Source organism: Saimiri boliviensis, chromosome 11 (assembly GCF_048565385.1).
Source record: "Saimiri boliviensis isolate mSaiBol1 chromosome 11, mSaiBol1.pri, whole genome shotgun sequence".
Taxonomy (NCBI): Eukaryota; Metazoa; Chordata; class Mammalia; order Primates; family Cebidae; genus Saimiri; species Saimiri boliviensis.
The window spans coordinates 34,870,188-34,939,909 of record NC_133459.1 but is presented as its reverse complement, the minus strand read 5'-3'; the positions used below and the strand labels follow the sequence as shown (position 1 = coordinate 34,939,909).

General features: G+C 51.0%; 2 protein-coding genes across 9 annotated transcripts; one reads left to right on the top strand and one right to left on the bottom strand.

Moving 5' to 3' along the window:
* Positions 1–19,070: 19,070 nt before the first annotated feature.
* Positions 19,071–45,089, bottom strand: MAP7D1 (MAP7 domain containing 1). 8 transcript variants are annotated; one of them, XM_074380522.1, is made up of 19 exons: positions 44,735–44,784; positions 39,880–40,023; positions 29,761–30,105; positions 29,494–29,562; positions 27,661–27,824; positions 26,495–26,609; positions 24,972–25,082; positions 23,664–23,786; positions 23,404–23,567; positions 23,132–23,277; positions 21,750–22,078; positions 21,324–21,501; positions 21,098–21,236; positions 20,896–21,000; positions 20,599–20,652; positions 20,358–20,400; positions 20,162–20,252; positions 19,852–20,045; positions 19,071–19,671 (listed from the first exon to the last, which is right to left on the bottom strand). In XM_074380522.1, exons 2-19 carry the CDS (start codon positions 39,974–39,976, stop codon positions 19,661–19,663), a joined length of 2,478 nt encoding a protein of 825 aa, XP_074236623.1. In that variant the 5' UTR covers positions 39,977–40,023; positions 44,735–44,784; the 3' UTR covers positions 19,071–19,660. The 8 variants fall into 8 exon arrangements, with proteins under 8 accessions (XP_074236623.1, XP_039329545.1, XP_074236621.1 ...); XM_039473611.2 differs by lacking the exon at positions 39,880–40,023 and having other exon boundaries at positions 44,735–45,085; XM_074380520.1 differs by having other exon boundaries at positions 20,358–20,403; positions 23,404–23,786; positions 44,735–44,786.
* Positions 45,090–51,435: 6,346 nt separating this feature from the next.
* On the top strand, positions 51,436–66,395 carry TRAPPC3 (trafficking protein particle complex subunit 3). Its single transcript, XM_003937509.4, has 5 exons — positions 51,436–51,606; positions 63,152–63,249; positions 63,502–63,601; positions 65,000–65,182; positions 65,645–66,395. The coding sequence occupies exons 1-5, from the start codon at positions 51,565–51,567 to the stop codon at positions 65,762–65,764; spliced, it is 543 nt and encodes a 180-aa protein (XP_003937558.1). The 5' UTR covers positions 51,436–51,564; the 3' UTR covers positions 65,765–66,395.
* Positions 66,396–69,722: the final 3,327 nt, after the last annotated feature.

The window sequence follows — 69,722 nt, the reverse complement described above, 5'->3', positions numbered from 1 at the left end:
TTGCTTTGTTACCCAAGCTAGAGTGCAATGGCACCATCTCAGCTCTCTGTAACCTCTGCCTCCCGGGTTCAAGCGATTCTCCTGCCTCAGCCTCCAGAGTAGCTAGGACTACAGGTGCCCACCACCATGCCCAGCTAATTTTTTTTTTTTTTTTGAGATAGAGTCTTGCACTGTGGACCAGGCTGTAGTGCAGTGGCATGATCTCGGCTCACTGCAATCTCTGCCTCCTGGGTTCAAGCAGTTCTCCTGTCTCAGCCTCCTGAGTAGCTGGGACTGCAGGCGTGTGCCACCATGCCCAGTCCAAATTTTTGTATTTTTCAATAGAGACGGGGTTTCACCATATTAGCCAGGCTGTTCTCAAACTCCTAACCACAGATGATCTGCCTGCCTCAGCCTCCCAAAGAGCTGGGATGACAGGTATGAGCCACCATGTCCAGCACTTTTTTTTTTTTTTGAGACGGAGTTTCGCTCTTGTTACCCAGGCTGGAGTGCAATGGCGTGATCTCGGCTCACCGCAACCTCTGCCCCCTGGGTTCAGGCAATTCTCCTGCCTCAGCCTCCTGAGTAGCTGGGATTACAGGCACGCACCACCATGCCCAGCTAATTTTTTGTATTTTTAGTAGAGATGGGGTTTCACTATGTTGACCAGGATGGTCTCGATCTCTTGACCTTGTGATCCGCCCGCCTCAGCCTCCCAAAGTGCTGGGATTACAGGCTTGAGCCACCACGCCTGGCTTTTTTTTCTTTTTTTAAATAGAGTCTCTCTCTGTCACCCAGGCTGTAGTGCAATGGCGTGATCTTGACTCACTGCTACCTCCACCTCCCAGGTTCAACTGATTCTCCTGCCTCAGCCTCCCAAGTAGCTGGGATTAAAGGTATGTCCCACCATGCCTGGATAGTTTCTGTATTTCTACTAGAGACAGGGTTTCACCTTATTGGCCAGGCTAGTCTGGAACTCCTGACCTCGAGTGATCCACCCACCTTGACCTCCCGAAGTGGAGGGATTTTAAAAGTAAAATAAATCATTCTCCAGCCTGGCCAACATGGTGAATCCCTGTCTCTACTAAAGATACAAAAATCAGCAGGGCATGGTCGTACATGCCTGTAATCTCAGCTACTCAGGAGGCTAAGGCAGGAGAATTGTTTGAACCTAGGAGGTGGAGGGTGCTGTGAGCCAAGATTGCACCACTGCCCTCCAGCCTGGGTGACAGAGTGAGACTCCATCTCAGGAAAAAAAAAAAAAAAGGAGAGAGAAAGAAACCACTCAAGGCTGGGCGTGGTGGCTCATGCCTGTAATATCAGTACTTTGGGAGGCCGAGGTGGGAAGGTCACTAGGTTAGGAGTTCGAGACCAGCCTGGCCAATATGGTGAAACCTCGTCTCTACTAAAAATCCAAAAAGTAGCCGGGCATGATGGTGGGCGCCTGTAATCCCAGCTACTCGGTAGGCTGAGGCAGGAGAATCGCTTGAAACTAGAAGGCAGAGGTTGCAGTGAGCTGAGGTCACGCCACTGCACTCCAGCCTGGGCAACAAGAATGAAACTCCATTTCAAAAAAAAAAAAAGAAAAAAAGACCATCCTGGTCAACACGGTGAAACCCCGTCTCTACTAAAAATACAAAAAATTAGCTGGGCATGGTGGTGCGTGCCTGTAATCCTAGCTACTCAGGAGGCTGAGGCAGGAGAATTGCCTGAACCCAGGAGGTGGAGGTTGCGGTGAGCTGAGATTGTGCCATTGCACTCCAGCCTGGGTAATAAGAGCGAAACTCCGTCTCGAAAAAAAAAAAAAAGGAAAAAAGAAACCATTCAAATGAGGATTCAAGATAGAATTGGGGGAAGGGGCTAGCAGTATAGGCAGAGGAAGGAGAAAAGTCAGTGGATATTGTTGCCAGATAAAAAATACAGAATGCCCAATCCAAGGTAAATTTCAGGTAAACAATAAATAATTATTTAATGTAAGTACATTATTATTTAATGTAAGTACAATGCTATATTTGGAACACACTAAAAAAATTATTCATTGGTTTTCTGAAATTCTCCTTTATAACAGGGATCCTGTGTTTTGATGTGTGAAATTCAGCAACACTATTCAGAGATATCTTCCAGGTTATTTTCCAGTAGCTTCAGGTGGGGAAGTGGACTGTTTCTTTCCCACGCCCCCCACCCACTTTTTCTGTTGAAACAGGGTCTTACTCTGTCCCCCAGTCTGGAGTACAGTGGCAACATCTTGGCTCACTGCAGCCTCGATCTCCTGGGTTCAATTACTCCTCCTACCTCAGCCTCCCAAGTAGCTGGGACTACAGGTGCGTGCCACGATGCCTGGATAATTTCCTTATTTTTTGCAGAGACGAGGACTCGCTATGTTGCCCAGACTAGCCTCAAACTCCTAGGCTCAAGTGATGCCCTCGCTTCAACCTCCCAAAGTGCTGGGATTACAGGTGTGAGCCACTGCACTCAGCTCCAGTTCTCAGTGTTTCCTTCCAGGCACTTTTTACTGCCATGGCTTCATACCTGGCTCCCTGTCCCCAAGCTTGCCCACCTGCCTCCACACCCTGGTAGGCTGGTGCTTCACCTGCAATCATGTTACGTCCCGACTGAGAACCCTTCTGTGGTTTTCCATGCCATAGGAGGAGGAACAAGCATCCCAGCCTATCAGGATACAAGGCCGTCCGTGCCTGATTCCTGCCCAGATTCTGGGACATTTGGCAACATCCCTGCCTGACTCACACTGCACCAGAAAAATGCTTCCTGCTTGTTAGGCTCCCGGACTACTGCAATGATTCTGGCTCCCATTGTCTTACCCATAGTTCTCTCCATCAGCTATGTATTGCACACAGACAGAACCTGCTGCATGCCAGGCACCGGGCTGCTAGGAAGGACACAGTGGAGAACACGACAAATATTCCTGCTCTTGTGACTCACCTTTTGGCAGAGGCGCATTAATAGATAAACAATTACAATGAGGTGTTTGTTGTGCTAGGGTAGGTACAGAACACCGGGGTCAAAGAAGGCCTCCTGGAAAACATGCTATTTAAGATCAGCCAACTGAAGTAGGGCAGCAGGGGAGAGCATCCCAGGCAGAGGGAACAGCTTGCGCAAAGGCCCTGAGGCTCAAAGAGGAGGTGCAAGTCCAGGAGGGTGGGAACACAGAGAAGAAAGAGAGCCACAGGGTGAGGAGGCCCCAGGAAGAGCCGGACAGAATGCACCTTTTATTCTGAGAGCAATGGGAAGGCCCAGGAGGCATTTAAGCAGGGGAGCGTCCTGAACAGGCTTGTGGCTACTGTGCAGAGATTAGATTGAAGACCGTGTTTCTTTTTCCAGGATGGCAGAAATGACAGCAGCCTGGGCTAGGGTGAGGGCACTAGGGACAGAATCAGAGATATGTCAGAGGTGTCAGTTTTGGGCTTGTTGAATTGGTGACACTAGCAAGACATCCAGTTGATATGCTGTCAACCTCAGGAAAGAGGTCTGCACGCGCTACCATGCCCAGCTAATTTTTTGTATTTTTAGTAGAGAACGGGTTTCACCATGTTGACCAGGATGGTCTTGATCTCTTGACCTCGTGATCCACCCGTCTCAGCCTCCCAAAGTGCTGGGATTATAGGCTTGAGCCACCGCGCCCGGCCCTCTTTTTTTTTTTTTTTTGAGACAGAGTTTCGCTCTTGTCTCCCAGGCTGGAGTGCACCCAGCCTGGACAGGATAGATTCTTATTTGAAAGCCTAAGATGACATCAGCTTAAAGATGACAATGAAACCAGGTGCTATGGCTCACACTTGCAATCCCAGCATCTTGGGAGCCTGAGGAGGGCAGATCACCTGAGGTTGGGAGTTCAAGACCAGCCTGGGTAAAATGGCGAAACCCCGGCTCTACTAAATATACAAAAATTAGCTGGGTGTGGTGGCACATGCCTGTAATTCTACCTACTCAGGAGGCTGAGACAGGAGAATCACTTCAACCCGGGAGGCAGAGGTTGCAGTGAACCAAGACCACATCATTGCACGCCAGCCTGGGCAAGAATGAAACTCCATCTCAAAAAAAAAAAAAAAAAAGATGACAATGAAAATGCTATTGCCAGTGCGGTGGCTCACGCCTGTAATCCCAGCACTTTAGGCCGACGCGGGTGGATCACGAGGTCAAGAGATCAAGACCATCCTGGTCAACATGGTGAAACCCTGTCTCTACCAAAAATACAAAAAATTAGCTGGGCATGGTGGTACGTGCCTGTAATCCCAGCTACTCAGGAGGCTGAGGCAGGAGAATTGCTTGAACCCAGGAGGCGGAGGTTGCGGTGAGCCGAGATCGCGCCATTGCACTCCAGCCTGGGTAACAAGAGCGAAACTCCGTCTCAAAAAAAAAAAAAAAAAAGAGAGATCGAGACCATCCTGGTCAACATGGTGAAACCCCATCTCTACTAAAAATACAAAAAATTAGCTGGGCATGGTGGCGCGTACCTGTAATTCCAGCTACTCAGGAGGCTGAGGCAGGAGAATTGCCTGAAGCCAGGAGGTGGAGGTTGCAGTGAGCCGAGATCTCGCGCCATTGCACTCCAGCCTGGGTAACAAGGGAAACTCTGTCTCAAAAAAAAAAAAGAAAATGCTATTTACTCCTTACTGAGAACCTACTGTTGGGTCTTTACATACGTTAACTTACTGATTCCTCACAACAACCCTGTGAGGTATGTGCCTTCCTTCACTCTTGCCATTTTACAGACAAGGGACCACAAGACTGTTTGCAGGTCGGGTGCAGTGGCTCATGCCTGTAATCCCAGGCAGTGCCCTGGACAACATAAGACCAAAAAATAGTTGTGTACGGTAATCAAGTTTACACAATTACCATGTGCCAGAGCTAAGGTTCCAACTCCAGCAGCCCAGCTCCAGATCTCTCCTCTTCACGACACCATACAGCCTATCACCAAGACAGTAATTTAAGTCCTCAGAATTGATGTGAGTAATTTCAGAATTCTGAGTCAGAAGGGCAGATCATGAATCCTGAGGAATACCAGCATCTAGCAGGGTGTGGTGCCTCACGCCTGTAATCCCCACACTTTGGGAGGCTGAGGTGGGTGGATCACTTGAGGTCAGGAGTTTGTGACCAGCCTGGCCAACACACCAGAAACCAAAAATACAAAAAATTAGCTGGGCTAATTTTTCTCTTAGAAGAAAACAGGGGAAGGCTGGGCACAGTAGCCCATATCTATAACCCTAACATTTTGGAAGGTTGAGTGGGGAAGATCACTTGAGCCCAGGAATGTGAGGCCAGTCAGGGTAAATGGTGAAACTCCATCTGTACAAAAAATGCAAAAATTAGCCGGGCATGGTGGTGCATGCCTATAGTCCCAGCTATTCAGGAGGCTGAGGCAGGAGGATCACTTGAGCCTGGGAGGTTGAGGCCGTAGTGAGCTGTGATCACACTACTGTACTCCAACCTGGGCAACAGAGTGAGACCCCATCTCCAGGAAAAAAACAAAAGTCTTGCTGTGTTGCCCAGGCTGGTCTCAAACTCCTGGAATCAAGTGATCATCTTCTTGCCTTAGTCTCCTGAGCAGCTGGGACTACAGTTACATGCCACCACCCAGGGCTGATTTCTTGAATATGGCACTAAAAGCACAGGCAACAAAAGACAAAAATAATAATTCATTAGATTTCATCACAATTAAACACTTTCGTGCATCAAATGACTATTGAGAGAGTGAAAAGCCAACGCAGAGTGTAGGAGAAAATATTTGTAAATCAGATCTCATAAGCAATTAATATTCAGACTATATAAAGGACTCCTAAAACTCAACAACATGAAAACAAACAACCCAATTAAAAAACAGGCAAAGGCCGGGCGCGGTGGCTCATGCCTGTAATCCCAGCACTTTGGGAGGCCGAGGCAGGTGGATCATGAGGTCAAGAGATCGAGACCATCCTGGTCAACATGGTGAAACCGCGTCTCTACTAAAAATACAAAAAATTAGCTGGGCATGGTGGCGCGTGCCTGTAATCCCAGCTACTCAGGAGGCTGAGGCAGAAGAATTGCCTGAACCCAGGAGGCGGAGGTTGCAGTGAGCCAAGATCGTGCCATTGCACTCCAGCCTGGGTAACAAGAGCGAAACCCCGTCTCAAAAAAAAAAAAAAGGAATTAAATTTCAACACATGCTACAGCACAGATAAATCTAGAGGACATTATGCTGAGTGAAACAATCCAGTCACAAAAGACAAATACTGTATGATTCCACTTACATGAGGTACCAAATTAGTAGTCAAAGTCATAGAGATGGGAGGCTGACACAGGCGGATCAATTGAGGGTCAGGAGTTTGAGACCAGCCTGGCCAATATGGTGAAACCCCTTCTCTATTAAAAACACAAAAATTAGTCAGGTATGGTGGCAGGCGCCTGTAGTCCCAGCTGCTCAGGAGGCTGAGGCAGGAGAATTGCTTGAACCAGAGAGGCAGAGGTTGCAGTGAGCTGAGATCATGCCACTGCACACCCGACTGGGTGACAGAGAGAGACTCTGTCTCCAATAAATAAATAAATACAAATTAAAAGTGAAAAAAATGAAAAGGATAACTTTAACTTTTCTTTTTTTCTTTATTTTGAGATGGAGTTTCACTCTTTTCACCCAGGCTGGAGTGTAGTGGCATGATCTCGGCTCACTGCAACCTCCACCTCCCGGGTTCACGCGATTTTCCCGCTTCAGCCTCCCAAGTAGCTGGGATTATAGGCATCTGCCACCATGCCCAATTTATTAAATATAAATTTTAAATATATTATTTAAATTTGGTAAAACACTTCATGTTTGAATTTAAATTTGCACTTAGCAAACAAAAATATTACACCTTTCAATTTTCTTTTTTCTTTTTACCCAATTCCTGCAGACACTGTTTTTTTTTTTTTTTTTTTTTTTTTTGTTTGTTTGTTTGTTTTGAGACGGAGTTTCACTCTTGTTACCCAGGCTGGAGTGCAATGGCGCGATCTTGGCTCACCACAACCTCCGCCTCCTGGGTTCAGGCAATTCTCCTGCCTCAGCCTCCTGAGTAGCTGGGATTACAGGCACGCGCCACCACGCCCAGCTAATTTTTTGTATTTTTAGTAGAGACGGGGTTTCACCATGCTAACCAGGATGGTTTCGATCTCTTGACCTCGTGATCCACCTGCCTCGGCCTCCCAAAGTGCTGGGATTACAGGCTTGAGCCACCGCGCCCAGCCAGACACTGTTTTTTATTTTAAACACAAAATTCTGGTCATCATTGAGTTTTTGTTGTTGTTTGCTTGTTTGTTTGTTTTTGTTTTTGTTTTGAGATGGAGTCTCGCTCTGTTGCCCAGGCTGGAGTGCAACACAATCTCTGTTCACTGCAACCTCGGCCTCTTGGGTTCAAGTGATTCTCTTGCCTCAGCCTCCTGAGTGGCTGAGATTACACACCCGGCTAATTTTTTTATTTTTATTTTTATTTTTTAGACGGAGTTTTGCTCTTGTTACCCAGGCTGGGGTGCGATGGCGCGATCTTGGCTCACCACAACCTCCGCCTCCTGGGTTCAAGCAATTCTCCTGCCTCAGCCTCCTGAGTAGCTGGGATTACAGGCAAGCGCCACCATGCCCAGCTAATTTTTTGTATTTTTAGTAGAGACGGGGGTTTCACCATGTTGACCAGGATGGTCTTGATCTCTTGACCTCGTGATCCACCCACTTCGGCCTCCCAAAGTGCTGGGATTACAGGGTTGAGCCACCGCGCCCGGCCTAATTTTTGTATTTTTAGTAGAGATGGAGGTTTCACCATGTCGGCCAGGCTAGTCATGAACTCTTGACCTCAAGCGTTCCTCCTGCCTTGGCCTCCCAAAATGTTGGGAGTACAGGCATGAGCCATGGCCCGGGCCCATCATTGAGTTTTAATAATACATATGTAAGTTTTAAATTAGCACAAGTGGGCTAGGCATGGTGGCTCACACTTGTGATCCTAGCATTTTCAGAGGCATGGTGGCTCACACTTGTGATCCTAGCATTTTCAGAGGCATGGTGGCTCACACTTGTGATCCTAGCATTTTCAGAGGCCAAGGCAGGAGAATCACTTGAGACTAGGAGTTCAGACCAGCTTGGGTAACATAGTGAGACCCTGTCTCCGCAAAACATTGAAAAATTAGCCAAGTGTCGTGGCGCATGCCTGTAGTCCCCGCTACCTGAGAGTCTGAGGTGGGAGGATCTCTTGAGCCTGGGAGGTTGAGGCTGCAGTGAACTATGATCAACCACTGCATTCCAGCCTGGGTGACAGAGTGAGGCCCTGTCTTGAAAAACAAACAAATGAATAAACAAACAAACAAATAAATAAATTAGCACAAGTGGTCACATAGAATTGAGGCAACTTAAGTTTTGTTTCTTTTTTTTTTTTTTTTTTGAGACAGAGTTTCACTCTTGTTACCCAGGCTGGAGTGCAATGGCGCGATCTCGGCTCACCGCAACCTCCGCCTCCTGGGCTCAGGCAATTCTCCTGCCTCAGCCTCCTGAGTAGCTGGGATTACAGGCACGTGCCACCATGCCCAGCTAATTTTTTGCACTTTTAGTAGAGACGGGGTTTCACCATGTTGACCAGGATGGTCTCGATCTCTCGACCTCGTGATCCACCCGCCTCGGCCTCCCAAAGTGCTGGGATTACAGGCTTGAGCCACCGCGCCCGGCAATTTTTTGTATTTTTTAGTAGAGACGGGGTTTCACTATGTTGACCAGGATGGTCTCGATCTCTTGACCTCGTGATCCACCCGCCTCGGCCTCCCAAAGTGCTGGGATTACAGGCTTGAGCCACCATGCCCGGCCAGTTTTGTTTCTTTAACCATTAAAATCACTGTGTCATCATTGCTTACTCTGCAATAACTGTTTAATCTCAGGAATATGTTGCATCATGAAGCTGGAGACACCAACTGAGCTCAAAGCAAGCTTGAATGATTCCAAATTATTAAGAAATTACTTTCAGGCCGGGCGCGGTGGCTCAAGCCTGTAATCCCAGCACTTTGGGAGGCCGAGGCGGGTGGATCACGAGGTCAAGAGATCAACACCATCCTGGTCAACATGGTGAAACCCCGTCTCTACTAAAAATACAAAAATATTAGCTGGGCATGGCGGCGCGTGCCTGTAATCCCAGCTACTCAGGAGGCTGAGGCAGGAGAATTGCTTGAACCCAGGAGGCGGAGGTTGCGGTGAGCCGAGATCGCGCCATTGCACTCCAGCCTAGGTAACAAGAGTGAAACTCCGTCTCAAAAAAAAAAAAAGAAATTAGCCGGGCGCGGTGGCTCAAGCCTGTAATCCCAGGACTTTGGGAGGCTGAGGCGGGTGGATCACGAGGTCGAGAGATCGAGACCATCCTGGTCAACATGGTGAAACCCCGTCTCTACTAAAAGTGCAAAAAATTAGCTGGGCATGGTGGCACGTGCCTGTAATCCCAGCTACTCAGGAGGCTGAGGCAGGAGAATTGCCTGAGCCCAGGAGGCGGAGGTTGCGGTGAGCCGAGATCGCGCCATTGCACTCCAGCCTGGGTAACAAGAGCGAAACTCCGTCTCAAAAAAAAAAAAAAAAGAAATTACTTTCAAAACGAATGTGTGTAGCTGAGTCTGTGTGTGTCAAGAGGGCAGTGATACAAGTGGGATTTCTCCCAGCTGACTTCCATGTAGCACATGATGTTTATTAAAAGCCAAATACAATTGGCCCTGTGTATCCAGGAGTTCCGCATCTGTGGATGCAATCAAGTGCAGATAAAAAATATTTGGGGCCAGGTGCAGTGTCTCACACCTGCAATCCTAGCACTTTGGGAGGCTGAGGCGGGTGGATCATGAGGTCAGAATTTCAAGACCAGCCTGGCCAAGATGTGGAAACCCCATCTCTACTAAAAATACAAAAATTAGCTGGGTGTGGTGGCAGGCACCTGTAATCCCAGCTACTTGGGAGGCTGAGGCAGAGAACTGCTTGAACCCGGGAGGCGGAGGTTGCCCTGAGCCGAGATGGTGCCACTGTACTCCAGACTGGACAATAGAGCAAGACTCTGTATCAAAAAACAAAACAAAACAAAACAAAAAAACTGGGAAGGTTGGGCCTGGTGGCTAATACCTGTATTCCTAGCACTTTGGGAGGCTGAGGCAGGAGGATTGTTTAAGGCCAGGAGTTCAAAACCAATCTGAACAACAAGTGAGATCTGTCTCCACAATAAAATGTAAAAAATAAAAAATAGCCAGGCATGGTGGTGTGCACCTGTGGTTCCAGCTACTCAGGAAGCTGCGGTGGGAGAATCACTCAAGCCAGGGAGGTTCAGACTGCAGTGACCCATGGTCACACCATTGCACTCCATGCCCTGGAGGTCACTTAGGGCTCAATGATCTGGCCACATTGAGATATGTCTAACATGGCTGTCCCAAAGTGGAGTGGTTTGAGGAAGGGACTGGCAGTACACAGGAGGTGAGGCTGAGCTACCTCTGGATATCATGGCCCCTCATGGTGGTGAAGGGACCTTGCAACTAAGACTCTTTTTTTTTGAGACAGAGTTTCGCTCTTGTTACCCAGGCTGGAGTGCAATGGCGCGATCTCGGCTCACCGCAACCTCCGCCTCCTGGGTTCAGGCAATTCTCCTGCCTCAGCCTCCTGAGTAGCTGGGATTACAGGCACGCGCCACCATGCCCAGCTAATTTTTTGTATTTTTAGTAGAGACGGGGTTTCACCATGTTGACCAGGATGGTCTCGATCTCTTGACCTCGTGATCCACCCGCCTCGGCCTCCCAAAGTGCTGGGATTACAGGCTTGAGCCACCGCGCCCGGCGACTCTTTTTTTTTTTTTTTTTTTTTTTTTTGAAATGGAGTTTCACTCTTGTTACTCAGGCTGAGTGCAATGGCCCAATCTCAGCTCACTGCAATCTCCGCCTCCCAGGTTCAAGCAATCTTCCTGCCTCAGCCTCCCTAAGTAGCTCGGATTACAGGCAGGTACCACCACGCCCGGCTAATTTTGTATTTTTAGTAGCGATGAGGTTTCTCCATGTTGGTCAGGCTGGTCTCAAACTCCTGACTTCAGGTAATCCACCCACCTCAGCGTCCCAAAGTGCTGGGATTACAGGTGTGAGCCACTGCACCCGGCATTAAGACTCTTACTCTGTATGTTAGTTCAAGGAATACCTTATCCAAATCACTAGCCCTAATTTGCAGATGAGGAAATTCAAGGTCACAGAGGTCAGGAGGGTTGCCCAGTTATACAGTGGGTCACTGGCCAATCCTAGAGGAGAACACACATTTCCTGCAGCCAGGACATTGGCCATAGCCCTGTGGTCTGGTCCATGGTGGTCCTGGCAGTTCCAACAACTGCCTTGACAATGTGCTCATTTTTCTTTCTTTCTTTCTTTTTACGACGGGGTTTCACCACGTTGGCCAGGCTGGTCTTGAACTCTTAACCTCAGGTGATCCGCCCGCCTGGGCCTCCCAAAGTGCTGAGATTACAGGCGTGAGTCACCGCGCCAGGCCGCCAATGTGCTCGTTTTACCACCAGGGGGCGCGAGATAGCAGTTCATGGGGAAGCCGGGCACAGGCTTAGGGTTGGACTGAAAGTTCCTTTGAGAGGGCCCCCGGCACCAGAGGGACACAGTGGAGCTGGGGAGTCCTGTTAAAGAAAGAGTGTGTGTGTGCGTTGAGGGGCAGGGGTGTCGTAACAGAGATGGAGTTCAAGAGCGTTGGCGGCTGGGATGAAGAGAGGAGAGGGGGAGGGGCATTTTGCTGCCTCCCTCTGGCCCTGACTGGTCTGGCCCTATTGGGGAAAGGGCAGAGCTGGGGAAAGGGAGGGATCTCCAGAAGGGATGGCTTCTGCCTCCGCCTTCGCTCTCTTCAGACTCTCGCAGAGCCTGAAACAAACCGGACATTCCTCAATCTCCAGCTGGAAACCAGGAAATCAGACCTGGAGGCTACCTCCCTGCAGCCTGGGCCAGTTCTTCCAAAGCCCTCCTTGCCCTCTAGGGCCCTGCTGCCTTGGAGGCGCCACACTCCAGGCTTTTTTGCTTTGTTTTTGTTTTTGTTGTTGTTGTTGTTTTTGAGACGGACTTTCGCTCTTGTTGCCCAGGCTGGAGTGCAATGGCGCGATCTCAGCTCACCACAACCTCCGCCTCCTGGGTTCAGGCAATTCTCCTGCCTCAGCCTCCTGAGTAGCTGGGATTACAGGCACGTGCCACCATGCCCAGCTAATTTTTTGTATTTTAGTAGAGACGGGGTTTCACTATGTTGACCAGGATGGTCTCGATCTCTTGACCTTGTGATCCACCTGCCTCGGCCTCCCAAAGTGCTGGGATTACAGGCTTGAGCCACCGTGCCCGGCCTTGTTTTTGTTTATTTGAGACGGAGTTTCCCTCTTGTTGCCCAGGCTGGAGTGCAATGGAGTGATCTTGGCTCACCACAACCTCTGCCTCCCAGGTTCAAGTGATTCTCCTGCCTCAGCCTCCAAGTAGCTGGGATTACAGTTATGCTCCACCACGCCTGGCTAATTTTTAGTAGAGATGGGGTTTCTCCATGTTGGTCAGACTGGTCTCGAACCCCAGACCTCAAGTGATCCACCCACCTTGGCCTCCCAAAGTGCTGGGATTGCAGGCATGAGCCACTGGGCAGAGCTGCACACTCCAGGCTTTTGAAGGCTGAGTCCCTCTGAGAACTTAGGTGTTCCTTCCTCCTTCCGTCTTGACTTCTCTTTCCTGGGCTATGGGATCAGACCCTTCCTGTGAGCACCACATCTATATAAGAAATTGCTGTCCTATATAAGAAATTTCATCACTTTGGGAAGCTGAGGCAGGAGAATCACTTGAACCTGGGAGGTGGAGGTTGCAGTGAGCCGAGATCGCACCATTGCACTCCAGCCTGGGCAAGAGTGAGATTCTGTCTCAAAAATAAAAATAAAAATAAGAAGAAAAAGAAAGAAAGAAAGGAAATTGCTGTCCACAGAGTATCAAATCAAGTCAAACTCATGGCCTGTCCCCATCTCTCACCAGGATTGGTGCTCCTGCCTGGACCCCTCACTACTGCTCTTCTCCCCATTTCCTCAATCCCTTCTCCAGGTGGTAGTCCTGATCATCTTTTCAAATTGTTTTTATTTATTTATTTATTTTTTATAAAGGTGGGGGGGTTTCACCATGATGGCCAGGCTGGTCTTGAACTCCTGACCTCAGGTGATCCACCCACCTCAGCTTCCCAAAGTGCTAGGATTACAGGCATGAGCCACCGCGCCTGGCCCATCTTTTCAAATTGTTAATCTGACTGCGTTGCCCATCTGCTGAAACCTTTCCAGTGCTTTTCCAGTGCTCTTGTAATAAACTCTTCCTTAGCATGGCACATGCGTCCTCCATGGTCTGGTCCTTCCCACCGCGGACACCATGCTGCCTCTCAGTTTCTAGTTTCCAGCTACACTGCCCATGCTCATCACAGGGCCTTTGCATGTGCTGTTTCCTTTGCCTGGAATCTCACACCTCTTTTTAAAAATTTTTTTGAGACAGAGTCTCACTTTGTCACCCAGGCTGGAGTGCAATGGCACGATCTCAGCTCACTGCAATCTCTGCCTCCTGGGTTCAAGTGATTCTTGTGTCTCAGCCTCCCAAGTAGCTGGGATTACAGACATGCACCACCACGCCTCCCTAATTTTTGTATTTTTAGTAGAGATGGGGTTTCTTTTTTTTTTCTTTTTTTTTTTTTTTTGAGACGGAGTTTCGCTCTTGTTACCCAGGCTGGAGTGCAATGGCGTGATCTCGGCTCACCGCAACCTCCGCCTCCTGGGTTCAGGCAATTCTCCTGCCTCAGCCTCCTGAGTAGCTGGGATTACAGGCACGTGCCACCATGCCCAGCTAATTTTTTGTATTTTTAGTAGAGACGGGGTTTCACCATGTTGATCAGGATGGTCTCGATCTTTTGACCTCGTGATCCACCCGCCTCGGCCTCCCAGAGTGCTGGGATTACAGGCTTGAGCCACCGCGCCCGGCGAGATGGGGTTTCATCATGTTAATTAGGCTGGTCTTGAACTCCTGACCTCCTGTGATCTGCCCGTCTTGGCCTCCCAAAGTGTTGGGATTACAGGCCTGAGCCTATTCATTGTTTTTTTTAAATTTTGGTTTGGCATGCTGGCTTACACCTGTAATTCCAACACTTTGGGAGGCTAAGGCAGGAGTTTTTCTGTTGTTTGAGACAGAGTCTCACTGTGTTGCCCAGGCTGGAGTGCAGTGGCACAATCACGGCTCACTGCAGCCTTAACCTGGGCTCAAGTAATCCTCCCACTCAGCCTCTTGAGGACCTGGGACTACAGGTGTGCACCACCATACCTGACTGTTTTTTCTTTTTTTTTTGTAGAGACAGGATTTCGCTATGCTGCTCAGCTGGTCTCAGGCTCGTGGACTCAAGCAATCCTTCCTCTTCGGCCCCCCAAAGTGCCAGGATTGTAGGAGTAAGCCACTGTTTGTCATAATTGTAATTGTAATTGTATATTTGTTTGTAATATTATTTAATTAATTATTAATAAAGCTCCACAAGGTAAGAACCATGTCAATTTTTTTTTTTTTTTTTTTTTTTGAGACGGAGTTTTGCTCTTGTTACCCAGGCTGGAGTGCAATGGCACGATCTCGGCTCACCGCAACCTCCGCCTCCTGGGTTCAGGCAATTCTCCAGCCTCAGCCTCCTGAGTAGCTGGGATTACAGGCATGCACCACCATGCCCAGCTAATTTTTTGTATTTTTAGTAGAGACGGGGTTTCACCATGTTGACCAGGATGGTCTCGATCTCTCGACCTTGTGATCCACCCGCCTCGGCCTCCCAAAGTGCTGGGATTACAGGCTTGAGCCACCGTGCCCGGCCGTCAATTTTTGCTCATCTGAAAATCTCCAACACCTCTGGCCTGGCACATAATAGATGCTTAATAGATGTTTGTTGTTTTCATTTTTTGGTTCTTTTTTTTGAGACAGGATTTCACTCTGTCACCCAGAGTGGAGTGCAGTGGCGTGATCTCGGCTCACTGCAACCTCAGCCTCCCAGGCTCAAGCGATCCTCCCACCTAGCCTCCCAAGTAGCAGGGACTACAGGCACACACCACCACACCAGACTAATTTCTGCGTATATATTTTTGTTGTTGTTGAGGCGGGCTTTCACCATGTTGCCTAGGCTGGTCTCAAACTCCTGAGCTCAGGCAATCCACTCGTCTCAGCCTCCCAAAGTGCTGGAATTACAGGCATGAGCTACTGTGCCCAGCAAGATGCTCAATGAATGTTTTTTGAATGAATAAGTACATTTATGTTACACACTCCTCTCCATCTCTATCTCCCAAGAATGAGCCTCTATCGTCTCTTATCTGGACCTCAGCAATCACTTCTTGGTTTGTCTTCCAGTTTATTATCAAGTTTCTGTCAGTTTCCCACGCAAAAGCCAGAGTGGTCTAATAAAACAGCCTACCTGGCTGGGTGCAGTGACTCATCCCTACAATCCCAGCACTTTGGGAGGCCAAGGCAGGTGGATCGCCTGAGATCAGGAGTTCAAGACTAGCCTGACCAATATGGTGAAACCCCATCTCTACTAAAAATACAAAAATTAGCTGGGCGTGGTGGTGTGCGACTGTAGTCACAGCTACTCGGGAGGCTGAGACAGAGGAATTCGCTTGAACCTGGGAGGCGGAGGTTACAGTGAGTCGAGATCACAACATTGGACTCCAGCCTGGGACACAGAGCAAGACTCTGCCTAAAAATCCACCCCCCCAAAAAAACTGCCTATCCAATCATGCCACCCTTCCACCCCCTGTTGAATAATCTTCAGTGGCTTCCCATGGCCCTTGGAATAAAATCCAAGCCTCTGACCACAGCCTTACAAGGCCTTGCATGATCTGACCCACCTCATGCCAAACTCCACCTCCTCAACTGACATTTCTTAATTCAACAAATATTGAGTGCCTGTTCCACCAGGCGCTGGGGTGAGCAAAAACAGACTCCTTCAGCTCTGCTTAGTGCTCCAGACACTTGAACTTACATACCTCCTTCCCATTCACAGCCTGTGCATGTGGTTTCCCTTGTTCTGGAATCCAGACCTTTCTGTCTCCTTTTCTCTACCTTCCTGACTTTGCCCAGTCAACACCTACTCACCCATCAGTTCTGATGACACACCATTCATTCAGGGATGTCTTATCTGACCTGAAGCTAGCTTAGGTCCCCTGTATCTGTTCTTAACTGCTCCTTGTATTTGACTTCACGGCCCTTACCACATTTTCTATTTTTACATTTGTTCGTGTGGTGATTTGGTTTATACCCATCTTCCCTACCAGGAAGCTCCAGGAGCTTCTACGTCTGGTTTTTGCTTACCATCGTTTCCCTGTGGTGCTCAGTCGGGGTTCCACAGTTAATTGACTGATTAACTAAATGAATGAGTAAATGATTCTCCCACAAGAGTATTCAAAGAGTTCTGCCCTTCAGGGAAATGTTGGCACCTCTACCTCACTGTGAATATCAGCTGGTGGGTGATGGCTGGAGAGGGGAGGCGGGGAGGGGCGTACATAGGAACTCTCACCAAGGAGAGGGCTGAACGAGTGTCAGTTCCTTCTTGCCCCTTCTTGTTTCTAGTGTGCTGTGGCTTAGCCCTGCTCACCTCTCCAAACCCATCTAGCTCCTGGTCCCTTTGATGCTTCAGCAAGGGCAGCTCCTGCTCCTTTGTCCTTGGAATTCCCAGCCTCCCACATACTGACCCCTCTACCTGCAACTCACCTCCTGCTTCCTTTCACAAGGCTGGCTCCTTCCTATCCCTTCAGGTCCAGTTCGAATGCTGCTTTTTGTCTTTTCGAGATGGAGTCTCGCACTGTCACCCAGGCTGGAGTACAGCGGCGAGATCTCGGCTCACTGCAACCTCCATCACCTGGGTTCAAGCAATTCTCCTGCCTCAGCCTCCTGAGTAGCTAGGAGTACAGGCGCACGTCACCATGCCTGGCTAATTTTTTTGTATTTTTAGTAGAGATGGGGTTTCACTATGTTGGCCAGGCTGGTCTCAAACTCCTGACCTCATTATCCTCCTGCCTTGGCCTCCCAAAGTGCTGGGATTACAGGTGTCAGCCACGGTGCACCTGGCCTAAATGCTGGTTCTTTAAGAGACACCCCCCTGAGTAGGTCTCCCCATTTTTGCCCCATCTTTTCACCCAGTTCATTTCCTTCAGTGTATCTCACAAGGGAAATTCATTTCTCTATTTATTGTCTGTGTTAAAAGCATTTGGCCACGTGTAACAGAAAATCTAACTTGCGTTGACTTAAACAATAAGAAAACTAGTCTAGAGACAGGACTGGCTTTAGGGTTGGTTAACGCAATGGTGTTCTCAAGGACCTGGGTGTTTCCCATCTCACTGCTCTGCTGTCCTAGAGGTTGGCTTTGTCCTGAGATAGGTCGCCGCCGGGAGGGATGCAGCAATTCCGGGCATCACAGTGGGACCTCCTATCACACAAACTGGGTTTTCTCCTCATGATGTGCATTGGTTAACTATTGTGGTGTGACAAATCATCACAAAACTTAGCAGTTTGAACCATTTAGCATCTCGCAGTTTCTAAGGCTTAGAAACCCAGGAGTGGCTTAGGTGGTTGGTTCTAGCTCAGGGTCTCCCATGAGGTGACAGTGAGCTGCTGGTAGAACTGAAAATCATTTGAAGGCTTGACTGGGGGATCTGCTTGCAAGCACGGGCCTCTCTCCAAGGCTGCTTGTGATGTCGCAGCTGCCTTCCTCCAGAGTGAGTGACCCGAGGGCGAGAGAGCTCTCAAGAAGCTGCAGTGTTTTGTTTTTGTTTTTTGAGATAGAGTCTCACTTGCCCAGGCTGGAGTGCAGTGGCATGATCACAGCTCACCGAAGTCTTGACTTCCCAGGCTCAGATGATTCTCCCACTTCAGCCTCCTGAGTAGCTGGGATTACAGGCAGGTGCTACCATGCCTGGCTAATTTTTATATTTGCTGTAGAGATAGGGTTCCACCATGCTGCCTGGTGCTGGTCTTGAACTCTTGGGCTGAAGTGATCCATTGGCCTTGGTCTCCCAAATTGCTGGGATTACAGGCATGAGTGGGGTGTTTTTTATACCTGATCTCAAGATGTGACACACCACTTCTGCCATATTCTACTGGCCACTCAGCCCCATCCTGATACAAGACAGGAAAGAACTACACAAGGGTGTGAATACTAGGAGGTACTGGACATCAGTGATAGGTCATCACAGAGGCTGAGGACCACACTGTCAAAAATGAGGATGCCTTTCCTGAAGCCTCCAGGAAGCTTCCCTTCATGTCTCCTGGCTGGAACTGTGTCACATGTCCATGCCTATACCTGTCACTCAGGAGAGGTTTGAGACCATTGTTTTGGTCCCAATCACAATCATGATTCACCCCGGGGCTAAGACCCACCTCTGCTGAAGCACGGGGTGCCATCTAAGAGAAAGATGGCTACCTGAATAGAGATTCTTTTTTTTTTTTTTTTTCCTTTGAGATGAAGTCTCACTCTGTTGCTAGGCTGGAGTGCAGTGGTTCAATCTGGGCTCACTGCAACCTCCACTTCCCGGCTTCAAGCAATTCTGCCTCAGCCTCCCAAGTAGCTGGGACTACAGGCATGTGCCACCATGCCCAGCTAATTTTTGTATTTTTAGTAGAGATGGGGTTTCACCATGTAGGCCAGGATGGTCTCAATCTCTTGACCTCGTGATCCACCCACCTCAGCCTCCCAAAGTGCTGGGATTATAGGTATGAGCCACCATGCCTGACCAAGAGATTCTGTTTGGAATGAGGAAAGGACAATGGGAATAGATGTTGAGTGGGCAGCCCACAGTGTCCAGGACACTCACCCACTAGACTATAAACTGCACAAGGACAGAGGTTACATCTTTTCTGACTACTGTATCTCCAGTGCATAGCCCACTGCCTGATAGAGTAGATGCAACAGTATTTGTTGAACGAATAAATGAATGAATTCATGACTAAACTGGAAGACCATAGGGGAGGGGTTCAGGACTAGTTGCACCAGGTGGGGAAGATATCCCCAGGCCCAACGCTTCTTCAGTTCTTAGCACTCAGGAGGCCCCCTCTCCCACCTCCACCCCCAAGAACAGGCAGGATTCGCAGAATTATTCTCACTTTATTTCTGCAGACATTTAATCAGATGCAGTAACACTGATTCCAGGCGAGCGCAGGGGGAATGGGTACCCCTAAAGCAACCAGTATCCTGTGGCCCAAGGTGTCTCCCATCCCCAGACCTGGGATCCCCCTCAGTTACAGTTAAATAGAGAGAGGAAGATCTCCCCAGGGGACTTTGGGGGGAGGGTCTGCCTCCTGCACCCACCCTCTCCACGCAGAGGAGTCTGAGCACAAGCTATTTACAGTATTCACATCCACTGTACCCCACCAAACCAAGGCAAATACTACAGGTGGCCCCTCCCCAAGGGAAGAGACCAGAGAGGCTGTGAGTGTATGTGTGTGTATGGGGGAGAGGGGATGTCCACGCGTGCGAGCACACGAATGCACTGGGGGGAGATCTGGCTCCAGCCAAAGAGACATCAGTCCATAAGGTGCAGATTAAAAACAACAGAGAGGACCCATCCCCAGGGGCCCAGGCCACTTCCATCTTTGTTCTTTTTCTCCTCCTGACATCCTGGTAGGTGATGCAGAGGAGCCCTCGAAGCTGTGCCCGGATCCAAGGCAACCCGTCTTAAAGGACTTCTGGGGAAAAAAGGGAGGGGAAACAGTCTAGACAAACAGCACCCAAGCCCAGATAGCTGGGGGTCTTCAGCGTGGAGCAGGAGAGGGCGCCTGGTAGAGCCAGAAGAGAAGGCAGGGCTGAGGAGTGCAGGGAAGGATGCTGGGAGGAAGGGAGCCGAGTCCAGGCATCAGGAGACCCACCTGTGACCTGCGGGGACTGCACCACAGCTTTCTTGAGGAAGGCTTCCGCCTCTGCAAAGGGCAGAAGTGCCTCTGGTGTTCGGCCCAGACTCTTGTCCCCAGAGGGTCCCTTGGGGGAGAAGCCATTCTCCTGGTGTGCTGGGAGGGGCTGCAGGCCATTCACCAGGGACCCTGGCAACTCCTTGCTTGGGAGGCTGTGGATGTAGAGGCCCAGGCTCAGCACCTCACCTCCCAGGAGAGCCCTGGCCACCCGCAGCTCCAGCTGCAGCCTGCTTCCCTGCTCGGGCACCCTGGGATTGGAAGCTGGTACCTCCACTGAGGTTCCTGTGGGGCGGGCTCCTCCTTCTGCACAGCCTCCTTCTGCAGTCCTGGCGGCCGAACCTCTACAGCTTTCACAGGCTCTGTCACAGGGAAAGAGGGGCCATCAGCCAGGGGCTGGCAAAAGAGGTGAGGATGGAGGAGGGGAGTGACAAAGGGGAGGCAGGTGAGGAGAACCGGGTCTTTACCTGGGCTGGAACCGTTGGCGTTGGCCTCCTTGCTGTCCTGCTTCTGCTTTGAAGAGGAAAAGTAGTCAGGCTCCAGGGACAGCGACCCCAGCCACTTCGGACAGAGTTCTGTCCTCCTCCTGCCCGGGCCGCGTCGGCCTCCCCGACAGCCTCGCTTTCCTTGGCCATGCATGCCTTTCCGAAGCCTCCTTTTCCCACCCTGGTCCCCACACCCAGCACTGCCATGGTGGGGAGTTCTGACCTTGGTTTCAGCAACTTCTGACTTCCGAGTCCTCTTCATGATCTCCTCCAGACGCTGTTTGTGGAGGCCCCACATCAGTTAGGCTCGAGCCCCTCCCCTAATCCTAAACCTCCCACCAGCCAGCCCCGGCCTCGGCCTCGGAGTCTCAGGGCCTCCCAGCTCCTAGCAGCCCTTTCCAGGCCAGGAACTGGAATCTGCCCCAGCGCTTTCCCGTCCCAACAGCTCCAAGCCCAGGCCCCGCCCACCTGGCCCGCCCCGCACGCCCCCGCCCACCAAGCCCCGCCCACGCCCGCACACCTTTCTGCGCTCTTGCCGCTCCTGCTCCTGCTGCTGGAAGTGCTTTTCCCTCTCCAGACGCTGCCTTTCCGCCTCTTCCCGCGACCGAGCTTCCGCCTCCTCTTTCTGCCAAAGACCCCAGTGAGCGTGGGGCACCTGATTCCAGCCTTCCCTCCCGGCCCGCGGCGCCCGCGCCCAGCCGCCTCCCGCCCGCCAGAGGCACCTGCTTCTGCAGCCGCTCCTGCTCCTCCTGCTCGGCCTGCGCCTTCTCTCGCGCCTCCTGCTCCTCCCGCCTCCGGGCCTCCGCCTCCCGCTCCGCCCGGGCCTCCGCCTCCCGCGCCAGCTGCTCTTCTCGCATTCGCCTGGGGTACGGAGGACACGGTTCGCGCTCCGCTTCTTCTCCAGCGCCCACGAGGATCCTGCCCCCCTCAGTCCCCAAGGCCACTCACTTGTCCCTTTCTGCCTGCAGCCTCCGCTCCTGCTCCTCGCGCTCCCGCTGCTCCCGGGCCTGGCGCCGCTTCTCAGCCAGGAGCCGAGTGGCCTCTTCTCGGTCTGTGGTGCCGGCCATTGGTTTGCCAGGGGTCACCGGGGGAGCAGGGGCTGGGGGTGAGGTCGAGACAGCAGCGTCTGGAGGGGGATCCGAGACCAGGCGTCAGCACACGCACGCAGGCACCGCCAGCACCCCTTCCTGGGACGCGCGCAGGCTTCCTGCTGTCACCTTCCAAAGGCCTATGTTCTGAGCCCGGGCCTGCTGAGGGCAGGAGTCTCCTCGTTCCGGCTCCCACTCCCAGTCCTCAGGCATCTCTGGCGGCCCACACCCCCATGCAGGAGAAGCTGGCTTCTCTTGCTTGGCCCACCCCTCTCTTTAGACCCACCTGCAGGGGTCTCCGCGGGGAGCTGCTCCTTCTGGGGCGGGGCTGGGGTGGGCGAGGGCGCCGGTGAGGGTGCCGGTGAGGCTGGGGCTGCTGGCTCCTTCTCGTCACTGGCCCTGCGCTTGCTCTGGCTCTTGTCCTCGGGCCCTGCGGCGCTTGGGCTCTCCTTTGCCTCCTCCTTCCTCCGAACCCGTCCCTTGGGGGATGCAGTGATGCCTCGGGGGGACGGTGGCTTTGGAGGCAGAGTGTGGCCTGGCCCTGGGCAGGGGCAGGGGGAGGCAGGCCTGTGCCAGGATGTGGAGGGAGAGGATGGCCGGGCCTTGGATTTGGGGCTGAGAGAAAACGGAAAAGGGAAGGGTTAAGACACAGGGACACACACACACACACACACACACACACACACACACACACAACTTGCCACTTTCTCTGGGAAGGGTCCCCTCCTCCAGGGTAAATCAGCACCGACTCCTCCTCCCCCTTGCTCTCACAGAAACACACCATTCCCTTTTAGAGCATATACCCCAGTTTGTAATGACATATGTCTCTGTGGGATTCTTTGATTATTGTCTGTCCCCAGCCAATAGCCTGTAAGCTTAATAAGAGAAAAAAAACCAGGCCTGGTATTAGCTCACCAAAGTGTCCTCAGCACACCCTGAGTGCTACCTGGCAGGTCCATTCATCATTCATTCAGCGGAATTTTTTTTTTAAGACAGGATCTGGCTGATGCCCAGGCTGGAATGCAGTGGTATGATCATACATAACACTGCAGCCTCGACCTCCTGGGCTCAAGCAATCCTCCCCTTGGCCTCCCAAAGTGCTGGGATAACAGGCATGAGGCACTGCCCTGGCCCTTCAGTAGGTATTCACTGAGTGCTTACCAGGGTGCCAGGCACACTGTTTTAGGTTCTGGGGTACTTCAGTAACCAAAACACTAAAAAAATAAAATAAAAGAAGAAAGAAAATAAAACAAAAAAAATGGAGGCTGGGTGAGGTGGCTCACACTCACATGTGTAATCCCAGTACTTTGGGAGGTGGAGGCAGGTGGATCGCCTGAGCTCAAGAGTTCAAGACCAGCCTGGGTAACGGGGCGAAATCCCCTCTCTACCAAAAATACAAAAAATTAGCCGGGCGTGGTGGCATGCCTGTAGTCCCAGCTACTTGGAAGGCTGAGGTGGGAGGATAGCTTGAGCAGGTAGGTCGAGGCTGTAGAGAAACAAGATTGTGCCACTGCACTCCAGCCTGGGTGACGGAGACCTTGTCTTAAACAAAGAGAGAGAACTCTGCCCTTAAGAACTGCATTCTACAGGTGGGTGCCCAACAAATACTTGCGGTGATGAAAAAATGACCCGGTGAGGGGCAGGGTCCGTCACACCGCCCGTGCCCACCTGAACTCAGAGGCCGCGCTAGCCGAGAGGCGGGCGCGCGGGGAGGCAGGCAGCGACTGGCGCTTCTTGAGGCTGCGCTCGCGCGCCAGGGCACTCTTCTCTTTCTCGTTTTCCCTCTCCTTGTCCTTCTTCTCCTTTTTCTGCACCTGATGAGGAAGGAGGAACGGAAGGGCGGGGAGGAGGAGAGTAGAGGTCAGCAGCGCCCGCGTTCCCCAGTTCCAGGCTGCCTGTCCCCCACCTGCGCGGCCACTCGAACCAGTCGAGCCACTCACCGGCGAGGCCTCCGGCCGGCGGCGCACAGGAGCAGGGCTACCCCCGGCGCTGGGCTTGCGGCGCTCCCCGCGCTCACCGGCGGGGGCGCAGCGGTGCACGCTTCGGGGGGCGCTGCACGGCGTCAGGGGGCTGGCGGAGGCCGAGCGCGGGCACACCGGCACGGCTGCAGAAGGATGAGTGCGGTCGGGTTGCGGCCCGCGCGCCAGGCTGGCCCCTGCCCGGCCCCACGTGGGGCCTCTCCCAGGGTCGCAGCCCCTACCCTGGTCCCGGCCGTTGCGGGGCAGTGTGACGGCGCTGCGACTCCGAGCAAGGAAGGAGAGGGTGGGCGTCATCAGACGATCCACGATGCTGCTCTCCCATGCGCTCAGCTGCAGGCTGCGATCTAGAGGGAGAACGCCAGGTGAAGCCAGTCACCCTGGGGGCCGCAGGAGGCAAGGAGAGGCATGGGGGCAGACCAGGCACCATCCCCATGCCAAGCCCAAGGATTCTCACCCGGGAGGCCTCTCCCCACAATCACGCCAGGGCCATACTTGTCCTCCCTACGATCGGGACTTCCACTGCAGACCCAGGCAACCAGACACCTCCCAGGGCAACATCCTGCATCGGATGAGGTTCCCCCGCTGCAACTCTCCCCAGGTGAAAGGGCCCTGAACCGCGCATATTCGAAGGAGCCATCCAGGATTGGAAGAAGACCCAACTGCCCTCTGCCATGTCCCAGTCTAAGGCCTTGTCCCTCCTGCTCTCAGAGGGCTGACCCAGCAGAGGCTGCCCCATGGATTGGGACAGTGAGGGTCTGCTCCCCGACCCAGCTTTTAGCAGTCCTGTGCCAGGGAGAGGCTGCTAGGGTGCCTGTCTGCCCTAGGCCACCCTGCTCTGTCCCCTCAGCTGCTGGGCTATTTTTAAGCCTCAGTCAGGTGGGATTGGTACAGCAGCTGATTTGGTTGCTAGGCAACAAAGCAACCAAACAAATCTAAGAGAAACTTATAAATAACTCCTACCATGGCTCCTTCACATATGAGCAATGGGGCATGGTGGGAATGCAGGGGCTATGCCACCTTGGTTGGCTCAACTCTGGAACCAGCCAAGGCCGTGACTGGGATTCTGAAGGCAGAGAGGGCAGGATTGCATGGGCCCTCTAGGGTGGAGCCAGAATGAGGGGACTCTTCCACCCCACAGCACCCAAGCCAGTCTGGCACATGGGGGCAATGCCACCTGCCTAAGGTTGGCCCAGGCCAGCTGGCTGTGGTTGCGGAAAAGGCTGCCTGCCTGTCCCCACCCCCAGTCACCACCTCCAACTTGCTCTTGAGGCCCCTGCCAGGCTTCCTGCCCTCTGGGCCATTGTGCTTTGTCTCTGTTCTCCTCTCCTGCAGGGCAAACTCTGTTCTCAAGGTCCAGACCCATATGCCGGCTCCCCCAAGGGGCAGAGAGCCCTGAGTAGGGTAGAGTGGGGATGGGGACCTGGAGTATGTGAGGGCTCCAGGGACCTGGTGTTCTTGCTGAGCTCTGGAGGAGGCTTTGTGGGAGCTACAAGGGGCTCTGGAGGAGGAAGGGCTGGGCCTTCTCTTACTTCTACTGGGGGAGTTCCAGAGCGTGGCAGAGGACTTTGAGAGCCGCTTGTTGATTATAGAGTCCACGTGTTTGGGCAGGTTAACTGCCGACACGGAGCACCTGCTCCCACCTGGAGGGGAAAAGACACGGCATTAGGGCCGGGCCAGGCAGGAGCCAGTGGGGGGCACCAAGGCCTTCCATGCAGGATGCTCTGAGGGTAGGGTGGGAGAGGGAGGAGTGGGCAGGCTAGGATGAGGAGAGGAGGCAGCCTTGGCCCTGGGAGAGGGAGGATGAGGGGTGGGTGACCAGAGACAACCTGGGTTGGGGGAGCCGATGGAGAAGGAACAAAGGGAGGAGATGAGTAAAACTAGAGTAGCTACAGCTTTCCTGGCGGGACCAAGGAAGCCATTCCTTACGGCTAGGTACTGCAACTCTTCCCCATAACCACCCAGCATTGGCACTTGCTGACACTGCCCAACCAAGGCGTTATGGATACAACACCCAGGTACCGGGACAAATGCAAAGACGTTCCTAAATGGGACCTACACGGGTCACGGTCACTTGCACAAGTCCATGTATTCATCCAGAGTCACAAAAAGACATGCAGACACAGGCATAGAGAGTGGCAGATACTTGGGCATGCACACATGTGCAGACATGCACAGGGACAGAGACACTAACACTGATAGTGTGCCAGACCCAGATGCACATAAGCCATAAACACATCGAAGCAACCTAATCATGACATTTGTAACAGCTCACATTTGTTGATGCTTACCACGTGCCAGGTATTGTGTGGGGCACCACACACATGTGACCTCATGTGATCCTTCAAACATCTATCTACCACCTCAGGAGCAAGTAGGATCATTACCCCCAGTTTACAGATGAAGAAAGGGAGACTTCGAGAAGTTAAAGGTCACGCTGCAAGTGCCAGAGCTGGAACCCAAGTCTATCTGACTTAGGAGCCTTCACTGAGGTACACAAGGCCACAAACACACCAAGGCAAACACATATTAAGACACACAATGCACAGATCCATGAGCACATACACCGAAGATCTACAGCTAGAAATACTGAAACTTGCCATTGCGTAAAGACATCCAAACACAGTGGTACATACATGCCAGCAAAGAATCAGACCAAAATCCATGGTGGCCCTACGTGGAGAAAGCTCAGAGACAAAAATCTACCTTCTGAGACAAGGAGTGACAGTTTCTTTAAGATCCAGTGTCTGTAGGGCATTAAAGTCTTTTATGTATCAACAGCTAATAATAATTGACAGGCACAAAGAAGGCTAATCCTAAAATGACAGAGGTTTGAAGGGCAAACCAAATGGAGAGAATCCATCTCTGATTTGATAGTGGAAGTCCGTGGGAAGGGACAGTTTGGCTTACAGACCATTCTAGAAGACACAAGTCACATGAAGCAAAGCACACCTGCTGCAGGGGGCCGCCAGCTCCTTGTAGGGAAGTTGTTCCCTTCCCTCATTTGCCATCCCAGCCTTGCCCACCCATCCCCTAGCCCCAGCAGCCTACTCACTGGTCTTATGTCCTGGAGAGCTGTGGTGCAGGGCCCCTGCCCAGGACCAGCGCTGCTGCCGGATTTCGGCCCACGTCTTCTTCACTGACCGTTGGATGGCTGCTTCATAGCGCTCCTGGGGGAAGGTGGGGAGAAGAGAGAGATATGGACTCAGAACGTTCATGGAATTTGGGATAAAGGCCCTTCTTCCACCTGTGACAATGCCTTTCCCATTGCCTTCCCTCGGAATCTTTTCCTGACTCACTGCAGGTAACCAAGATTACCAAATTCTTGCTATGATTAAGGACCAAGATCCCTTTCGACTTGTTCCTGGGGAGCTTTTCACTGTTATTGAGTCATTTCCTGAGTGTATGAGTTGCTTCTCTGAGGATAGGGTGGGACTTCCCCTACCTAGGGCTTCCAGGCAAGGCCACATCTCAGGCACTGAGGGTCCTGTGACCTTGGGGCTATGTGTTCCCTTTAGCCTGAGGTCCCCAACGTAGGGTCAGGTGACCATTTCCTTAATTTTCTCACCAGTGTTGAAGCCAGGGCTTTACCCGTGTGACAGAGCTAGGCACACTCACACAGACACATACCTGCATACACACACAAACACACACACACACAGACGCGTACCTGCATACACACACACACAGAGATGCATGCCCGCATATACACACACAGACCCATGCCTGCATACACACACACAGACACATACCTGCATACACACACACACAGATGCATGCCTGTAAACACACATGCAGAGACACATATCTGCATACATACACACACAGACGCATACCTGCATACACACACACAGAGATGAATACCTGCATACATATAAACACATACCTGCATACATATACACACAAACGCATCCCTGCATATAGACACACACATACCTGCATACATACACACAGACACTTGGGGCATGTGTACAAACACAGGTACTGACTGACAGTAAGAAGTTACAGGGGCCTGCAACAGCACATTCAGAAGCAAATGTGCCTGCAGTTGCACAGCTGCCCAGATATTCTAACACAGGAACACAACTGTACATGTGAACGCAGATAGGATCACGTAGACACAGATAAGGCAGAGCCGTGAACATGGATGCGCATACACACCGCACCAGTATGCAGATGGTGAGCACGTGTGTGCACGGATCCACACAGACCCATCCGCACCTTGTTTTTCTCAAGCTTCTGCCGCTGCCGTTCCTCCAGGGCTGCGCGGCGTTGCTCGGCTTTAAGCCGTTGCTCCTCCAGCCGCCGGCGGCGCTCCTGGAGTTGCTTCTCCCGCAGTGCCTTGGCCTTCTCCTCCTTCTCCAGCCACACTGCCTTCTTGGCCGCTGCGGACAAAGGAGCCCAGTGGTGTGTGAAGGGTTCTGCAGCAGGCCTAGGCCAACTACATCTCCTCCAAGTGGCCAGCCCTGCTACCCATGCCCTGGGTGGGTCTTTCTCCCACCTGCTTAGGTGGAGCTTTCAGTCTGAGGCAGCCACCTCAAATTGAGGGGCTTCCTGAAGACAGGACTCTGGAGAGGCCTATTTCTCCCCACATTGACCTTATGGGCTCTCAGGGCCAAAGGAGAAATGAATGCTTTAGTGTGAGATCCCCATCTGACTTGGGGGGCCTACCAGACTAATGTCCATATACTGTGATTAACGCATGGTGCCAGGCACAGTGGCTCACACCTATAATCCCAGCACTTTGGGAAGCCGAGGCGGGCAGATCAGGAGGTCAGGAGTGGCCAACATAGTGAAACCCCATCTCTACTAAGAATACAAAAATTAGCCGGGCAAGTTGGCAGGTGCCTGTAGTCCCAGCTACTAGATACGGCTGAGGCAAGATAATTGCTTAACCCAGGAGGTGGAGATAGCAGTCAGCCTCGATCGCACCACTGCACTCCAGCCTGGGAGACAGAGCAAGGCTCTGTCTTTAAAAAAAAAAAAAAAAAAAAAAAAAAAAAGCATCGGGCGCAGTGGCTCAAGCCTGTAATCCCAGCACTTTGGTAGGCCAAGGCGGGTGGATCACGAGGTCAAGAGATCGAGACCATCCTGGTCAACATGGTGAAACCCCGTCTCTACTAAAAATACAAAAAATTAGCTGGGCATGGTGGCCCGTGCCTGTAATCCCAGCTACTCAGGAGGCTGAGGCAGGAGAATTGCCTGAACCCAGGAGGCGGAGGTTGTGGTGAGCCGAGATTGCGCCATTGCACTCCAGCCTGGATAACAAGAGTGAAACTCTGTCTCAAAAAAAAAAAAAAAAAAAAAAAGGCATAGGATTTGGGGTAAAATGAGTCTTCTGGGTCTGAATTTCAGCTACTCTACTAGCTGTGTGGCTTAGGCAAATAATTTCTTATTTATTTATTTATTTTTTTTTTGAGACGGAGTTTAGCTCTTGTTAACCCAGGTTGGAGTGCAATGGCGCGATCTCGGCTCACTGCAACCTTCGCCTCCTGGGTTCACGCAATTCTCCTGCCTCAGCCTCCTGAGTAGCTGGGATTACAGGCACGTGCCACCATGCCCAGCTAATTTTTTGTATTTTTAGTAGAGACGGGGTTTCACCATGTTGACGAGGATGGTCTCGATCTCTTGACCTTGTGATCCACCCACCTCGGCCTCCCAAAGTGCTGGGATTACAGGTGTGAGCCACCGCGCCCGGCTATTTTTATTTTTATTTTTTATTGAGACGGAATCTCACTCTTGTTGCCCATGCTGGAATGCAATGGTGTGATCTCGACTCACTGCAACCTCCACCTCCAGGGTTCAAGCGATTCTCCTGTCTCAGCCTCCCAAGTAGCTGGGATTACAGACAGGCGCCACCACACCCAGCCAGCAAATGATTTCATCTCTCTGAGCCTCTGTTTCCTCCTCAAAGTGGGTTGAGGATTAAATGAGATAATGTGTGTCCTCCTCTTAGCACAGTACACATAATTAAGTGTTGCAGACGTGTTGGTGTTATTAATAGGATGCTGATGGTGACAATGAAGAAGATGATGAGGCTTCCTGCTCACTCACCCAGGTACTTGGCCCGCTCTTCTCGCCGCTCCTTTGCCAGCTTGTGTCTCTCTCCTGCCTTCTTCACCTCTGGGCGGAAGGAACAAGAACAGACAGGTCAAAAGGCTGTCACCAAAGAAGAGTCAGCCTCAAGAGCCCTCCCTCCGGGCCTCACCCCATCCTTTCTTCATCTCCTCCAGGGCAAAGGAGAATCTCTCAGTTGGCATGATCCAGGGCCAGGACCGTGAGCCAAGGGGTTTACGCCCAGGCCGGGGTCATTCCACACACCTTGCTTGGTGGGAGGGCTGTCAGAGGCTGGCACTGCTGTTGGAGATGGCTGGCTGCTCCTTCGAGGAGGTCTGGCATCTCGTGGGCCTGTGGCTGGTGGGGTGGGTCCTCCGCTTTTTACTTCAGAGGAAGGGGACTCTTCCTGCGGGGGGGCTGGCCTAGGCCCGACCTGCCCTGAGGGGCTCTCTGGTTCCAGTGGGAGCTGCTTAGAGCTAGTGGCATTCTTCATGGCAGGAGGGGTGTCTGGGGGAGTGTCAGGGACCAGGGCTGACATCGGTGGTGGTGGTGGGTAAGGGTCACCTTCTGGAGAAGGTCTTGGCTCTGGGGGGGTCCTGGCGACCACAGCTGAAAGAGAGGAGAGAGGAGAGAGGTCAGATTGCTCATCTGTGCCATCAGCTCAATATGTGGCCCTCTCCCTTGTTCAACCGACTTCTTCATTCACGTGTGTTTGATATATTTCTATGTGCCAGGCCCTGTTCCAGATACTCATGATATGATGGTGAGAAAATAACCATGATCCCTGCCTCTGTGGTGCTTACCCTGTAGCAGGGCAGACAGACAAATAGCCAGGCAACTACAGTAGAGAATAAATACTACGTCTGGGGCAGCACAGCAGAGATGGTTAACCTATACAGGGAGGGCTTGCTGAAGAAGTAACAACAAGCTGAGATCTGAAGGATAAGCTGGAGTTGGCAAAGCAAGGAGGAGAGGTCCTGGCAGAGAAGAGTGCACGTGAAGGGGCAGAAAGGAGCAGGGTGCGTTGGAAAAGCTAACAAGCTTGTAGCACTTACTGGTGCACCAAATGCACCGACCTGTTTCCATGTCTGCCTCCCTCTCCTTTCTGCTTTACCTCTGGGTGACTGTGCCCAACCCAAGGTCTGTTCACAGAGGGTGCCAGTGCTGGGCACATGGGACTGACCAAGAGGAAGGACGTTAAGTATGGGCTCAGGTGGGATCCTTTGCTGTGAAGATTCCCATTGGCAACAAGCTACGTCCACTTTGTAATCTTTTCTCTCCCGAACCACACCCCAATTTCTGCTTTTAAGACATGACTATTGTAGAAACCCTGTAAAAGACATGGAAGTGCCAAGTAAGGGAGCCACATGATTTGACATATACACATGTGGGGCAATTGAGTCAGTCAGACGAGGAAGATGGGAAGGGAGGCTTGCTTCCACCAGACAGCAACGGACAAGCCAGTCAACCTCTCTTAGCTTCAGGGTTTTTTTGTTTTGCTTTCTTTCCCCCCAAGTCAGCTTGCTGCCAGGGATTTTTTTTTTTTTTTTTTTTTTGAGATGGGAGTCTCGTTCTGTCACTCAGGCTGTAGTGTAGTGGTGCAATCTCAGCTCACTGCAATCTCTGCCTTCTGGGTTCAAGCGATTCTCCTGCCTCAGCTTCCTGAGTGGCTGGGATTACAGGCACCCGCCACCATGCCCAGCTAATTCTTGTATTCTTAGTACAGATGGGGTTTCACCATGTTGGCCAGGCTGATCTCGAACTCCTGATCTCAAGTGATCCACTCGGCTCAGCCTCCCAAAATGCTGGAATTGCAGGCATAAGCCACCATGCCCAACCACACTTCCCATTCTTACTCAGCGTCTCCACCAAACTAGGTTCTCTCTTTTGGGAACTATGGCCCTCTCGGGAGGTCACAAACTCTTCATCCCTTTGAGTGACAACATGTGTGGGGAGGGGACATGCCCAAGGAGTTGCCTTTGGGACGCTGGGCACCTTTTTCAGGAAGGTGAGAGTCCAGTTGTTCGCTTGGGCTTGGAAGCCAGATTATTTAAACGTGATTTCTGGCTTCTCCATTAACTAACTGTGACTTTGGGTCAGTTATAGACTCTTTCTGTGCAGAGCTCCTCTTCTATAAAATGCAGATATTGGGCCAGGCATGGTAGCTCATGCCTGTAATCTTGGCATTTTGGGAGGCTGAAGTGGGAGGATGGCTTGAGGCCAGCAGTTCAAGAGCAGCCTGGCCAACACAGCAAGACCTGTCTCTATTAAAAAATTAAATAACTAAGACGCAGGTATTACCTGCCTCACAGTATTGTGATGAGTGTTTGTTACAACAGCCATAGACATTTACATATTTAGTGAGAGCCTCCTATGTGCAAATAATTTTTATACATATTAGTTTTTGTTTTGTTTTGTTTTTTTTGAGACAGAGTCTAGCTCTGACACCAGGCTGCAGTTCAGTGGCGCGATCTTGGCTCACTGCAACCTCCACCTCCTGAGTTCAAGCAATTCTCTTGCCTCAGTCTCCCAAGTAGCTGGGATTACAGATATGCACTGCCACGCCCAGCTAATTTTTGTATTAGTAGAGACGGGGTTTCACCATGTTGGCCAGGATGGTCTCAATTTTCTGACCTCATAATCCGCCCACCTTGGCCTCCCAAGGTGCTGGGATTATAGTTGTGAACCACCACGCCCAGCCTTATACACTTAATCTTCACTGACAATAGTTATGAAGGTGTCCTCTTACAGATGAGGACAGTAAAGTAAAAAAAGATGAAGCAAAAAAAGTGAGGTCATTTGAGATCACTCAGCTGGTCAGTTAAGGAGCCCGGCCTTGAACTCAGTAGCTGTCATCAGAGCCCCTGTCCTTACCCATTATATCCTCCTGCCGGCCGGGCGCGGTGGCTCAAGCCTGTAATCCCAGCACTTTGGGAGGCTGAGGCGGGCGGATCATGAGGTCGAGAGATCGAGACCATCTTGGTCAACATGGTGAAACCCCGTCTCTACTAAAAATACAAAAAAAAAATTAGCTGGGCATGGTGGCACATGCCTGTAATCCCAGCTACTCAGGAGGCTGAGGCAGGAGAATTGCTTGAACCCAGGAGGCGGAGGTTGCGGTGAGCTGAGATCGTGCCATTGCACTCCAGCCTGGGTAACAAGAGCGAAACTCTGTCTCAAAATGAAAAAAAAAAAAAAAAAAAAAAAAAAAATCCTCCTGCCTTGCTGAAGGCAGTATGATGGAATAGGAGCTCATACTGCCTTCAGAATTTATTTTATGCAATAAATTATCTGAGGATCACACTATTTCCCCCCTCATTCCTTCCCATCCAGCTTTCTGGGCTCCAAGCAAGAGCCCCAGCTGAGGCCCTCTCTCCCCAACTACCCCTCCAACTCTGCCAGCTCCTAGGCTCCATGCCACCCATCTCTTCCCATACCAGCAGGAGACGGCTGCCTGGTCACTGCTAATCTATTCCGCAGCCAGCTGCAAACTCCTTTACCAATTCCAATAGTCAACAAAACCAGTTACTCACTCTAGTGAGTGCTTACTACTCACTAACAGTGATGAATCCTGTGTCCTCAAAACTCTGAGAGGCAGAGATTCTTATCCCCATTATTCAAGTGAGGCCAACGAAGGCCCAACCTGCTAACAGATCTGCACAGAGTGAAACAACTAGTATGTGGCAGAGTTGGGATTTGAACTCAGGAAGGTCTGAAGCCAAAGCCTGGGTGTGTAAGTCTTAAGCTTGAAGGTTGAGGGTGAGGCCTGTTTATTGCCATTCTCCGAGCACCTGTGCGTGCTGCAGGTGTTGCAAGGAAAACTGGTAGGCGGGTGTTTGTCTACACCTAGGCAAATCACACCCACCAGACAAGACAGTCAGAGAATCCCCAGCTAGGTCCCAACTCGCCAGGTGAAGGGAGGCTGGGAGGAGGCAAAGGAGTGAGGCTTGGAAGATCATGCACCCAAGAGTCAGATGTAGTGGAGCAGCAAGGTCATAGGCTTCAGAGTCTGACAGGCCCGAATAAGGATCTTGGCTCCAGGGGGACCTTGGGCAAGGCCTGAACCTGTGTGAGCCACAGTTCCCTCATGGAGTTGTTGGTACAGATGGGTACGTCATCTGTGGCACCTGGCAGGGGCTTGGTAAGCAGCACCTGCCCCCAAGAATATATCCACATCGCCACATCTCTGCCCAAAGAAAATGCTTCAGCCAGGCCTTCACCCCCACCGCTCTGCAACATTGCTCTTCTCAAGGACACCCGTGACCTCCCTGCTGCTAAATCCAGCAGGCGGTTTTCCAGTCCTCATCTTCCTTGGCCGCTATGCAGCTGTATCTGCCACAGTTGATTTCTCATGGCTCCTTGAAACTCTGCCTTCCCCTGGCTTTGAAGACAACACCTTCTCCTAGTTTGCCTTCGACTTTGCTGGCTGTTACTCCTCAGTCTTCTCTGCTGATCCTGTCTGAACCTCCCTACCTCTCAGCGCTGGAGAGCCCTAGGGCTGAGTCGAGGACCTCATTGCTTTTCTGTCCACACACACTCCCTTGGTGACCTCACCCAGACTCACAGATTTAAATGCCATCACTGCTGACGACAACCAAATTTGTGTCTCCAGCCCAGACCTCTCCCTTGAGGTCTGGTTTCACTCATGCAACTCCCTGCTTGACACCCCTGGCGTCTCACAAATGCCCACAATTTAACACATCCCAAACTGAGCTCCTGATCTTCCCGCAAAGCCTACTCCTTCCCACCTTCCCCATCTCAGCTAATGGCCACTCCATCACACCCCATGTCTAATCTCTCAGCAAATCCTTTTGGCTTTATCTTCAAAACAGATCTCAAACCTAATCATTTCTTGCTATCTCCGCTACTATCACTTGGGTCTGAGCTACTGTCAGCCCTGATAACAGATTCCCCCGCTCCCGGTCTTGTTCCCCCTGGGTCTTCTCTCTACACAGTAGCCAGAGTGATTGTTTAAAAATAAGTCAGATCACATCACTCCTCTGACAAAATCCTGCAAAGATTCCCCATCTGAGGGGAAGAAAAAGCTGAAGTCATCATGATAGTCTATCAGCCTCCCCAGGATCCTGACCTCTTCGACCTCATCTCTTTTTCTCCCCCTGCTCAGTTTTTTAGCCACTGTCCCTTAAGAGTGTTGGGGGGTTTCTGACTCAGGGCTTTGCATTGAGGAAATAGTGTTTCCTCAGTGGCTGTTCCTCGGTCGTGAAATCTCTGTGCCCAGATTCTGCATTCCTCATTCCCTCCCCTCCTTCAGGTCTTTACTCTGATGTCACTTTTCACTGGAGCCTTCCCTTACCCCCTATTTAAAACTACAAACTGGGCCAGGCATGGTGGCACAAGCCTGTAATCCCAGCACTTTGGGAGGCCGAGGTTGGTGGATCACCTGAGGTCAGGAGTTCGAGACCAGCCTGGCCAACATAGCAAAACCCGATCTCTACTAAAAAATAAAAAAATTAGCTGGGTGTGGGGGCATGTGCCTGTAATCCCAGCTACTTGGGAGACTGAGGCTGGAGAATCACTTGAACCCGGGAGGCGGAGGTTGCAGTGAGCCGAGATTGTGCCACTGCACTCCAGCCTGGATGACAGAGTGAGACTCTGTCTCAAAAAACAAACAAAAAACTACATACTGCAGGCCTGGGGTGGTGGCTTATGCCTGTAATCCCAACACTTTGGGAGACTGGGACAGGAGGATCCCTTAAGGCCAGGAGTTTGAGACCAGGCTGGACAACATAGTGAGATTCCATCTCTAAAAACAAAAAAAAAGAAAAAAAAAAAAAAAGAAAAGAAAAAGAAAAAAAAAAGAGAGATTCCATCTCTAAAAAAAATTTTTTTAACCAGCCAGGTGTCACAATATGCTGAAATGGGAGAGTTTGAGATTACAGTGAAATATGATCATGCTACTGTACTCCAGCCTGAGTGACAAAGCAAAACTCTGTCTCTAAAAAAAAAAAAAAAAAAAAAGTTAATATAATTAAATAAAGGCCAGGCAAGGTGGCTCCCACCTGTAATCCCAGCAATTTAGGAGGCCGAGGTGGGATGATCACTTGAGGCCAGGAGCTTGAGAACAACCTGGGCAACACAGTCCGAACCGATCTCAACTAAAACAGAAACAGAACAGCTGGGCATGGTGATGCACACCTGTAGTCTCAGCTACTTGGGAGGCTAAAGCAGGAGGATACCTTGAACCTAAGAGTTGGAGGCTACAGCTGTACCACTGTACTCCAGCTTGGGCAACAGAGTAAGACACTGTCTCGGAAAAAGAAAATAAATAAATAAATGAAACCACAAATTGCAGTTGAAGTCTCCCTCCCATTTCCAGCTGTCGATTTTTCTTTCCAAGTCTTCTTTTTCTCCATATATAATATAATCTATTAATCAATATAATCTCCACGAGGGTACAAATTTCTGTCTATTTTGTTAGTTGGCCTATTTTAGGGCCAACAGAGCCTGGCACATAGGTGCTCTATAACTATTTGTTGAATGAAGAAGTGAATGAACGCCACCCAGGCAGAGATCATCATCACCATCATTTCTCTCACCTGGATGAATACAAAGTCCCCCCCCCACACTGCTCACCTGCAGCTCTTCCCACTCTCTGCTCCACTGAGTGGCCAGAGCAAATGCGAATCTAATCATGGTACTCTGTCACTTGAAACTTGTCAGTGGCTTTCCCTTCTTGAACTCACCCTACTAGTCCAGTACAGTCTGAAGTCCCTGACTCTCTCCCCCAACTTCTTGCATCTCCTCCCCACCCTGCTCCCCACTTGCTCTCTGAACTCCAACCACACTGCCCTTCCTCTAAGGCTGATGACCACCCACACTCCCTCCTGCCACAGGACCTTTGCACATACTCTTTCCCTCTTGCCTTTTTCTTTTTTCTTTAAAGACGGGGTTTTACCATGTTGGTCAGGCTGACCTCAGGTGATCTGCCCACCTTGGCCTCCAAAGTGCTTGGATTACAGGCGTGAGCCACCACACCCGGCCTCTTTCCCTCTTTTCTTAGCTAGCTCCTGTTTGCCCTTCATGTGTTAGTTCAGTCATCACTTCCTCATGGAAGCCCTCCTTGGCTTCTCTGATTAGGATAAATTTCTTTGTTGGATACAGTCATGGCTTCATGAACCTTTGGAACACTGTCACTGTTATGATTTTAAACTTCCTTGCGTGGTTCTTTCCTTATTGTCAGCCTTCTCCTAGACGCGAGGAAGCTCCACAAGGGCTGGCCATGTCTACTTTGCTCACTGCTGCATCACCAGCAGCTATCACAGTGCCAAGTACATGGAGACAGTCATAAAATAGTTGAATAGATAGTATAGCACAAATAAAGTGCTATAGTATGAGGCCACCCTAGCCTAAAGCAAGTGCATATAGAAGGAGATTTTTACTCTAATAAAGAGTAGATCTGGGCTGGGCTCAGTGGGCTCACACCTGTAATCCCAACACTTTGGGAGGCCAAGGCGAGCAGGTCGTTTGAGCCTAGGAGTTTAGGAGCATCCTGGGCAATGTGGCAAAACCCCATGCCTACTAAGAATACAAAAATTAGCCGGGCATGGTGGTGCACACCTGTCGTCCTAGCTACTCGGGAGGCTGACACAAGAATCTCTTGTGCCCAGAGGTGAAGGCCGCAGTGAGCTGAGATTGTGCCACTGCACTCCACCCTGGGCATCGGAATCAGACCCTATCCCCCCGTCCCCGTCAAAAAAAAACTGTAGATCTACATGGCAACTTATTGCAAAGGGATAAATACTTGAAGAGAAGCAAAACAATTCCATCTCATGAGTGTTTGGGCAGCTTCCAGGCCTAAGCCACACAGGTGGAAGTTAATAAAAATAATAATGAGTGTTTACTCCAGCAGCTCAACAAGAAAAACTTCTCAAGAGGCAAACAAGAAGTTTGAAACTTCTCTTGTGACCTGGCACATGACTGACCCTGAATACAAATATTTTCTTCACAATTATGCCAACCCTGATGAAATGTCACTGGGACAGCATTATGTGGAGCAGATTGCATTGAGCCAAATTAACTCCTTGGTTCATTATCTATATAGTATGATTAATCTTTTATGATCATTCTCATTTTCAACCATCAAATACAGTCCTTCGGCTACTTAATTTTATCTTATTTTTGGTCTACCCCAGATTGCAAGGTTTTGCCACTGTTTGGTTTTATTTTGCTACACTAATATCTACCAGAAGTATTTGTTAAGAATGAGATAAGTGGCTGGGTGCAGTGGCTCAAGCCTGTAATCCCAGCACTTTGGGAGGCCGAGATGGGTGGATCACGAGGTCAAGAGATCGAGACCTTCCTGGTCAACAAAGTGAAACCCCATCTCTACTAAAAATACAAAAAATTAGCTGGGCATGGTGGCGCGTGCCTGTAATCCCAGCTACTCAGGAGGCTGAGGCAGGAGAATTGCCTGAACTCAGGAGGCGGAGGTTGCGGTGAGCCGAGATCACTCCATTGCACTCCAGCCTGGGTAACAAGAGCGAAACTCCGTCTCAAAAAAAAAAAAAAAAAAAAAAAAGAAGTAAGTGGCTGGGCACAGTGGCTCACGCTTGTAATACTAGCACTTTGGGAGGCCGAGGTGGGTGGATCACCTGAGGTCAGGAGTTCAAGACCAGCCTGGCCATCCTGGTGAAACCCCATCTTTAAAAAAAAAAAGAAAGAAAAAGAAAAAGAAAAAAAAAAGAATGAGATAAGAGCCAGGTGCGGTGGCTCATGCCTGTAATCCCAGCACTTTGGGAGGCCGAGGCGGGTGGATCATGAGGTCAAGGGATCAAGACCATGCTGGCCAACATGGTTGAAACCCCGACTCTATTAAAAATAATAATAATAAAATAAAATAAAAAGAATGAGATAAGAGACAAATAGTTTGTATTTATTTCTTGGCACTAAGAGCATTAGCAGGGCAAAGGTGCAGTGGCGGGCTGCATTGCGGGGTCAGAAAGTCCTGCCTTTCTAAGAGCCTCAAGAGGGGCTGTGCCTGGGTTCTGCAGAAAGATCAGGGTCGAGTCCCTCAGAGAGACTGTCACATGTCTCAGAATGCTAACACCCCAACTCCACCCTCTGGGAGCTGGCAGTCCTTTCCTTTTGCCGCTCCCTCCTCCCACCCCTACAACTCTTGCTGGGTCAAATATTCTTCTCACAACACTGATAACTCAGTCTAGCTTTTCTGTTTTCCCCTGCCCCCGTCAGTGTGAGAGCTTATCAAGAGAAGAAACTCAGTCTTAGTCCTTTTTGCAGGCCCAGAGTCTTATACAGGACCTGTCTGACACAGAGCGAGAGTTCTGTGTCTGTTTAATGAATGTCCAATGGTGGGTGGGTAGCTGGGTATGTAGATGTGTGTGTGTCGGGGGGCTACTGCAGAAAGCTACCTAGCTAGTATATATTTAGACACTCAGGCTGCTCCAAAGCCTAGTCTGTCTAAACTCTAAATGTCATGTTCATCTCAGAGCCTGCATGTCCCCAGCCAGTTCCCAGGCCCAAACTAATTTACTGAAGCCCTAACAGAAACCAAGCACTTTCCCTTATGTCATTTGATTCTGATGACAATCCTAAAGTTCTATGATGGCCCCCATTTCACAGGTAACAGAACTTAGACAGATTAAGTGGACTGTTCATGTCAGTGTCAGAATTAGGATTTGAACCCCGAGTTGTCTGATGACAAACCCTTAAACCCCTTATGTCATGCTATTTCTGGTAGGCGGTCACATCACCCCACCCTGAAGTTCCTGCGTGTCCTCTGAAGAAGGAAGTGATTCCGTGGTTCCCCCAGGGAGACTTCCCTACAAAAGTGAAGGGTGCAGGTGGGGCAGCAGGCACTGAGCTCAGAGCGCAGGAATGTAGGGAAGGCAGGCTCCTGCCCAGGCTGGCCCCCAGGAGGCAGGAAGTGAGGTGAGGAAGAACAGCCCACCTTCAGGGGCAGCGCTAGGGAGTGCCCAGGTGAGGGCTGGTTGTGGGGCAGAGGGGGCAGGGTGCAGACAGGAAGCATGGGAGAGGCAGAGGCATGAGGCAGAGAGAAGACAGAACAGAGATCAGCATCCCTAGCAAGAGTCCTCCTGGCTCTCACTGAAGATTCCTAGGTGACAATACTAGAGCAGAGAAAGGCAAAGAGGCAGGCAGAGGGCAGAGACACACGGAGAGACAGACATGTGCGCACAATGCAGACAGACACCAGACAATATAGACAGGACCTGCAAAACGGTGAGAGACAAGACACATTCTTTTCCCTCTCTCTTTCTGTCTCTCTCTCTCTCTCTCTCTCTCTCTCTCTCTCTCTCACACACACACACACACACACACACATACACACACAGCAGACTTACTGGAATTCAAAACTCTACACATATCTGAGACACACAGACATACCCACAGAAGTACGGGGCCAGGTACCTCCTCTGAGGCACAGACGAAGCCTCAGAGAGACACACAGCACACAGAGACACAACGTCCCCGGAATATTCATGCAGCCTCATCCAGGTCACTTCTGCCCCTTCTGAGCAAATTATTTCCCTAGGCCCAGAGAAAGTCCGATTAACGAGAGCAACAGCTAATGCTTTTGTCAGGCACAGCTAAACACATTAAACTCATTAGTTCATTTAATCTTTGCCACAATCCTATGAGGTAGATATTACTACCCCATTTTACAAACGAGGAAGCAGATTCAGAGATTAAGACACTTGCTTAAGCTCCACAGCTGCTGAGTAGCAAAGACGTGGTTTTGACCCGATGAGCGTGACACTCTACCAAGCCTGCATCCCCGTGGGGGCAGCCTTCTGGGTTTCCTCTCCTGGAGAGATCTGGGCCGGGAGAATACGAGGTTGGCAGAAAGGAAACTCTGGGGAATGCGTAATTGTGGGGCTGGGACAGGAGGGACCCTTAGGGGGCAGCATTACTCCTGGCCTGGTCCGAGCTCAGCCGGCTCTGAGGAGTGCCCTAGGAGGGGGGCAGCCTGCTCCAGCCGTCGGGCAGCCGGGCACTGGGGCCAGGGCATCGACCTCTGTGGGTGATAGAGCTGGGAACCCAACTGAGACTGCAGATCTGAAGGAGCTCTCTGGCCCAGCCGGCAGCCATTGTTCCCAGCCTCCAATCAGGAGCACCCACTTCCTGTTATTTTAGGCGGCAGGAAATGACCCCATCCCGCAGCCTGGGCCCCACCGCGTCCCTCCCTCAGCCCCAGCAGGGCTGCCCAGGCTGTTGCCCAGATGCTGAAGGCAGAGGCTCACTCTCAGGCCAAGGCCTGGAGATGGCCCCCCGAGCTGGACTATTACCACCACCTGGGTCCAGGGCCGCCTCCTGGTTCAACTGCTTAGGCTCCAAGCTGGCAGGCTTCCCACAGGACCCCAGGCTCTGCTGGGGCTACCTCTGCCTGCCAGAGAAAAGATTATGGGGTCCCCAAGACCAAGATGCCCACACAAAGCCAGTCACGGGAGGGAAGTGGTCCAGACCTTGTCACTGGCTGGCTTAGCCATGATAATTCAGCTTAGAGGTTTGGGGCACAGACTTGAGTCAGATAGATTTGAGTTCAAATCCTGCCTCTGCCGGTTGCTGGCTGTGTGACTTTAGGCAAGTGACTTCATCTCTCCGAGCCTCATCTGTAAAATGGGGATAATGCTAGTCCCTACCCACAGGACTGTGGCGAGGGACAAATGAAACAAGGCCCGTGACATGCTGAGCATTGTGCCTGGCACAGAGAAGGCCCTTAATGAATAGGAGGTAATAAGTGGGAGATAATTAATGGGAGACAACTCGGTTCACCGGGGAGTCTCTACCTGGCCCACATCTTCTCTTACAATTGGTGAGAAGCCCTAATAAGGGCAGCAATACCGTGTTCCCTACTCCCTCCCAGGCTCTCTGCTCCCCTCAGGGCAGAGCTGCAGCTGAAAGGTGGTGGCGGAAACACTGAAGGCTGTGCCCCTGGGTGCCAGGCAGAGCTACCACCAGCCAACAAAGCTGCATTATCTGGGCCTGGCCAGTTGGCTCCCTCACTAGCCCCAAGGCCCAGAAAGGACCAACGACATGGGTCCCAGCTGCCTGTGGCCTAATTTCCAGCCTGGGTCAGACCTGAGACCTGTCCTGATGGCCCTCAAGTATGTCCATTCTAGTCTAGGCCCAGCTTTCAGCCCCTTCCCTCAACCCTTCCCCATTACCCTGTCGGGAAGGGGGACCCTAGCTGGCCTGGTGCCCCTTCCACCTCATTTGCATATGCGTGACTGCACATTAGGGGCTCATTAGAGGCCTCATTATTGGGCCCACCAGCCCAAGAAGGGACTGGGAAGCTGTCAGGGGGAGGTGCCAGCCAGCTGGCTGCTGTAGGTATGGCCACAGCCCACTGCGACAGCCTCACCAAGTTCTACTCATCCCTTCAGATCCACCTCAAATGCTGTCTCCTCCATGAAGCCTTCCACAAGCAGACTCGGCCGAGCTGGCACACGGTGGGGCATCAGCATAGGTGTGTGCTGGATAGCCGGTTGCAGCCGTTTCTTGGGTCTTCTCTCCTATTCCCACTGTCCCACTTAAGGTATGGGGCCCCTCTGTTCCCTGGATACACCCTAGCTCACGTCTGCCTCGAACTCCCCTCTCCCCTGCCCTCTGCCTTATATTTACCTCCTACAGTTCTAATCAATCACATCTCAGGCTTCTGAGGGAACTAAAAATAACAACAAAAAACAAACTGCTGGCACTTATTTAGCATTAACTATGTGCCAGGGCCTAGTCTAAATATTTTCTGTGTTCATCCTAATTACATGATGCCAATGTCCCTATAAGATAATTTCTAGCATGATTCTCATTTTACAGATGGGCAAACTTAAGACTTACGTTAAGCAACTTACTGAGGTCACATAGAGGTAAGTTACGAAGTGGAGACCTAAACGGTTTGATCCCAGAATCTACATACTGACTTCCAATTCCTGCTCCCACCCTCCCCTGTATTTCGTACCTCCCTGCTGGCACCGGTTGCAGGAGCATAACCACAATAATGATAATAACACTTTATTGCAGGTGTCTGGTGTCTGCGTGCCAGAATCCCTGAGTTACATCATCTCTCACCTTCACATTAACCCCACGAGGTTGATAACGCTGCCCCCATTTTCCAGGGGCAGAAACTGTGACACCAGGAGGTAAGTCACTTGCTTCAGTCCAGTAGCTGGCGCATGGCTAACTGGGATTTCCATCCAGGTTTTCTGACCCAAAAGTGGACCCCACACTTGTCCCTCTACTCTATGCCACCCCCTGTTACTGCTCAGTGTGCATGTGCACAAAGGAACTCAAAGGGAGCAGGGATCATGCCACATCCTCTCAGAGACTCAGACCCATGCCTCAGACTCTCACAGGGCACATGCTGTAAGCATGCCATTTACTCCTGGAAAGCCTCATAGAGGACTCCTGTCACCTTTGACTTTTCTGTGTGGGGAACAGCCACCAGCCTGATCCAGGTTCTTGTGTGACTCCATCTAGATCCCTGCGTATAGAAGAGTCCTCCCAATGCAGGAAGGCTATATGCATTTCCTCCCCAGCCCTCCCCCCACCACTCAGCCTCCCCCTACCACCCAGCCTCTGCCTGCCCCCAGGACAGCCAAGCATCTCACCCATGCTCTCATATTCAGTCTAGGCATCCTACCCAGGTGCCCTAATTATAAACTAGCCACCAGCTCAGGCTCTTTATACCCCAGTCACCACCCGACTCAGGCCCCCAACTATACAGCAGTGCCAAAGGCCCTGAGGTGCAGAGGGCCAGTAAGCTGAGGATGGACTCAGGCTGGGCCTGGATGTCCCCTCTCAGGCTCAGCCGATCCAAGACAGACCCAGCCACTCTTGTTTCTAGCCCAGCCTACAAGCCTCCTGAAACCCACCAGTCTCATGGTAGCCTCACCTCCCTGTTCTCCCAGCTCCCACACCCAAAAAGTCCTCTAGAAGCATCCTCGCTGGCATGGGGAGGAACCCACCCACAGACCATCGGCCCCACCTTATCCTGGGCTCTCCGCACCCACACACAAACTGTTTCATCCTGGGCCCCACACCCTAAGGGGCAGGGAGGTGACAGGATTAGGCTCAGGACTCCATGGGGGTGTGGGGATGGGGCCACCTCCCCCCCTGAGTCAATAGGAACAGAACTTGGGTCCTCAGTAATCATGTTCTTCCCTCCCCTTCCAGGAAGAAAGAGAAATTGCCTCCCTCCAAAACCAAGCCCAACCAGAAACCTGTCCCCACCCCCTCATCAGCTGCTCCCAGATCCGAATGGGATTTGCAGAAGTCCTGGGCACTGGTGGTTCGTGGGGCGAGGGAGGGGAGGGGAGCTTTGGTGGTCTGGGGTGTGGGGGGAGAGAGAGAGAGAGAAAAGAGAGTAAGCTTCAGGCTGGAGAATGATGTGGCAGGTCCGGAGAGTGCCGGCTTGCAGCCTTTACCTCATTCTCTAGTGAGAGACTCGGGCCCCGAGAGGCCGGGAAGGAGGGCAAGCAGGAGAAGCAGATTTACTTCTGTCCCTGAATCGGGCTGGGTGGGCTTCAAAGTAGGTCTGGCTGCACGGGAGACGGCCCACTCCCCAGCTCCCGCCCTCGCCCCAAACAATGCCGCCTCCCCCTCCCCCTCGCCTTTATCCGGCGGGTTACTTGGCAGCCGCGGCTAGAGACCTCCCTCTCCCCTGCCCTCCCTCCCTTCTCCTCCCCGCCGGCCCGCAGCAGCAACAGGCCCTTTGCGCGGCAGCTGGACGGATGGGGTGGGGGTGAGGTCTGAGCCAGGGCCTGAGGGTAGGGATACTAAGGCCGAAGCCTCGGTATGCAGGGCCCAGGCCTGAGAATCCGGACCCCCAACACACTCAGGCTGGGGTCACATGTGCCACGGGGGATGGGGAAAGGGACGGAAGCCCCAGCTCTGTGGAAGAGGATCTTCAGGGCCTTGGGTGGATCGGGAAGGGACGTGGGGGCGGGGAAGCCGAGATGGCACTAAGCTGGGGCAGAAGGGTCACCCCAACAACTCCCGCGCGGGGTCCCCGCGGCTCCCGACGCCCGCTGCGTCCGGCACCAGGGGTGGGGGAGGGGGCAGCTGTCAGAGGATGCACCAGAAGCCGGGAGCCGCAGCCGCCGCAGCCTTTATTTTTAAACTTCCAAGTGGTCAGAGGGCGCGGCGGCGGAGGGGTCCCCGCCCAGCCGGCCCGCCTCATCCTCGGCCGCCCCGCGGCCCCTCCATCTCCCCCCATCTCGCCTCCCCGTGGCTCCCAGCATACCTGGGGGTGCGCCTGCCCCCAGCTCCACACGCGGGCAGCTCTCCATGGCTGCGGCGTCACTGGGGGTCTCGGGGTCTCAGCAGCGGCGGCGGCGGCGGCGGCCGGCGGCCAGGACTGGGGTCCCGCGGCGCATCACGCCCGGCCCGGCCCGGCGGGCAGCGACTCGGAGGCAGGGGCGCTCCGGGGAAGGTCGAGGCAGGTGGCGCGCCAGGCTCGGAGGTGCCAGTTGCCCAGGGTCCCTCGGCTGCGGCCACGATCCCGCTCCCTGACCGGCGCCGGCCCAGTCCCGGCCTCGGCCCAACCCTATTGTACCGCCTGGGCTGGGCCTGGCCTCCCGCTGGCGCGTACCAAATCCGACGAGGGGGGGGATCCGCCCCAGCAGCGCCCCAGGACCCAGCTCCACGTGTCCGCACCGCCCGCGCCGCCCCCGCCCCGCAGCTCCGCATCCTCAGCGTACCGGCGCCTCTCCCATGGCCACGGCCGAGCGGGTGCCACGGCTCCGGGACTTAGCAGCGCCAGCTGCCTCCCCCTGCGTCCGCGCGTTGGTACGCGCCACAGCGCCAGAGGACTATGTAGGGAGCGCTCGGGTGACTCACCCGCCGCGGGGACTGGGGGAGAGGGGGAGCGGGGCTGGAACTCCCAGATCCCACCCTGGAGCTTGGGGGTTCTGGCGCTGGGGCTGAGAGGGCAGCTTCGAATCCAAATTCTCACTCAAAACCACCTAAATCAAAACGGCCCAGGGGGACGTCGGGAGGCATGAAGGAGAGTCACAAGGAGACCCCTGAAAGGGCTTCGCTTTCTCTTCCCTGCTGATGGCCGGGCTGGGAAGAGGTCTGAGAGCCTTGCTGCCACCCTTCCTCGGAAATCCTGGGCTGGTGTCTTCCCTGCTCCTCTGGGGTAATTACAGCCCTGCGCAGCTGCCTTACCCAGGTCTCTAATCTGCTGGGTCCCTCCCGGCTCCCAACTGGGTGGTCCTGGCCCCGAACCCCCCACCACCACCACCAGACGACCCCGCCAATCTCCCCAGAAGGATTTTCTCCCCGTGGTCTGTCGATGACGGGGTGGTGAGCCCCTTCAGAATCCACTCCCCAAAGTAGCCTTGCTTCCCAGCCCTCCAGAGTGGACTCCCAGCCCCCTTGTGGGTGCCAGCTGAGATGAGGGCTTCAAGCCAAGTCAGGCCCAGCCCAGGGCAGAGTGGGCAGCTTGCTGGGAAGATGGATGGGTGATGGTGTTGCTGCAGAGACCTTAGGGGGAGGGCCCTGCCCACCCTGGCCCTCCCCTTTGTCCTGACTTCTAGAAGGTCAGTTCTTTAGTTCTTCATTGTCCAGTGATTAGGCCCAGTGAGATGCTGTCCCCCTTTCCCCCCTTCACGTCAGTGCTTCCTTCCTTTTAGCAGCTCCAGAAAGAAGCCATTTGGAGGGAGGGAGTGGAGAACAAAAGGGTCAGGGGCTCAGGCAACCTGGGAGCAGCCTGTCCTGGGATATGTGAGTACCTGGGGGCTTGGACACTCTTGGAAAGGCCTGGGAAGAGAATAGCATCCCCTCCCACCCAAAAACATTGGAAAAGGATGATGTTAGAAGGCCAACAACTGGAGCTGGTAACCTTGAGCTAGTGCCTTAACTTTTCTAAAATCAAATTTGGTTTCCTATAAAAATCAGAAAAATAATAGTGTCATGAGGTATCTTGGGGTCTTTGTAAAGATCAAATAAGGCGGGGCCAGGCACGGTGGCTCACACCTATAATCCCAGCACTTTGGGAGGCCAACGTGGGTGGATCACGAGGTCAAGAGATCAAGACCATCCTGGCCAACATGGTGAAACCCTGTCTTTACTAAAAATACAAAAAAATGGCTGGGCGTGGTGGTGTGTGCCTGTAGACCCACCTGCTCAGGAGGCTGAGGCAGGAGAATTACTTGCACCCTGGAAGCAGAGGTTGCAGTGTGCCAACATTGAGCCACTGCACTTTAGCCTGGTGACAGAGTGAGACCCTGCCACAACAAAACAAACAGGCAAACAAACAAAAAGAATGGTGGAGGTGGAAATGGCAGCAAAAAATGAACAGATAGGCCAGGGACAGCCCACGTACGAGGACTTAAATGCCAAATGACTTGGAAATGAACATGGGGAGCTGTTGAAGATCATGGGGTTTTCCAGCAGAGAAAGGGTGAGCAGACTTTAAAACTGGAAATCTACTGTCTTTGGGATTGACTATGGGGAACTCACTCAAAATAGACAGTGTGTGGTATTAGCCCACATCAGGGGTTCTCAACCAAGGGCAATTTTATCCCCCAGGGAACATTTAGCCATGTTTAGAGACACACCGGGGGTTCTCTAAACATGGCAGCTACTGCCTACAAGCCAGGGATGCTGCCTACCATCCTACATTGAGCAGGACCATCCCCACCATAAAGAATTCTAAGGTGCAAAATGTCAGTAGTGCTAAGGTTGAGGAACCCTTCCCTAGCTTGAGGGTGAGGCACTCACAGGATGCTGGTCTGTGAGTTAGGCAACTCAAAGGACAGTTCTCCCGGCCAGACCTGAAGGCTTCCTGAACAGCTGATGGATGAATCCACAGGGAGCGTGGGGAGGATGGCTGAGGGAAAGCCGGAGAGCACCCGTGTTCCGTGATTCAGGCTGTCGGTGGACAGAGGAAGTGGACTCCTCTCCATTCTCCTCCTCACTGGCCAGGATCACTGGCAGATCCCAGGCCCTGGTAACCAAGAGGGTTAATAGTGGGTGTCTCTCTGAGTTTGGGGCTAGGTGACCCTGCATGGAGCACCACAAATATTAGACATCCCAGAGAAGGGGCAAGTAGGGTACTTGCTGAAATCCTAACCTAAGAGGTAGAAGTCCCAACAGCATTCCCTGAAGTCTTTGGTGAGGGACAGGGACCTATGGCCCAGGGCAGTCTCCTTAAGGCAGGAGGAGATTGTGGCCCAAGGCAGTCTCCTTCTTCTCCTGCATGGAAACAGGCATGAGTGAGTTGTTCCTCTCACCATGAGGTCTGGGCTGGGGCTGGGGACAGGTCACAGAATGGGGATCAGAAATATGTTTCTGTCCTGGCCAGGCACAGTGGCTCACACCTGTAATCCCAGCACTTTGGGAGGCCGAGGCGGGCAGATCGCTTGAGCTCACGAGTTCGAGACCAGCCTGGGCAACATGACGAAACCCTGTCTCCACCAAAAATACAAAAAACTGGCCAGGCATGGTGGTCTGTGCCTGTAGTCTCAGCTACTCAGGAGGCTGAGGTGGGAGGATCGCTTGAGCCCAAGAGATCAAGGCTGCAGTGAGCCATATTTGTGCCACTGCACTCCAGCCTGGGTGACAGAGACCCTGTCGAAGGTAGAAAAAAATCTTTTGGCCAGGCATAGTGCTCACCTGTAATCCCTGCACTTTGGGAGGCCGAGGTGGGCAGATCACCTGAGGTCAGGAGTTCGTGGCCAACGTGGCCAATATGGTAAAAATACAAAAAATTAGCCAGGCGTGGTGGTGCATGCCTGTAGTCCCAGCTACTCAGGAAGCTGAGGCAGGAGAATCGCTTGAACCTAGGAGGCAGAGGTTGCAGAGAGCCAAGATCATGTCACTGCACTTCAGCCTCGGCAACAGAGCAAGACTCTGTCTCAAAAAAAAAAAAAAAAAAAAAAAGAAAAAGAAAAAAAGAAATCTGTTTCCATCCTGGTTTCCTTGGGCAGAGAAAGGCAAGGACATTTTAAGCCTCCTAGGTTTGGTGGGGCAGGATCCAGGATGAACCGACTGGAGAGGTGAAGGAAATCACTGGGAGAGTTAACAGTTCAGATCTCTCTGGACTGAGGCCCTGGATGCTGCTTCCACACCCGGGAAGTACGGCAGGAAGTGGGAGGGGCCTCACAGTGGGGGCAGAGGAGATAGAATAGGCACCACATTCTCACTCCCAACCCAGCCTCAAGGCACTGCAGCAAGAAGGGGTCTCTAACCAACACCAGCTTTCCTGGGGGACCTCAGCCTCCAGGGCCCACTCCCTGGGGATGGTGATGCCAGCTGCCCCTCCCGCTCTAGCTCTAGGGGAGGGGGAGGAACTCAGATACAGGACTAAATAGGTTCAACCCTTTGGGTTCCTAGGAGAGAGTCTTTGTCTAGAGCCCCTGATAGGAACAGAAAGCTATCCCTTAGGTTGTTTTCTAGGGAGAAGGGGAAGAGGATGGGGAGAGGACATCTCGTGTTCCTAAATGTCCTGGCCCCTAAAGGTGATAGGGAGGGTTTGGGATTTGGGAATGACGGAAACTGTACTGAGAATCCTAGGAACAGCTGTCTAAGTAGTTTTTTGTTTTTGTTTTGTTTTGTTTTGTTTTTTTGAGACGGAGTTTCGCTCTTGTTACCCAGGCTGGAGTGCAATGGCGCGATCTCGGCTCACCGCAACCTCCGCCTCCTGGGTTCAGGCAATTCTCCTGCCTCAGCCTCCTGAGTAGCTGGGATTACAGGCACGTGCCACCATGCCCAGCTAATTTTTCGTATTTTTAGTAGAGACGGGGTTTCACCATGTTGAACAGGATGATCTCGATCTCTTGACCTCGTGATCCACCCGCCCCAGCCTCCCAAAGTGCTGGGATTACAGGCTTGAGCCACCGCGCCCGGCCTGTTTTTTTTTTTTTTTTTTTTTTTGAGACAAAGTTTCAGTTCTGTCACCCAGGCAGGAGTGCAGTATCACAAACTCACTGCAGCCTCCACCTCCTGGGCTCAAGCAATCTTCCCACCTTAGCCTTCCTAGTAGCTGGGACCACAGGTGCACGCCGCAATGCTCAGCTAATTTCTTTTTATTTTTAAGTATTTATTTATTTATTTGTTTTTGTTAAAGTAAATAAACAAAAGAGTAACGATTTCATGACAGAACAACCTTTCTAAAAATTATCTTTTGTGGAAATAGGGATCTCACTATGTTGCCCAGGCTGGTCTCAAACTCCTGGGCTAAAGTGTTCCTCCTGCCTTGGCCTTCCAATGTGCTGGAGTTAAGAACCCATCTGAGTGAGGAGGGGATCATCTAGATCAACCTGAGATGGCCCTCATCCCCACTCTAAATTCAGGACCGATGACGCTGCAAATCCCAAAGAGTAAGAGATACCAAGAGGAGGAATCCCAGGCAGAGGCAAAATCTCAGAGGCTGTTGGACAGGCAGGGAAGGGCTCCACCTCCAGTCTCTCTAGAACCGCCCTGCTTGACAGCAGGCAGGGTGGGGTCGGGTGGCTGGCCGTGACTGTGACTCAGGTTTCTGTGGGCAGCCAAGGGCAGCCGGCAGGGAGGAGCCCAGACCGACAGACAGGCTGGCCAACTGCAGCTTTCACCTCAGCTGTCCTCTCTCCCGGGAATGCAGGGGGCGCTTCTCTAGCTGAGCTGGCCCTCGGGGGATAGTTTGGCCCTTGCTTTCCTCCCCCACCCCAATCAATCCTCAAGTTCCTTCCTGGAGCCCTCAGCCCTTGGCTCCCTCCCTAGTGGCATTACACAGGATCGAGAGTCAGGGGTCACTGCCTCGAGGGAGGCCCCAGAATGTCTGGGGAGAAGGATGTAATAATGATTGGTCCTGCACCCTAAGGGAGGAACTGGGGGAACCGTGGGCACCAGCTTGCAGCCTGAGAAACCCCCAGCCCTCCCTAACCTGGCTGGCTCGTGTCTGGACAGGCTGGTTGTCATGGTAAAAAGGCTAGGGGCTAGAATACAGCTGCTACAGTCAGGCTACCAGGCCTAAGAGCAGAGGGTGCTCAGGGACCGCACCCCCAGCCCAGCTCCCTCAGAGTTGACCAGCTGAGAGACCGCTGGAGCTGAAACCAAAAAGCTGTGGTCAGGGACTACAGACTTCCCCTTGGTGACGGGTGAGGGTTCAGCCAGCACATTCCCTTCGTGTTTCTGAGTCCTGTTTGTTGGCTTGTTTTCGGAGGGTGGCTGGAAGGGAATACACGTTTACTTTTATGCCTTTTATGTGCCCAAGTTCAGGGCATGCATGGCTCACCAATCTTTACAACAACTGAGAGAGATGCAGCAACTTGCCTAAAATGGCAAAGCTGGGATTAGAACTCAGAACTGACTGCCACGACAGTTAGTTTTCTGGGAACCAGGCAGTGTCGCTGTTCCAGGGGGAGGGAGGGGGAGAAAGTGCCTTGAACTGTATCTAAAAGAGTGGATATTCCATCACGAGGCCGCAGTGGGTAGAATGCAGGTGCTGGCAGCATTTGGGGTTTGGCAACCGATGGCAGTCTGAAGAGAAAGACACTAGTGAAATGCTTGGCACATAGTAGGTCATTAAATATTTTTCTAATGAAGCCAATTCTGTGTGAGTCATTGCTAGTTTTCTGGGACATCCTGGGAGCCTCTGGAGCTGAATCGCAACAGCGGAAGAAGCTAGCTCCAAAGAGGGACTTTCCAAGACCAACCCTGGCGAGAGAGGAATTTGCCGAGCATCATCTCAGAGCCGGGCGCGGGGGAAGGGGGACAAGGGGTAGCGTGTGGATGACCCAGGATTACCGAAGGCTGCGGACGCCACCCAGCGGCCAGGATGCCGCCCAGGGCGAGCGGGGCTCTACCAGCCAGGCGCGCGCGGAGCACTCCGGGAATTGTAGTTGACTGCGTTAAGAGGCGGTGCTGCCAAAGGGGCTCTTGGGTGTTGTAGTCCGACGTTTGTTGGGCGGGAGTTACTCACGTCGGCCGGACCACGAGTCCCGTGGTGCCCCGCGGCAGGCCGCGCAGGCGCAGTGAGTCAGTGCCGGTCAGTCCTGTGGGCTGAGGGGCAGAGGCTCGGCGGGAGGCGTCTGCAGGGGTCGCCGAGCAAGCCCGTGGCTAGGCGAGTGGGGCGGGGCGGCCGGCACCATGTCGAGGCAGGCGAACCGTGGCACCGAGAGCAAGAAAATGGTAACTTGAAGCGCGTGACCTCGGTGGGCGGGGCGAAATTGAGATGTACGGGTAAGGGGCCCGGCGCCCAGCGCGAGGCGCGATTGGAAAAGGGCCCTCCTGTGAGCTCCGGCTGGGGGAAGCCTCTTGCTGGGTTACTCCGGGGGCGTCCCAGGCAGGTTAGGGGACCGCGGGAGAAGTTCCCGGAGGAGACCCCGCCCCCAAGGCCTGAGTGCAGCTCTGTCCTAAGCCAACGACAACGACGGTAATAAATACCAGTAACTGCCACTTACTGCCCTCTTACTGTGTATTAGGCACCGGGCCACGCACTTTACATGCATTACAGTATCTCAGTTAATCTGCAGAGTAGCCGCTATCAGATGGATAACATGATTGCTGTTTTATAGCCTGGAGAGCTTACGTAATTTGCCCACATTTACACCTGGGAAGTTAGGATTTGGACCCGTGTCTAACTCCAAAGCTAATGTTTCAGACTGTTAGGCTATACTCTTAGGCTATAGTGTCTTGCACTGTGGCATGGGTATTGTGAGAGATGCTCAGATAGTGATCGTGCCAGAAAGGAACGTTCTATTCAGTGGAATAAGAGGTGGCCCAGAGTAAGCAGTGAGTGGTGCCCCTCTAATGGAGTGGGTGGCTCCCTTTCTCTGGGAATAGTGGGACACCGTATGGTCCTATAAAGTTGGAGTAGGTGCTGGGGCTGAAGACTAAGGTCATTTTTCTCCTCCACCAACCCCCGAGATGAAGTCTTGCTCTGTCTCCCACGCTGGAGTGCAGTGGCATGGTCTCGGTTCACTGCAACCTCCACCTTCCGGGTTCAAGCGATTCTCCTGCCTCAGCCTCCCAAGTAACTAGGATTACAGCTGGGCCCATCACCACGCCCAGCTAATTTTTGTATTTTTGGTAGAGATGGGGTTTCACCATGTTGGCCAAGCTGGTCTTGAACTCTTGACCTCGTGATCTGCCTACCTTGGCCTCCCAAAGTGCTGGGATTACAGTGGTCTCTAAGGTCATTTTTCTTTAAACTAAGAGACCTTCCTGTCAGGCCTTCCTTTTCTTTGCCCTTTTTTTTTTTGAGACAGGGTCTTAACTCTGTTGCCCAGATGCATGCAGTGGCCTGATCTGTGCTCACTGCAAACGTAACCTCCCGGATTTAAGCAATCCTCACCTCAGCCCCCAAGCAACTGGGACCACAGGTGCACACCACCAAGCCAGGCTAATTTTTGTGTTTATTATAAAGACAGTGTTTTGCCATGTTGCCCAGACTGGTCTCGAACTCCTAGGCTCAAGCGATCCTCCCACCACAGCCTCCCAAAGTGTTAAGATTACAGGTCCGAGCTGCCATGCCCAGCTTTGTTTTGAATTTAAAAACAACATCAAGGCTGAACATGGTGGCTCGCGGCTATAATTCTAGCACTTTGGGAGGCTGAGGCAGGAGGATGGCTTGTACTCAGGACCTTGAGACCAGCCTGGGCAACATAGTGAGACCTCATCTCTAAATAACATAAAATATAAATAAATACATACATAAATAAAACAATATCTGAGGTTGCATGTGGGCCAGATCGAGGCCCTTTTTTTTGACACTCCTCTCTTGATGGGATGATCAGACTTCCCTCTCACCTTGACATCTTAAACCAGGAGCAGCCACCAGAATGGGCTGCAGGAAGCCTTGTTCTCCAGATTAGTATTTAACCCCTTTCAGACCCCTTTTGAGAAACCGATGAAGGCTATGGATCTTCTCCCCTAATATTACATAGACAGAAATAGGGAAACAGAAATGGAGACAATGCAGGGGTATAGTACTGCTGCCTGGGACTGTGCCCTGGTTTCACCACTTATTGCTGTGCGACCTTGAGCAAGTTTCTGCACTGTTCTGAGCATCAGCTTCATCTTTTTTTTTTTTTTTTTTTTTTTTTTTTTTGAGACGGAGTTTTGCTCTTGTTACCCAGGCTGGAGTGCAATGGCGCGATCTCGGCTCACCGCAACCTCCGCCTCCTGGGTTCAGGCAATTCTCCTGCCTCGGCCTCCTGAGTAGCTGGGATTACAGGCACGCACCTCCATGCCCAGCTAATTTTTTGTATTTTTTTAGTAGAGACGGGGTTTCACCATGTTGACCAGGTTGGTCTCGATCTCTCGACCTCGTGATCCACCCGCCTCGGCCTCCCAAAGTGCTGGGATTACAGGCTTGAGCCACGGCGCCCGGCCTTTTTTTTTTTTTAAGAGGTAATAATAGTACCTATATTATAGCATTGTTCTGAGGATTGAGTGAATGCATGAAAAACTAGCAGTATAACCATGCATCTAAAACATAGTCGACACTGTCAGCTAGCATCCTTCTTAGTAAATATTTAGTAGACAAACATGTACATAAACATTTACTTACATTTTGTGGGTCTTTGTGGGCCTCTAAAAATACTTCATGGATTACAGGTTAAGAATTCCTATTTTGGCCGGGTGCGGTGGCTCACGCCTGTAATCCCAGCACTTTGGGAGGCCGAGGCGGGCGGATCACGAGGTCAAGAGATCAAGACCATCCTGGCCAACATGGTGAAACCCCATCTGTACTAAAAATACAAAAATAAGCTGGACGTGGTGGCATGCACCTGTAGTCCCAGCTACTCAGGAGGCTGAGGGAGGAGAATCGCTTTAACCCAGGAGGCAGAGGTTGCAGTGAGCTGAGATCCCACCACTGCACTGAAGCCTGGCAACAGAGCATGACTCTGTTTCAAAACACAGAAAAAGAAAAAAACCCTGTTTTTGGGCCGGGCATGGTGGCTCACGCCTGTAATCCTAACACTTTGGGAGGCTGAGGCAGATGGATCATGTGATCAGGAGTTCGAGACCAGCCTGGCCAATATGGTGAAACTCTGTCTCTACTAAAATACACACACACACACACACACACACCCTGTATTTTGAGGAAACACACACACACACAGCCTGTATTTTGAGGAAATACCAAAAGTTTATTATAAAAGAAGATTTTTTTTTTTTTGAGACTGAGTATAGTGGTGCAGTCTTGGCTCAGTACAACCCCTGCCTACCAGGTTCAAGCAGTTCGTCTGCCTCAGCCTCCCAAGCAGCTGGGATTACAGGCATGCACCACCATGCTTGGCCAATTTTTTAATTTTTAGTAGAGACGGGGTTTCACCATGTTGGCCAGGTTGCTCTCGAACTCCTGACCTCAAGTGATCTGCCCGCCTCAGCCTCTCAAAGTACTGGTATTACAAGCATGAGACACTGCACCCAGCCTTTGTTTTTTGTTTTTTGAGGCAACTATAGCACAGATTTGTTGAAAGTACACTCCACAGAGCAGGAGCAGGCTTGAGCAAATAGCTCAAGAGCCACCTAAATTGTTAATATGTCTGAGTAACTAGATTTTAGTCTTTGTAAACAGAAACAGCCCTTTTGTCCAATAAGCTTTTCCTGAGCCCCAACTATATGCAGAGCACTGTACTAGGTGCTGTGGGAGATGCAACGATGAAGTCCTAGTTTTTAACTTTGAGAAGCACATACTCTGTGAGGGAGACAGAAATGTATACCATATATATGGTGTCTTCTAGCAGTGGAAAAATAAAAAGAAATATATGCCATACAGAGGTATAGTACTGCCTGCAACTGAGTCCTAGTTTCACCACTTACTTGCTGTGTTACCTTGGGCAAGTTTGTTCATTATTCTAGCATCAGCTTTGTCACTTTTTTTTTTTTTTTTTTTTTGAGACGGAATTTCGCTCTTGTTACCCAGGCTGGAATGCAATGGCGCGATCTCAGCTCACCGCAACCTCCGCCTCCTGGGCTCAGGCAATTCTCCTGCCTCAGCCTCCTGAGTAGCTGGGATTACAGGCACGCACCACCATGCCCAGCTAATTTTTTGTATTTTTAGTAGAGACGGGGTTTCACTATGTTGACCAGGATGGTCTCGATCTCTTGACCTCGTGATCCACCCGCCTTGGCCTCCCAAAGTGCTGGGATTACAGGCTTGAGCCACCGCGCCCGGCTGACTTTTTTTTTTTTAAATGAAGTAATAATAGTACTTATATTATAGGGTTGCTCTGAGGATTAATTGAGAGAATGCATGTAAAGCTAGCAGTGTGGCTGTACACCCAGAACTGTTACAGAACACAGTTGACACTCAGTAAGTGTCCTCTAGATGTGTTATTAGTAAAGCTAGTAGCCTTCATGTGCCTGTACGGTGGTTGGCTGTGGAATCCTATGGACATGAGACCTACCCTTCTTTTGTGTCAGATTACTGTGACCCAACCCAGTGTCTAGTCCCCTGAGCTGAGGTGAGCTATTACTTAAGTAGAAGCATTTAGAGTCTCCATGACAGAAGGCTGAAGGATAAGAGAGATGGCTGGATTTAGTCTTGCTACTGATCCTTCTTCTCCAGCTGCTGGGGAGGATCCACACTGGATTACCTGTTTTGACAAAAATAGCACGAGTCTTGGAGCATTGACTCTAGAGATCAGCCCCCTTAAGGAGATCTGACATTTTGTTTGGGGCACTAACTGGAAGAAAGGTCTTCTGAAAACTGTCAAGTGGTGTCTCACACGAGTATAGAGCTGGTTTAATTTACTTTGTTCAGGTTGTGACTAAAGTCCTTGGAGATCATGTTAGTATAGCTGCTATAAATCCTGTGGTTTCTTGTCTGCAAGGCACATTCAAATCCATTATCTCACTAGGTCCTACCAAAAACCCTGCGAACGGCAAGACAGATTTTACTGTTACTTCTTTTGAATTAGAAGATTGAGACTTAGCCCAGTGAATTGATTTACCTAACTACGGACAGCTGTTAAGCAGCAAGTCCAGACTCAGAATCAGGTCTTCAGGATCTTGCTGTGTCGTCCAGGCTGGAGTGTAGTAGTGTAATCCCAACTCATGCAGCCTTGACTTCTCAGGCTCCAGCCATCCTCTTGCCTCAGCCTCCCTGCTAGCTGAGACTACAGGGATACATCACCATGCCCAGCTAATTTTTTCTATTTTTTGTAAAGATGGGGTCTCACTGTGTTTCCTATCCTAGTCTTAAACTACTGGGCTCAGGTGACCAACTCTGAACCCCACCTTGGCCTCCCAATGTGCTGGGATTATAGGCGTGAGCCACCATGCCCAGGCAGAAAGTTGTTTATATTGATTCAAAATCTCCTTCCTTATTACTTGTCCTCCTTTTCTTTTCTTTTTCTTTCTTTCTTTTTTTTTTTTTTGAGATGGGGTCTCTCTCTTGTTTCCCAGGCTGGAATGCAATAGCTCTATCTTGGCTCACTGCACCCTTTGCCTCCTGGGTTCAAGCGATTCTCTTGGCTCAGCCTCCCAAGTAGCTAGATTACAGGCACCTACCACCACACCCAGCTAATTTTTTTTTTTTTTTTTTTTTTTTTTTTTTTTTTTTGAGACGGAGTTTCGCTCTTGTTACCCAGGCTGGAGTGCAATGGCGCGATCTCAGCTCACCGCAACCTCCGCCTCCTGGGTTCAGGCAATTCTCCTGCCTCAGCCTCCTCAGTAGCTGGGATTACAGGCACGCGCCACCATGCCCAGCTAATTTTTTGTATTTTTAGTAGAGACGGGGTTTCACCATGTTGACCAGGATGGTCTTGATCTCTTGACCTCGTGATCCACCCGCCTCGGCCTCCCAAAGTGCTGGGATTACAGGCTTGAGCCACCGCGCCCGGCAATTTTTGTATTTTTAGCAGAGACAGGGCTTCGCCACATTGGCCAGGCTGGTCTCTTAACTCCTGACCTCAGGTGATCTGCCTGCCTCAGCCTCCCAAAGTGCTGTACTTGATCTCCTTGAACCTAGTTCAGGGTGCTTTCTAGCACTACACCACATGGAACCAGTTTAAAAATAAAAATAAGTATGTATTTCTTGGATACGACTGTGCAACAGGTGCTCCACAAACATTATCTGATTGGAATTTCACTGGAATTGCACAGTAACTCTGAAAGGCAAGCAGCAGTGTCATCATTTTACAGATGGGAAAACTAATAGGAAGATTAAGCATTAGCTTAGCATAACAGCTTTTTTTGTTGTTGTTGTTGAGACGGAGTTTCGCTCTTGTTACCCAGGCTGGAGTGCAATGGCGCGATCTCGACTCACCGCAACCTCTGCCTCCTGGGTTCAGGCAATTCTCCTGCCTCAGCCTCCTGAGTAGCTGAGATTACAGGCACGTGCCACCATGCCCAGCTAATTTTTTGTGTTTTTAGTAGAGACGGGGTTTCACCATGTTGACCAGGATGGTCTTGATCTTTTGACCTTGTGATCCACCCGCCTCGGCCTCCCAAAGTGCTGGGATTACAGGCTTGAGCCACCGCGCCCGGCCAGCATAACAGCTTTTTACAGGATTATGCTTAACTATAAGAAGGCTGTTGAGTCTCAGTTACTTAACCTGTCACCTGTAAAATGGGGATGAATAATATTTGTTCTGCTAACCTCTCATGGTTGTTATGACAAACTGTTATGAAAATAGATATGTTAGGAGGCTGAGGCAGGAGAATTGCCTGAACCTAGGAGGCAGAGGTTGTGGTGAGCCAAGATCATGCCATTGCACTCCAGCTTGGGTAACAAGAGTGAAACTCTGTCTCCAAAAAAAAAAAAAAAAAGAAAAAAAAAAAGAAAATAGATACGTTGCAGAAGAGATTCATGTTTCTGGTGGTTGCAGAGATGTGGCGCTTATCGTGAAGAAAGTGGGCTGGTTGGACTAGCTGACCTTTATGATCCTATGAGAACTTTTGTTTTAAAGGTCAAAAGGGCTGAAACCTATGTCTTCAGACTCTGCAACCTCCTGTTACTTCACTTTTCTGATTTCCTCTTCAGTTCTCTCTTGCTTACTCTTCTCTAATGCCAAGGCTCTCCTATTTCGCAGACACACCAGGCATACTTCTGCCTCAGGATCTTTACTGTTAGTGCCTAGAATTTTTTCATCCAGGCTTACCAAATATCACTTTAGTGAGGACTTCCCTGACTACTCTATTAAAATTAACCCCCCCAACACACATATACATATGTAAAAGCCCCTAATCTGGTTTTGTGCTTTATTTTTCTCCATAGCACCTATCACATTCTGGCAAATCATGTATTTTATTTGGCTGTATTGTCTCTCTCCCTCCTGTTAGATAGCCTGGTACGCAGTAAATGTTAAATAAGTGATTTGTTTTTCCTATACTATAGTCCCACTCCTATTTTATTTGTTTATATTTATATTTATTTTTATTTTTTGAGCCAGGATCTCACTCTTTTACCTATGTGGGAGTACAGAGGTGCAATCACAGCCCACTGCAGGCTTGATGTCCCAGGCTTAAGCCATCCTCCCACCTCAGCCTCCCAGGTAGCTGGGACTATAGGCATGTGCCACCACGCCTGGCTAATTTAAAAAAAAATTTTAGCCGGGCGCGGTGGCTCAAGCCTGTAATCCCAGCACTTTGGGAGGCTGAGGCGGGTGGATCACGAGGTCAGGAGATCGAGACCATCCTGGTCAACACGGTGAAACCCCGTCTCTACTAAAAATACAAAAAATTAGCTGGGCATGGTGGTGCATGCCTGTAATCCCAGCTACTCAGGAGGCTGAGGCAGGAGAATTGCCTGAACCCAGGAGGCGGAGGTTGCGGTGAGCCGAGATCGCGCCATTGCACTCCAGCCTGGGTAGCAAGAGCGAAACTCCGTCTCAAAAAAAAATTTTTTTTAAGTTGGGGTCTCAATATGTTGCTCAGGCTGGTCTCAAATTCCTGGGCTCAAATGATCCTCTTGCCTCAGCCTCCCAAAGTTCTGGAATTACCAGTGTGAATCACTGCACCTGGCCCATACTTCTATTTTTAAAGCATAAAGGCCTTTAAGTTATACATTTACGTCACTCAAAGTTCTACAACGGCTTAGTTCGTAATTGAGGATGAAGACAGACTTGCAAATCAAGAGAGGGTATGGAGAGCCTAATTCAGGGATCCCATTCCCAGAGCCCAGGTATATTGATTTTATGACCACCAACAGATCTGTCCAGGACCTTGATTTTTCTTATTGGTAAATAGGGGGTAGCTGCATGTATAAGGTGCTTGATACCATCATGATTTGTTTGTTATTTGGCATCATGGTGGGCTGAGGCTCTTGGAGTCTCCATCCAAGGGCTCATTAATAATGAAATGAGAGCTCTCCTGATTTAATGCAGTGGTGCCAATTCCCTGGACTGGTAACTGCTGGATTGTTTCCATCCATTCATACCGAAACCATTCTAGTGCCAAGCCCTTGACTTTACTAAAAAAAAATCCTTCCGTGCCTTAACAGCTTCCCCTTAATTCCCATATTTGGTAAATAGTCTCTTGGAGACACTGATGTGACTGTTTTAGTTGAGTTCAAAGGGCCTTCTGATCCTGAAACTGATTTTCTTTGACTCTAGTGCAGCTAAGTTTTTGGGTATTTTAAAAAATTTGTTTCTGTTTTTGTTTTTTTTTGAGGAGGGCTTGTTGAAGAGGGCTTATTGCAGTTGTGGGGAACAGTGGGTACGTTGACCATTGACTTGGAAACCTTTAATTTCTTTTCCCCCCAAATTATTTTTTTCCTTTTTCTTTTTTTTTAAATGGAGACAGAATCTTGCTCTATCACCCAGGCTGCAGTGCAGTGGCATGATCTTGGCTCATTGCCACCTCTTCCTCCCGGGTTCAAGCAATTCTCCTACCTCAGCCTCTCGAGTCCTGGGGACTGCAGGTGCAAGCTGCCACGCTCAGCTAATTATTTGTATTTTTAGTAGAGACAAGGTTTCACCATGTTGCCCAGGCTGGTCTTGAACTCCTGAGCTCAGGCAATCTACCCACCTCGGCCTTCCAAAGTGCTGGAATTATAGGTGTGAGCCACCTCGTCCAGCTACTTTTTTCAATAATTAGCTGTTTGTCTTTCTTTGGGCACATTCTTTTTTTTTTCTTTCTTTCTTTCTTTTTTTTTTTTTTTTTTGAGACGGAGTTTCGCACTTGTTACCCAGGCTGGAGTGCAATGGCGCGATCTCGGCTCACCGCAACCTCCGCTTCCTGGGTTCAGGCAATTCTCCTTCCTCAGCCTCCTGAGTAGCTGGGATTACAGGCATGCGCCACCATGCCCAGCTAATTTTTTGTATTTTTAGTAGAGACGGGGTTTCACCATGTTGATCAGGATGGTCTCGATCTTTTGACCTCGTGATCCACCCGCCTCGGCCTCCCAAAGTGCTGGAATTACAGGCGTGAGCCACCGCGCCCGGCCTGGGCACATTCTTTAACCATTCTGGGTCTCAGTTTCCTCATCTCTAAAGTGGGATTAATTTCTGCCTTTCCTAGATTACTGTGTTATCATGGGATAGAAAATGAGAGACAAGTAGAATGCAGTATTGAAGCAAAAGACATTCAGCTTATTATTCTTATAGTGCCTCCATCAAGGCCATGGGGATGGGGTGAGGAGCATTAGGTTCTGAGAGCCTGGGCATTTACATTTCTTAGAATTTTCTTCCCCAGAAAACTTGAAGAGAGGAAGGTTCTTTGCTTCAAATCTGACAAGCTTCAGATTGTCAATGGGTGGTTATCAGGATAACCATTGACAATGAAGGAAGGAAGGAAGTCAATGGGTGGTTATCATGATTTTTCAGCCTTATTTCTCAGTGAATTTGTTGGTCCAGATGTGCTGTTAATATGTTTCTAATTTTGCCGGGCGCGGTGGCTCAAGCTTGTAATCCCAGCACTTTGGGAGGCCGAGGCGGGTGGATCATGAGGTCAACAGATCGAGACCATCCTGGTCAACATGGTGAAACCCGTCTCTACTAAAAATACAAAAAATTAGCTGGGTATGGTGGCACGTGCCTGTAATCCCAGCTACTCAGGAGGCTGAGGCAGAAGAATTGCCTGAACCCAGGAGGCAGAGGTTGCGGTGAGCTGAGATCGCGCCATTGCACTCCAGCCTGGGTAACAGGAGCGAAACTCCATCTCGAAAAAAAAAAAAAAAATGTTTCTAACTTTAACTCTGATAATGCCTTTCCCCCGCCTGCTGCTTTCATTCTGTAGTCTTTTTTTTTTTTTTGAGGCTGAGTTTCGCTCTCGTTACTTTAGGGGTTTCACCATGTTGACCAGGAAGGTCTCAATCTCTTGACCTCGTGATCCACCTGCCTCGGCCTCCCAAAGTGCTGGGATTACAGGCGTGAGCCACCGTGCCCAGCCCATTCTGTAGTCTTGATATTTGTCATTAATTTCACCTTCTTCATCAATTTCTTGGTGGATAAGTGGCAAGATTCTTTATCTCAGAAAGTTTCTGTGATTTTAACTGCTATTGTAATAGAAACCAGTTGCCTCTAAAGAGTCATCTCTTTCTGGAAATATTTTAGCTGTGCGTTAAGAAGAACATTATTGCTGGGCGCGGTGGCTCAAGCCTGTAATCCCAGCACTTTGGGAGGCCGAGGCGGGTGGATCACGAGGTCGAGAGATCGAGACCATCCTGGTCAATGTGGTGAAACCCCGTCTCTACTAAAAATACAAAAAATTGGCCGGGCGCGGTGGCTCAAGCCTGCAATCCCAGCACTTTGGGAGGCTGAGGCGGGTGGATCACGAGGTCAAGAGATGGATACCATCCTGGTCAACATGGTGAAACCCTGTCTCTACTAAAAATACAAAAAATTAGCTGGGTGTGGTGGCGCGTGCCTTTAATCGCAGCTACTCAGGAGGCTGAGGCAAGAGAACTGCCTGAACCCAGGAGGCGGAGGTTGCGGTGAGCCGAGATCGCGCCATTGCACTCCAGCCTGGGTAACAAGAGCGAAACTCCGTCTCAAAAAAAAAAAAAAAAAAAAAAATTAGCTGGGCATGGTGGTGCGTGCCTGTAGTCCCAGCTACTCAGGAGGCTGAGGCAGGAGAATTGCTTGAACCCAGGAGGCGGAGGTTGCGGTGAGCCGAGATTGCGCCATTGCACTCCAGCCTGGGTAACAAGAGCAACACTCTGTCTCAAAAAAAAAAAAAAAAAAAAAAAGAAGAACATTATTTTCTTCCATGCTGGTGACTTTGGAAAGGAGTTGTCATCAGTGCAATGAACTTGGTCTGGGACATCCTTCCTTCCCCATGGGCTGGGCCCCGGGATCCTCTGCTCTTCCTGGGAGGGGCCTTGGGAGTGCACTTTACTCTAGGCCAGGACATTCAAAGACATGCAGAAGCCATTGGTCGCACCTGCCAGCAACAGAAGCTGGTTTGTAAATGTCTGTTTCAGGTCTTTCACAATATCTTGTGAATGACTGTTGCTCCCATACCAGATTCTGGTGACCTGATCTGAGGCTTGACAGCTGTGGTGGAGACATGGGTTGGCAGAAGCCTACCTTGGTGTGTTGGAAGAGTGATTGCTTAGTGTATAAGGTGCCTTCTACAGCCCATTTTGCAGTAGTTCTGGCTGCAGCTCTGCTGCTTTGACCTTAGGGGCCAAATTTCTTGGCTCCTCCGTAGGGGTGATGTTCTTTCCCTCCAGACACAGGTGGAGGGAATCCTGACAGTTGCATCAAGACTGATCCAGACTCTCACCACACTTTCTTCTGTGCTGCTTGGTCCTGACTGCCTTTTGAATCTCTTTTAGAGCTCTGAGCTCTTCACCCTGACCTATGGTGCTCTGGTCACCCAGCTGTGCAAGGACTATGAAAATGATGAAGATGTGAATAAACAGCTGGACAAAATGTGAGTGAGCACTTCCTTTACAGGAGAGACAGAAATGGGGCCTCCCAGCACACTGAGTCTGTATTGTCCTTTAGAGCTTAAAACAGGGTTCTGTCTCTTTCTCAGCCAACATTTTGGGTACATTTCCCACTGAACTCACTTATTGGAATGTTTTTGAGATTATCCCCATTTTTCCTTTACCACCAACAACCTTATGTTCAAAAATAAGATATTTAGACTCTGTCACAGTCTCTTCTCTAATTTCCTCTCCAGGGGCTATAACATTGGAGTTCGACTGATCGAAGATTTCTTGGCACGGTCAAATGTCGGGAGGTGCCATGACTTTCGGGAAACTGCAGATGTCATTGCCAAGGTCATTATTCTGGGCCACCTGTCCATGCTGAAGAATTACTGCTGGGAGGCACTGCTTACCATTCTTTCTGTCTCCCTTAGAGAGGCCCTTACTCTCCCAAAAGACTGGGTAGGCAGCTCTTTGGGCCAAAGGAGCATTCCAGGTCGTTAGGGAATAGCATAGATTATTTAATCCCTGTGGTTAAAGCCCCACTGAAATCAAAGCCTGAGCTCTTCCACCATGAAGGTGTAGCAGAGTAGCATGGGGTAGAGAATACAGACTCAAACCTGGCTCCGATACTTACTAGTTCTGTGTTTAGGTAAGTTACTTTTAATTTCTTTAATTACCAGTTACCTCATCTTTAACATGAAGAAAATAAGAGCAACCTTACAGGGCTGTTTTAAGGAGTAAATAAATAATGGATGTGAACATTTAGGTAAAATGCTAGTGTTCAGCATAGCTTTGTGCATATAGTAAATGTTTACTATTACTAGTATTAGTGCTATCTATTATAGCATTAATAAATGACATAGCAGCTGGGCACAGTGCCTGGAATCCCAGCACTTTGGGAGGCCGATGCGGGTGGATCATGAGATGAGGAGATCAAGACCATCCTGGCCAACGTGGTGAAACTCTGTCTCTACTAAAATACAAAAAGTTAGCTGGGTGTGGTGGTGCACGCCTATAATCCCAGCTACTTCAGAGGCGGAAGCAGAGGAATCGCTTGAACCTGGGAGGCGGAGGTTGCAGTAGTGACCTGAGATCGCGCCACTGCACTCCCGCCTGGTAACAGAGCAAGACTCCGTCTCAAAAAAAGAACAAACCACATAGCACCCATAACTTTGTGGTGTCAGTTACCTAAAAATTGATCTTTCTGTTGTAAGCTTGCTGGTCATACCCAAATCCTAAAGAGGATTGACAGTGGAGAGAGCTTTGTGAGAGTTTAGAATTAGGAGGGTGGATAGGGTAGGACATTTTCTCTGCCCAGTAACGTGTATTCACTTTCAAGAAGGTGCATTCAGGTAGCACAGTCAGAGGACAGGGAAGTGGGTTAGGGCCTCTCTGCCCTCAGGCAGCCACCACGTCAGATGATGAGTGCTCCCTGAGTGCTCCCTTTCACTGAGAGGTACAGGCAAACAGTGAGTGAGTTGTTGCTTGCTTGTATGATGCCTAGGAAAGAAAAAGGTTTCTGGGAAAACAAAACGACAGCCAAAATTGTCTGAGGCCTTGAAGGGGAAGGCGCAGCATCATGCACAGACACTTCTCCTTTGTTGCATGAGTGTCTGAAGCCTCATCATCTTGTGGAGGCCATGGGTTTTTGTCTGAGCCACTTACTTCCCCTGTGCCAGTTCTGTCACCCTCCCTGTGGTACAGTTACTGCTGCTCTTCCCCAAAGTGCTGTTGTGTGTCCCCTGACAGGTGGCGTTCAAGATGTACTTGGGCATCACTCCAAGTATTACTAATTGGAGCCCAGCTGGTGATGAGTTCTCCCTCATTTTGGAAAATAACCCCTTGGTGGACTTTGTGGAACTTCCCGATAACCACTCATCCCTTATATATTCCAACCTCTTGTGTGGGGTGTTGCGGGGAGCCTTGGAGATGGTGAGTACAGCTCTTTATCTTCTGGGACACCTAAAACTCAATGGGAACTTGATAAGTGTTGAAATGAATGAAAGAGAGAAAACAAAGGGCTTTGACTCACCCCAGTGCTTTACTGCCTGAGATGGTGATGCTGCTGAGGTAGGATCCAAGTCAGACATCTTTACGTGGTGATGCTCCTCCCTGCCAGTCTCAGACATGGTGCTGTCAGGCCCCAAAGCCCAGGAACATCCATTGTCAGATTGGCTTATTTGGTGACAGTCTGAATCTTGGGTATTCTTTGCCGAGTTTCTCCTTAAGGGTCAGGGCCGCTGTCTTCTGTAAGGGAACATTGGTGCTGTCAATCCTGCCTTTTTGGGAAACGAACCCTACATGCTGTGGATGGGTCAGTTATGCCCCATCCCCACTGGTTCCTTAGAGGCTGTGGTCAGGCAGCTACCCCTTCATTTTCCCACTGCCCCCCAGGTCCAGATGGCTGTGGAGGCCAAGTTTGTCCAGGACACCCTGAAAGGAGACGGTGTGACAGAAATCCGGATGAGGTTCATCAGGAGGATTGAGGACAATCTTCCAGCTGGAGAGGAATAATCATCCCTGGGACTCTAGGATAGCCAGCAGGAACACCGTCGGAATCAGCAGGCCTCTGTGCTTCCTCAGCCCTCCAGAACTCAGTGACTCTTGAACACGGATGTTATATATTCTTATAACCTGTTTCCATTCCCCATTCAAATAAAGAGCAGACTGTGATATAGTCCATTTACCCCATGTGTGCACATTCAGGAGCGACATTCTTTGCTCCCATTCCCTTGAGAGGGGCTGGATGTAATCACCCTTGGTTGGACTAAAAAGAGCTCAAACCATTTTACATTCCTGTTTGAATTTTCCAAAGCAAAACCCACTTTGACCCCATTAAGAGGCAAGCCTGGCACATCTATCCCTGGGCCTTTAGAAAGCCATTTGCCTCAGATGGCTATAGGGTTGTGGGGTGGAGGGAGGAAAGGCTGGGAGGGAGTGGGTAGGAATTGCTAGCTGTAGTGTGACACACCATAGTGCTTGCCAGGAAAGGAGCCAGTTATGCCAGAAACACTGACTTCTGGGAAGCCACCCAGGTCTCATTCCTCCCTGCTGTTCGGAGGCAACATCTCCTCTTTTTACAGAGGGTACATCCTTTTTTCTTACAAATTCTTCAATAAAGACACATTCTTGAGTGAAATCCCAATCATGTCCTGTTTTCTTTCTGCTCATCACGGGGTGTTTTGTTAAAAGGGTGTGAGGAGGCCAGGTTGGTTCGCGGGCCCTGCCTTTCTTCGACTTGGTTTAGCAGTGCCTTCTCCCCACAGACCAGAGAGTCTAGGAAACCTGGGAGCCCGGATAAGCAACTGAAGCCTCTTCAGAGTCGTTTTTGGCTCTAGTGTCTGCAGCAAAATCTAGAAGCAGACCATTATTCCAGATGTACCCAAAATGAACTGTCCTGGGCACCTGGCCACCAAGTTAGAAGGTTTAGCTAGAAAGGCCATGTAAACCCTGTTGTTGGGGTGCCATTTATTGAGTGCTTACCACTTTAAAGACACTACTGAACACTTTGTATGCATTAGCCAGTTCACAGGAATTCTATTTTTAGAGTGGAGGCCACAAGTTGCCCAGGTCATACGGTAAGTGGAAAAGCTAGGGTTCAAAGCTGGGCCAAAGGGCAAAACCTATGCTCTTAATGAAAAGTCTCTCTCTTTTTGAGATGGAGTCTCACTCTGTCGCCCCGCCTGGAGTACAGTGGCATGATCTCGGCTCACTGCAACTTCTGCCTCCTGGGTTCAAGCTATTCTGCCTCAGCCTTCTGAGTAACTGGGACTACAAGTGCATGCCACCACGCCTAGCTAATTTTTTTTTGTATTTTTAGTAGAGACAGGGTTTCACCACGTTGGCCAGGCTGGTCTCAAACTCCAGACCTCGTGATTCGCCTGCCTCAGCCTCCCAAAGTGCTGGGATTACAGGCATGAGCCATCACCCTTGGCCCCAAGATGCTTTTGCTACCTGGTTAGCACTGTGGGAGACGAAGGGAACAGGCCCACAGCTGCCTCTCCCAGGCTTACAGAGCCTGGGATAGCCTTTAAAGAAAGGGAGGAAGCAGAGATTGTGGCAGGCTGTATTTGGTAGCTCTATTTTTGGGGATAGCTTAGGGTCCTGAGGTCTAGACACTCAGGTTGTTGGAGGGAAATGGGGTCCCAGGCCTTCCCTAAAGTTTGTGTGCAGGTCTGGTCGTGAGGGGAGCCAGTTTTAGATGCACTGTGCTTGAGATGTGTTTTGGTTGTGCAAGGGTAGGACCAGGGTTCTGAGACACCACTGGGGGCAGTTTGCGCAGGACTTACCTGCTCTAACAGGGTGTGGCCACCAAGGAAGGATGGTCCCCAAACATAGGGACATCCTCTGAGCCTCTTTATATCCCCCTCCATATTACAAGCATCAGCCACCATACCCGGCCTGCTTTCTGCATTTTACAGATGAGGAAACTGAGGCACAGGGAGGTCAAATGGTGGGGTCCCTGGGTCAACTTGGGGTCCCAGGGCAGTTACTCAATTTTGGTCAACTCAGTGTGGGGCTCAGTGCAGTCACACCGGAGTCTAAATGGATGACAGAGATTAAGGGAATGAACGTTGGGGTCCAGATGTGGAAAGCTTTATGTAGTGTCCGGACCCTGCCAAAAAAAGTCAGCTACACTGCCCTTTTTCTCCAGCAGGACCCTTGCCCTTCGTCTCCTCTGAGTACCACAGCCTACTTTTGAGCAGCGGTGTGTATGCCGTGAGGTTTTGGATATTTCCTTTCCCAGAGTTAAACTTGGGCAGCGTTACAGGATTAGGGAGCTGTGGAAACAAAGCTCCCATAGTGACTTTTCCCAGTTACAGCCTCACTACTGGTGCTGAGGGAAGGAAAAGGCTGGGGATGGCAGAAGTATTTGGAACATGCAAGCCCCAGCAAACTAACTTCCTGGTCCCCACCCTGTCGTTGATTGGTTGTAGATTACACATCCTGTATTACTATGACTGTGAGGCTGAGACAGCCCCCTTGGCTAGGCCATTCCCTCCCAGCAAGATGGGGCAGGTGTGCCTAGCTATATGGGAGAGGCTGACTAATGAGGATTTCTGGGGAGTCTGACTCATGGCAGAGTTCTGGGACTGGAGGGTTGATGCTGGTTGATGCTGGTGGCCTTTGGTCCTGGGGCTGGCTGGGTGGAGCTCTAAGGAAAGGTCTTGGGCTGCAGTCTTTGGCCACCAGGGGTCTCCAAATCACCACTGTACCATCCCAGAGAGTGACATTGGACCCCTGGTTTTCAGAATTTGCTAGAAGATGCAGCTGATTGAGCAAATCTTAGAGGCTGACAGAAGGCTGGAAGTGTCCCCCTCCTCCAGTTACCCTTATAGGACCCGAAAGCAAAGCTTACATATAGCTACCAGGGTAAGCGCCTGCCTACTGGAGCCAGGGCACTGGAAGAAAGCATTAGCCAAGGATGTCTGACCACATACATACTTCAAACTCTCATGCTGGCCTCCTGAGTTGTACAAGCTAGCTAGCTCCGAGGCTTTGCCTAATCACCCCCCCTTACTTCCTGAGTGGAGGCCAGAGCACCAGCCCCATTCCCCTAATATAACACTGTTCCCTTCCTGCCCCAGACCTCCAACACCAGTGAAATTTCCATTTTCAGGTTACACCTTCTCCTGGGGGGTTGGCCTCCCCTACATTTGTAGACATCCAGGGCCAAGAAGCGGGTGGCAACAGAGGCCTCCGGAGCAGAAACTGCATTCAGTAAAATTAAAATAGTCTCCTAACAAGTAGTTCATTGTGGCTAGTAGGGGGTGGGGGTGCAGGAAAAACGTCCTCCCAGAGCTTAAGTGCTACCATGTGCTGTATTTTGGAAGCCAAAGGGCCGGTGGGAGGGTAGGAGAGAGGAGGGGAGGGTGGTGGCAGGCGAGGAGCTGCTGTTACTGATCCCCAGCCTTTGATGTAGGGCCAGGCCTGACCCCAGGACAGCCGCTGGCCACTGCCAGGGGAGCGGTGGGACTCAGTGCATTCCTGGGGGCAATTTACACTCTGGCAGGAGGAGAGAGGAAAATTTCTACTGTGGGAAGGGGGTGGAGGGAGGGCGCTGCTGCAGAGGTGGGGGATGGGGGGTGTTGTGAAGAACAATGGAGGGAGCCAGGACACAGAGTAGCACTATCCTGCTTCGCCCTGGCTCCCTCACCCATCTCAGGTCCAGGCCTCCTCTAGGAAGCCATCTCTGATCAAACCCAGAGCTGGTGAGGAGCTCACATGGGCTGGCCCAGGTACAGCCGAGGAGATGCGGAGAAGCAGCTGCTCTTTCCTCTTGGCTCTGGGAGCCTGGACTGTCAACCATGAGAGCATCTAGGACTGAGCTAGGCTAGGGGAGGGGTGGGAGAGCGGTGCGCATGGGCAGGAGGACATTTGTGCGAGTGAATGTGGACGAATGTTATTCATAGCAATAGCTAATCTTTATTGCAGAGTGGCCATGTGCCAGCGCTAGTCATGTGATATGCCA

Bases quoted from the DNA above. Each gene is read 5' to 3' on its own strand.
- TRAPPC3 (XM_003937509.4), top strand. From the start codon at position 51,565: ATGTCGAGGCAGGCGAACCGTGGCACCGAGAGCAAGAAAATG. The intron at 63,250-63,501 runs GTGAGTGAGCAC...TTTCCTCTCCAG, and splicing joins AATAAACAGCTGGACAAAAT to GGGCTATAACATTGGAGTTC. The intron at 63,602-64,999 runs GTCATTATTCTG...GTCCCCTGACAG, and splicing joins CTGCAGATGTCATTGCCAAG to GTGGCGTTCAAGATGTACTT.
- MAP7D1 (XM_074380520.1), bottom strand. From the start codon at position 39,976: ATGAATATTCCGGGGACGTTGTGTCTCTGTGTGCTGTGTGTCTCTCTG. The intron at 30,106-39,879 runs GTATGTCTGTGT...CCTCTCTTTCAG, and splicing joins CTGGCCCCGTACTTCTGTGG to CTGTGGTCGCCAGGACCCCC. The intron at 20,653-20,895 runs GTGTGCGGGCGT...CTCCACAAACAG, and splicing joins AGCGGCAAGAGCGCAGAAAG to CGTCTGGAGGAGATCATGAA.